The 72,089-nt window shown below is 41.9% G+C and overlaps 1 protein-coding gene across 1 annotated transcript; it reads right to left on the bottom strand.

The window, feature by feature from the left end:
- Nucleotides 1–37,249: 37,249 nt before the first annotated feature.
- LOC130736520 (uncharacterized) lies at nucleotides 37,250–37,789 on the bottom strand. The gene has a single exon (XM_057588343.1). It carries the CDS (start codon nucleotides 37,787–37,789, stop codon nucleotides 37,250–37,252), a length of 540 nt encoding a protein of 179 aa, XP_057444326.1.
- Between the last annotated feature and the right edge of the window lie 34,300 nt (nucleotides 37,790–72,089).

Genomic DNA, 72,089 nt, shown 5'->3' with positions numbered 1-72,089 from the left:
TCCTTGAGGCGGAGGGGTCATACAACATGATCATCGGGCGAAACACCTTAAACCGTCTGTGCACCGTGATCTCAACAGCACACCTGGCGGTGAAATATCCACTGCCGAGTGGGCATATTGGAAGAATTGTCGTGGATCAAAGGATTGCAAGACAATGCTACTGTAATGCTGTGGATCGGTATGGGAAGAAAAATGCTACAGTCGGGCACCGCTGCAGAGAAGTTGAGGCGCCAGAAGAAAATTTGGACCTAAGGGGCGAGGGACGTGTCAGTAGGCCCCCCCCGATAGAAGAAACCAAAGAGCTGAAGTTCGGCGAGAAGATACTCAAGATAGGAACCAAGTTAAGTAAGGACCAAGAACAAAGGTTATCAAAGTTGTAAGGCGACAATCTAGACCTTTTTTCCTGGAGTCACAAGGACATGCCAAGTATAGACCCAAACTTCATTTGCCACAGGCTTGCATTGAATCCAGGGGCTAAGCCTATAACTTAAACTCGCCGGAGAATGGGAAACGAGAAGGAGAAGGCTATCCAGCAAGAGGTAACTAAGTTGCTTGCGGCAGACTTCATACGGGAAATCAAATACCCTACCTGGTTGGCAAATGTCGTGATAGTTAAGAAGGCGAACGGGAAATGGAGAATGTGCGTGGATTATACAGACTTGAACAAGGCATGCCCAAAGGATTCCTATCCCTTGCCGAGCATAGATAAGCTGGTGGACGGAGCTTTAGGGAATGAACTTCTGAGTTTAATGGATGCTTACTCAGGGTATCATCAAATCAAGATGCATCCGTCGGACGAAGACAAAACAACTTTTATGACCGCAAGGGTGAACTACTGTTACCAAACTATGCCTTTTGGGTTGAAGAATGCGGGGGCGACGTATCAGCGGTTGATGGATAGAGTGTTTGAAGACCAAGTAGGAAAGAACATGGAGGTATACGTTGATGATATGATTGTCAAGTCGGTTCTGGGATCGAATCATCATGAGGATTTGATGGAGGCCTTCGGTAGGATTCGGAAGCATAACATTAGGCTTAATCCGGAAAAGTGTTCTTTCGGCATACGAGGTGGGAAGTTTTTAGGCTTCATGATTACGTCCAGAGTAATCGAAATCAATCCAGACAAGTGCAAGGCGGTCCAGGAGATGAAAAGCCCAAGCAACGTGAAGGAAGTATAGAGACTAACCGGGTGGATCGCGGCCTTATCCCGTTTTCTCCCTCACTCGGGCGACAAGTCAGCCCCGTTCTTCAAATGCCTCAAGAAGAACGCGGCATTCGAGTGGAATTCAGAGTGCGAGGAAGCTTTCACCCGCCTCAAGGAGATGTTGTCTGCCTCACCGGTCCTTTCGAAACCTGTCCAAGGCCTACCTTTGCATTTATACCTTTCTGTTGGCGATCACGCAATAAGCTCGGTGATTCTTCAGGAGGTGGATGGAGAGAAAAAGATAGTCTATTTCATAAGCCATACACTTCAGGGGGCATAAGTCAGGTATCAGAAGATAGAAAAAACGGCGCTCACCATCCTCGTCACCGCCAGACGCCTACGACCGTATTTTCAAAGCTTTCAGGTAAAAATAAGAACTGACCTTCCTTTGAGACAGGTATTGCAGAAGCCAGATTTGTCGGGAAGGCTTGTCGCGTGGGATGTGGAGTTGTCGGAATATGGACTGCAATATGACAAAAGGGGAAAGGTCAGCGCACAGACCTTAGCGGATTTTGTGGTGGAGTTGACAACGGAAGAAGGGGAAAAGGTGAGCACGCAATGGATATTGTTTGTCGATAGGTCGTCCAACGAAAACGGAAGCGGGGTTGGGGTCACGTTGCAGGGGCCCGGGGAGTTGGTGTTGGAGCAGTCCCTTAGATTCTAGTTCAAAACTAGCAATAACCAAGCAGAATATGAGGCTCTTATTGCGGGTTTAAAACTAGCAATTGAGGTGCAAATCGACAGTCTACTGGTAAGAACGGACTCGCTGCTAGTGGCAAGCCAGGTCAATGGGGAGTTCCAGGTAAAGGAGCCGTCCTTGATAAAGTATGTGGAGCGTGTGCGGCAGCTCATGGGTCGTTTGCAACAGGTGGTGGTTGAATTCGTGCCGAGGACGCAAAACCAAAGGGCGGACGCCCTAGCCAAGCTGGCAAGCACTAGGAAGCCTGACAACAATCGGAGCGTAATTCAAGAAACCCTCGCCAATCCTAGCATAGAGGGGGATTTGGTGGCTTCGGTTGTTCGCCAGGAAACTTGGATGAATCCCATCATTGACATTCTGGCGGGAGAACCAAGTGACGTGATAAAATACTCAAAGGCGCAAAGGAGGGAGGCGGGGCACTACACGCTACTCGACAGGATACTCTTCCGGAGAGGATTTAGTTCGCCCCTCCTAAGGTGTCTTCCGCCTGAGAAGTGCGAGGCTGTTATGACGGAGGTCCATGAAGGAGTGTGTGCAAGCCACATTAGAGGAAGGTCGCTGGCGGGCAAAGTCCTTAGAGCGGGTTTCTATTGGCCTACGATAAGGAAGGACTGTGCAGAGTTTGTGAGAAAATGCGAGAAGTGCCAAGTATTTGCGGACCTACCCAGAGCTCCGCCGGAGCAACTAGCCACAATTAGTTCCCCATGGCCCTTCGCCATGTGGGGAGTCAATCTCATCGGGTCCTTTCCCACCGCTAGGTCGCAAATGAAGTTCATCCTGGTGGCGGTGGACTACTTCACCAAATGGGTGGAAGCTGAGCCTCTGGCGAGCATTACGGCGGCCAAAATTATAGGTTTTTACTTGAAGAGAATCGTCTGCCGGTTCGGGGTACCAAAGGCGATTGTCTCGGACAACGGGACGCAGTTCGCAAGTAATCAAACCAAGGAGTTCTGTGAAGAGATGGGCATTCAGAGGAGATTCTCTTCGGTGGAACATCCGTAAACAAATGGACAAGCAGAATCGGCGAACAAAGTCATCCAGCGAGGCTTGAAGCGCCGACTCTCGGAGGCCAAGGGGGCGTGGTTAGATGAACTCCCAATTGTTATTTGGTCTTACAGTACAACACAACACTCAACTACAGGGGAGACTCCGTTCAGAATGACTTATGGGTCGGACGCCATGCTCCCTGTAGAGATAGACAACAGTTCGTGGCGAACGGCACCGAAGTTCGAGGGCGGAAATTCCTCAAACATGGCGATAGAGCTGGACTTGTTGTCGGAGACACACAATGAGGCCCGCCTCAGGGAAGTTGTAACACCCCGATTTCGGTGGCGTCACTTTAGTAACCAAAAATAAACTTAATGCGGAAAACGTGAATATTTTTTTTTTATAATAACTAAGGCAAGAATGAATTAAATAAAACCCAAATACGAAAAGCAATAGAACTAATATACAATATATAAACAGCCCCCGCTGTAAGTAACAACCTCGTCACGAGTAAACCTCCAGTGACGGTAATAGAAGAGTAGCGCCCGTAGGCAATATGTACAAACCGAATATAAAGGTAAGTGTCCGCAACACTATCCCTCAAAACTGAGAATAAGCTGACCCAATGGCCTGAAAATAAGACCTCCTAAGTCCAACCAACTCTCTGTGATTCCCATAAGGAAACCACACAAAAAGCTATAGGCGGAACTACCCTGTCCCCTAAAGAAGCAAATGAAGCAAGACTGTCAGAGCTAAACTCTACTCCTACACTAATCCTAACTCGAGGTGCTCATACCAACACTCAAAACTATGTGCTAGCATGATCGTCGTCTGAATCAGAATCCAGAACAACTAAGTCTACCAACCCTATCCGTCCTCCCCTCGCAACCGCAGTGCGCTCCGATGCTGGACTCACGGGCTTAGGGCCCGAACCCTGATCATCAATGACCGCTACGCTGGGTGCACTAGACCCTGCCGAAGGCACTCCCACTGGCTCCTCCTCTGAGGGATCCTCCTCGTCTGAAGACAACGGTGGTGGTGGTGGTCCTCCAAGTCCTGGTCCACAGTGAACGCCCGGTGGCAAGTTGAAGCTGACAGAGCATCTCCTCAACACTCCTGACCTCAGAAGTCCTCCATTATCTACGTGGTCCTCCATGATACGCCCCGAATACGTCGCTCGATGGCTCGCGGGGTCAACCACCCACGACCCGGGGTCGTCCTGATCGATCATCTCGTACCTAATCCCCCCCGAAGGGTGGACCATTGTGAACCAATCCGCAATGGACATCTGACAAAAGGCGTTGTCCGCCAAAACACACACAGAAGACGCGAGGGTCAACTCTAAAGAACTATGTAGATAATAAACCCAATAGGTACAAGTAATAGATAGCCACTTAGGCTTATAACTAGAGATAGCATCCTAGGGTTTCATGTTCCATAATGAACGTAAATGACAACAATAACAAATAGCATGTTCCAAATAGGATTAACAAATAACAATCACACTCGACAACTAAATTAGTATGCATGTTGCATGATATGCAATGCAGGTTAACCCAGTCAACCAATATGCATTCCGGAACGGATGGACATCATCGGATCAGTCCTAGCACCAGCCACGGTGGGACCATTTCGGCCTGTGTGCCTCTTACTCCAACAACAACATGTAGTCAGATCAACATAAAACCCGAAGGCCTGCCATTTCGGTCTGCTACTAAGAGTCACCTAGCAGCGCTCTTACGCGGAAATCCTGGTCTTATAACCAATTTTGGAATCCGCCGTGGTCCGGTATCTCGCCGTGTTTAAACCACTTAATGAGTGCATGCAATGCAGTGATTAGCAAAACAACGTCTCCGACCTCACTCGACACGTCGCCACGTGTTCTAGCTAAATTAATGTCTCTAAAAGCTTACCCTAAGGTAAAGTCGATTCTGCGACAAAAGACCCTTCTTCCCAACACACGTAATCCACGATGATCTCCAAATCATCCGACTCATCTCAATCCGATGGTCACAACTGCTCAACGAGCACAGAGTATCACACTCTCGGAAACTAACGGTTTCCCGGACTTATCCCCAGGATAGCCCAACAACATAGCTGCTCCAACAGCACAACAACAAACGCTGCTCCAACAGCACAACAACAACACATGCTCAACGCCTCTCAATTTTCTCAACACTCGGATCCGACGACACTTCTCGTTTTCCAAAACTAAGATTTTGCATCCGAAGCTTCCTTTCGAGTTTGTTATCATTACTTAAAGATTTAGAGGTTGTAGTTTAATGTCTTATGAGTTTTCTTTACAAAATAGTATCCTTTTAGTCTTATCGCAAATCCTATCAGTTCTCGGGATCTCCTAATCCCCAAATGACTCTAGAGAATGTCTAGATCCATAAACATCATAACAAGGTCCGAATCTCATTCGTCCTATCAAACTTTCTCAAAACTCTCAAAATAAAATCGGCATGACCTGCCCGCTATTCTCACCATACAGAATCTCAGATTTCTTTGCAAAAGCATAATTAGATCATCACAGTCAATCAACATGTCATATATCAACATATTAAGCAATAACCACCTAGCACTTAGCATATAAGGCATGCACCACACATCCTAGATTACCCACATAGCACATAGCATATAAGTCAATCTCAAAAACATTCAGTAGATTCATCATCTACATTGTCAGCCGAAGCCTCAGAAAACATTTTCCAATCACACACAATCCAGTGCATAAACAGTAAACAATGTCGAAAGCATCGACCCTAAGTATTAACTAGAGATTCAGTGAGAAGCCCTCACCTGTAGGTTCTCCAGAATGATCGTCTAACGCTTCCTCGCAAGCAAAGTCTTGTTCCTCGGGAAACTCTTCAAAAGCACCTTTAGAACAAAACCACAGAAATCAATCAAAATCTATCGGAAACTAAGCTATCAATACTTACTAAGGTTACACGAAGTAATCTATACTCAAAGGTACGATAATCTAGCGCGAAAGAACAAGTTTTCGGAAAAGGAAATTTCCTCCTCCCCCCCTTAATAGGTTCGGCCACTTTAGGTAATTAGGGGACTCGATTTTTCTTCGATCAAACTTGGTTCCTATGCTATCATTAGCCGTAACTAAGGTTATTCTGAACTCGGAAAAATTATCGGATCAAAAACTGTCGCAGGGGTATTTTGGTCATGATTTTTAACTTAGAAATTTCAAAACTGAAATCCCAAAAACCAAATTTTGCAGGGACGTCACCAACGACGTTTATGACAACTAATCCTACTAGCACTAAGCTAAGGCGATAGTTTTCAGCCTAAAGGTTGAAGCTTTACTCCAAAAACTCCAAAAATGGGTATTTTAGGCTAAAATTGATTCCGGCGGAATTCCGGCGACATAACGGAAGATCTAATCCGGCAGAAGTGATCTTGGGCACATAAAGAAGAGGTTTAGAATCAGAAATGAAAGATTCAGGATAGTTTTGCAAAAACCCATAAACTATCAGCTCAGAAAAGTCTACAGAAAAGCTATGGAAAAAGCGATCAGAGGTAAGGATTAGCGACTATACCTCGAAACCTTGAAGCAGCAACTAACGGATCAACGATCAAGCAAGTAATGAAGAAAATTCTTCTTCCTTCTTCCTTGGTGAAGCTCGCGGCCTTGAGGAGAGAAAATGGAGGAGTTTTGTGTTTTTTTCTCACTTGTTTGCTATATATAGAAGATGAAAATTCGCGGGAAAATGAAAGTTTCGCGAATCTGATTTTTCCGGCGTCATTCTCCGTGAATTAATAGATATGTTTTGGCAAAAGAATTCCAAAACTATAAAGAGGTCTCCTTGTATTTTTGGCAACTAATGCATAGTCGGTATAAAACTATTTTACCCGATAAGTTGCTTTTTGCATCGAATGTCGGAATGGAAAACTTCCTTCTGAAGAAAGATTGAAATCATCAAGAGAAATGGTTGTACGCGTGTGGAATATTCATTTGAAGCTCTGAATAGAAAAAGTCCCCATAGTCGGGTGATTCTAGGGTTTTGAAATACCAGGGATTCGGTTTCGGCACACTTCCGATGATTGGAATCGGACGTTCGTAGATCCTAGAGTTTCGCCTCGAAACGATTTTGATATATGGAAAAAGAGAAGTTCTAACATTTCTCTGAAGATTTTTGGAATTAACTTCCATCGTGCCTAAAAGTGAAAATTAGCTATATACTAGGGTTTCTGACCTAGGTTTAAGCGTATAACGATCGTGCTATAACTTTTATCGATTCTAATACAATCCTTAAACTTTTCCTGAACTTTCTCCTTCATAAATTTATTTCATTTAATAAACTTTTGTTCAGGTTTCCCTTCGCATTACATCAACCCTAATCGTGAATAAGAGGTTTATTCACTTAGCATAAGTTTAAAAACTTGGGCCTTACAGAAGCCGCGATGAAGCAGGGAGCTGCGGCCAGGTTTGACATAAAAGTAAAATCAAGGGAGATGCAGGAAGGGGATTTGGTGCTCAAAAAGCGAACAGGAGTCACCGGAAACAAATTAAGCCTAATCTGGGAGGGCCCCTACAAGATCCTAAAAGCTTTGGGAAGAGGAGCATATCACCTGGAGAGCTTTGATGGGAAACGGGTGCCACGGTCTTGGAACGCAACAAACCTGAAGTACTATTACAGCTGATAAGGTGAGAGCGAACTGGATTTGAGGCGAAGGAAGACAGTGCGCCTCACGTAGGCTGCGGAGTAAAATGCAAAATGGAGAAACATACTTTTGTAATTATCCCAAGAAGTCATTGGCCAAAAGCGCCCGAAAATGGTAAAAACAAAGACACGTTCTTGTTCTCCATCTCGGGAGTTTGTTGGCTATCACGCCTGATTGAAAATACAAAAATTGTATCCAGCAATTTCAATCACACTGAATTGCGGCGAGAGCTCGGTGGGAAAAATTCCCTGAAGGTGGCAATCCCAACACGACCTTGATGTCTGGGGATTGCTCCGGAAAAGCCAACGCATCTTGCCGTCACTCGTCGACGATGTGTGCAGATAAGCTTCTTATCCCAATAATCTCCCCGAAATATGGGCGAGCATTTTTCAACTAGGCTCAAAAGTCTCGGGTAAACCCATATGGCCATTGGGCACTGAGCAATTGTAAGTCCCCGCCTAATAAGGCTGGAGGGGCCGCACCTGCTCGTACGGGAAATATAGGTGCGAACAAAAGCCTCGGTTCAAACACCGAGCAACAAGTCCTAGTTGAACCCAGCACACCATCAATGTCGTCAGACGTAATTCAGAAACAGAGAAATGATGAAGGACGCGAGAGAGAAAATCGAAAAGTGCTAAAACGTGCAAGAGAAATAATATAATAATGAAAACCGAAAACGGCTGGCTTAAACTAAGATACGACGAGTAAAACAAAATAGTACTAACATTACAATAATCCAATATAAAAATAAGAAGTAAACATTATTCTATATGTTTCTTCATTTTTTCTCCACAACATCTCCAAGGTCAACATTGGCGACTCCCGGTGGATCTTCGACACCCTCCAGCCCGGCGAGCGTAATCTTCCCTAAAACTCGTAGGGGATCAAGGTCGATGTTCGGATGGAGATGTTTGACTTGAGCCTTGGCGATCAGGAAGCCACAGATACGCTCATTGGCCACCGCTTGAGCAGCATCACCCCTTATCCTCTCCTCCAAGGCGAGAGCTTGGGCGTCTTTCTCGGCCAAAAGTTTGTGTTTCGACTCCAAATCAGAGCGGGCGTCGGCAAGAGTTTTACTCCTGTCCGCCAGGTCCCGGCGCAACTTGGCGATTTCCTCAATCTTGGTCGAAAGATCTTCCTTCTGAGAAGCAAGAGTAGGCTCCCGAGTGTCAAGAGTTTTGCGGAGCCCTTCAATTTGGCTTTCAAGTTGTTCCTCTTTCTTGTCCGCTGCAGCCTTTGCAAGCTTCGCCTCAGCGAGTTTCTTTTGCATCTTCGCGGTCTTTTCCGTTTCCGAGGTCAACTGTTTGGACAGCTTGGAGCAATTTTCATTAATTTGAAGGTTGGTCGTGCGCAGTTTCTCCACCTACTGCCGGAGTCCAGCAATCCCGGAAAGGAGGCGGGCTTCCCAAGCCACTTGGGCGAACATGCAGCCCGCTCGGAGGAGGTTGGACACAACTTCCTCAGCTTCTCAAGGAAGGGGTGAGAGAGTAGGAAGGAGAAGGGATCAAAGCTTGATTCGCCAGTAGGTTTCTGTGGACGACTCAGTGGGGGGTCTTTCTCCACGCCAACAGCCTTGGGGGAAGCAGGAGTTGGTAAGTCAGAGGCAGAAGTTGAGAGGTGAACGACAGATGGCGAGGACTGGGCTGCTGGTGACACCGGGGGGTGAGAAGGGCCCTCAACCTGGGCAATGCTCGCCTCGCCCTAGTGAGTAGGTTTAGAAGGGTCGCCCACACCAACCGGGGCGGGAGTGCCAGAGGCAGTGCCCTCCTCACCCTCCTCGCCAGAGACGGTTGACGAAGCGAGAGGTGACTTCAGCTCGTCTAGTTTTCTCTTCTTCGAAGCAGCGTCGCCCGACGGCGAGTGTTGCCTTTTCTCCCCAGTATGAGCAGAGGAAGGGGTTTTAACGCCCCCAGAGAGGAAAGCCTTCAACAGTTCGTCGGAGGAGAAGTTCATTTTTCCAGAAAAGAAAAAGAGAAAGCAGCCTTTAGAAATAAAAGACGTATAAAACGAAGGGTGCGACAAAGGAACAAGAAAAAGGACCTAGTCGGGGGGAGCAATTTAGATCCTGGGGGGACATCAAGCAGTTCAATGCAACTAAAAGGTGGAAGTCGAGATAAGATCTCAACAGCGAAGTTTTCTCCGGGGGAAAAATATATTTTTGGGAGGCTGGATAAGGATCTGGGGACAATGTCCAGTAAAGATGGAAAAGGTCTTTCCCGTCCTTCTGTGTAAATGAGAAAGGGTAAGCAGGGTGGACGATGACCCTGAAGTACCGACGAGCCAAGTAAGATTCCGGGCCCACTTGGTAAGGGGCAAATCGTTCACGTCCTGGCCGGGGCACCAGAGAAACCCAGCCGCGAGATCCTTGGGTTTGAGAATCTATTTCAAAAAATAAGGAAAAAAGGGCATCAGAGGGCGTTACGTCAACGCTATGGCAGAGAATCTCAAAACACCACAGATAGGCCCAGGAGCGGGGATGGAGTTGACAAGGCGAAACATTCATACTGCGCGGCATTTGAGTATGAAAGGGGGAGAAATGAAGCTTAATGCTCAGATCAAGAAACAGGTATTCGTAAACGAAGAAAAAGTGGAAATATTTAGGGTCATTAAGTCTACGATTCTGCCAGGGGCGGTCTTGTTCCCGACATCCGGTGATTCAGAGAATGCCCTCTAATAATGGAGAGTGGCAGAGCCCGCCGACCTTGCGAGCCAGGTTAGAGATAGATTCGCTAGATGACAGTTCTGATGGTTGATCAAGAACTCCTTGGTCAAGGGCTTCTGAGGTAGGGGAAGGCAGAGTGGCGAAGGACGTCAAGCGATGGGCTTTGATCTCCTCAACAGAAGACAAGGCCACTGTTGACGACATCAAAGAAAGTAAAGAGAGAAAGGGGAGAGGGAAAGGATGAAGACTAACCAGGCGGGGAACCGTGAGGAGAAGAGCAAGAGCCGGAGTGGGGATTCGTGAAATCATCAAAGGAGACTGGAGCGAGAGTCGGGAGCAAATATGGGAGCAGTTAGTAGAAGATGATGAATGATGTGAGGGAAGAGAACTCAGATGTCGGGTGTGATAAAGACTAGAAAATCGTGCCTTATCACGGTAAATCATCATGGTAAAGGGGGGCCCACACGCAAAGTGTGACGTGGGTTCCGGAGAGTAGGGGCAGCGCATTAAGTGGAAAGCTGTGACGGTTGAAGCTGGTTGGTTCAAATTTAAAAGTGACGAGATGTTGACATAATTTGGAAAAACGCTTTAAAGGTGACGGTTGGGGTCTTGTGGATTTACTAATCCAAACATTGTTTCAAGGCGCGACGTGTGGAAAGGATGCAACATGTGACAAAACGTCATGATTTGGGGCATGTGCATGACTATGCCGAGTTAGGCGGACCAGAAGGCGTCGCCACAAGGCTGCTTGTGGACTTGGATCGCCTGGAAGAGGAGGGCACGACTGAATATTCAAAGTGTTGATTGTAAAAGCTTTTATTTACCAGGCCATGTTGGCCATTGTCTTTCACTTCTGGATTCTTAAGGTTTTTAGGTCTTAGTCAGTATTCTTAGGGATGTCGCCTTGTTTTTTGCTTAAAGACAGACTTAGCTCTCATGCTTCGAGCTCGGTGTCTTGTGGACTTGTGGACTGGGCGAGACCCCTGGGTCCCTCGCCCAGGAGGCCTGACCTTGGGCGGGGAATGCACCATGATCTTGAGCCTCCCTTCCCGAGGCCCAACTGGCCCACTTGGGTAAGTTAGAGGCGCCAAAGCCCAACGCCACCTCTATAAATAGGAGGGAAATACCAATCGTAAGGGATTCTTAGCTCATTCAAATAATAATAGCATTGAAATTCAGTTACATTTTCTCTCTCTAAGCGGTTAGAGCTTCTCTCTCTAAGCATTCTCATCACCGTCCTCATGCTTTGGGTACTACCTTCCCTCTCTATGTTCTAGCACGGAGTAATTAAAGTTACTACCACCATTTTGCCATGATCTCCCTCGTCTTCAATAACCAATATAGATCTGCCGACCATTTTGAGTGTGACATCTACAAGTTTGTTGTTAACTTGTTACTTTCAACATTTTATGAAAATTAGAATGATATCAAACCGTGGAAGTTCCTCCACCATAAATGATACAAATTAATGTTATCAAACAGTTTAGTTTCCTGAAAAATGATAATGATTTTAGGTGTTTGTGTTGATTTACTCTATCAATTTTTGGCAGCTGCATGATGACTATTGATTTGTTTAAATCAGATCTTGGAGTGATCCTAACAGAATTATGGGGTGGAAAAAATATGTTATAACTTCAATATTTATTGTAGAAACTGGGTTCTTATTGGGTTTCCCCTGATGTAAGTGGACCAGTTTGAAAGTATGCAGTTGGTTTATACAGATGAACTCCAACATGAGTAATCCAATTCCAATAGGAGCGTTGCATTCGCTAAAAAACAAGCATTGCTGACAGATATGGTCAATATATGTAAATTTATGCTTACATGAAAGGTTTCCTGGGTGAAGTGGTGGGAGAAAATCAGAGTGCTTTTACTTCAGGCCGTCTCATAACTGATAATGCTCCTGTGGGTTTGAAGTTTTTCATTATATGAAGAAGAAGAGACAAGGGAAGCGTGGTTATATGGCCTTGAAGCTTGACATGGCCAAGGCTTATAATCGGATTGAATAAGATTTTCTCTCTTAGGTGTTGCTTACTATGGGATTCCCACAGGCATTTGCTAATTTAATTCTACGGTGTGTCTCTACAGGATCCTGTGCTCCAATTGTTAATGGGGAGCCTGTTGGTCAATTCGCAAGTGTACAAATACCTCAGGGTTTTAAAATATCGAACCACAGGGATTGTGAGTGAGAATTGTTGATTTAAGCCTAAAGTTTGCAAGTTCTTAAAGCACTAAATTTCAAAGATTGGTTTTGGTTGATTGTGACACAAGTTTTGCAAAAGAGCATTGATGAATAAGTTGTGAAAAACAAATGATGGAAAATTGCCTTGGGTTTTTGATCATCTAATCCATTTTAGTCCACCTATCCTATGCATGTGAAACCTTGATTCAACTCTTGTTGTTATAGCCTATATACTTACTAGTTGATTCCTCACAAAAGTAACTCTCTCAAACTGAAAGATAAGCCCAATTCCTTGTGTACTTAAACATTCATAAGAGGTAAATAAGCATGTATGTTCAGGCCAACAAAACCCTACCCTCACTCTATGCCTAGAAGCAAGTATAGAAGGATCTATTCCAATTCATGTCCCTAAATCATAACAAATTTCCATTTGATTATAATCTAGCCTATAGCAAAGGTGCACCAAAGCTAAGCATGCAATAAGGAATTGAAATACAAGAATGAATCAAGACTCATGCATAGAGATAGGATTTAACAAACTAAAATTTCATAGAATCTCTTAACCCAAAGCAAAAAGTAAACTAGCCACTCATGGCTAGTGAATTCATAAAGAAAATGTAAAGAAAACCTGAGAAAGAATACAAGTTGGAAGCCTCCCTTGGCCCCAAAGTTCTCCTCAGCTCTCAAACTTGATCAAAAATGAGTGAAATGTCCAAATGTATCAAAGAAATTGGCCTAAGCCTTATTTATAGGCAAAATAAACGAGACTGGGCGCTCAGGCGCCAATTCAGAGCGCCTGAGCGCCAATTGCATGTTGAAAAACATGCCTCTGGACCTAATTGGCGCCTAGGCGCCCATTTCCAGCGCCTAGGCGCTTAAGCTCGCCTAAAAAGGACTTTTTGGCTTCTGAAACTCCTCTTTTCAATCCTCTTTAAGTTCTCCATCAATTCCATGCTTCTTGGCCTTCTTTCTCCTTCAGTTTCTGCTCTCCAAACCTAACCAACAAGTCAAGGAAGATTCTAGAAGCTCCAAGAGCTCATTAGCACAAGAGGTCCTTCATAAAACACAACAAAACCATGCAAGTCCTAAACTTTACTTTAAAATGCAAGAAAACTCCCTGTAAAACTACTAAATTACCAAAACAAAATAAAGACTAAAGAAAAGATAAAAATGCATGAGAATGCATGAAACACTACATGAGACTCAACAAAAAGACTCAAAACACACAAAGAAATGACCCTAAAAACACTACTAAAATAGGGTCATCAGAGCCCACCCCTTATTTCAGGTCTCAAAGAGGACTCCGACAAGGAGATCCTCTTTCTCCCTATTTGTTTATCCTTTGTGTTGAAGTCTTTTCAGGTTTGCTGAAGGAGAAAATTAGGGACAGCCAGTTGCATGGAATACAAGTGGCAAGGGGAGCACCGCATATTAATCATCTCTTCTTTGCCGATGGCAGTTTGATCTTTGCTAGATCCACAAAAGAAGAAGCAGATTGTCTTTTGGGGGTGATTAGGCAGTATGAGCAAGCCTCAGGTCAGTTAGTTAATTTGGACAAGTCAAATATTTCTTTTAGCCAAAATGTACAAGATCCCTGTATGGTTATGATCCGTGATAGGATGGGAGTAAAGGCTGTTGACGTCCATGACAAGTACCTAGGTTTGCCAACTATTATTGGTCGCTCCAAGAAGGCTATTTTTGGTAGAGTTCAAGAGAGGGTTTGGAGGAAATTGCAAGATTGGAAGGGTAAAGCCTTGTCAAAAGCTGGGAAAGAGGTCCTCTTAAAATCTGTGGCACAAGCTATTCCGAATTATATCATGTTGCTTCAAAATTCCATCCACCATTTTTCAGAAAATTGAGAGTTCTATGGCCAATTTCTGGTGGGGGCAAAAGCACAATGAGAGGAAAATTCATTGGGTTGCTTGGAAAAAATTATGTAGGCCCAAAGCAAGTGGAGGTCTAGGATTCAGAGAGTTGGAGGACTTTAATCACGCCTTATTAGCGAAGCAAGTTCGGCGACTCATGTCGTTTTTACTGGCGTTGGGGAAGATATGGCGAATTCACTGTTAAATCCATGTATTGTCACTTGCAGGAATTGAAAGTTCAGAATGTGGCTGGTTGTTCTTCTACTGTGTCTATGCCATGGAAGAAGATCTGGAAAATTCAGGTCCCTAATAAATTGCGCCACTTTGTTTTCTCATTTGGTGGTGGGAAACACAATCACATATCTTCTTACACTGTAATTGGACCCGTGCAGCATGGTTTAGAGCAGGCTTCCGAACTCATGTGATAGAGAACAACTTTCAAGGATGGCTTGCTGATCTACTCATGATGCCCGAAGATAGTCATGTGGCTGCGGTGGTTCAGGCCTTCAGGGTATGTACTCAATTTGGAGGGCTCGTAATGAAGCTCTGTACAACCAAACTTTGTCTGATCCAACGGCGGTTTTGGAACCAGGTTTTCATGCGTTGGCAGAATGGATGGAAGCACAACACATGGATGGACATATGGATGGGAATTGCTCTACTACCCCATGATGGAAAGCTCCACCACAAGGCATTCTAAAGCTGAATTTGGACGCTGGTTGGACTGGCAATTCCAGCACAGGGATGGGATTCGTGGTAAGATCATCTTCGGTGGAGGCTCTTCTAGCAGCTACACAATTAGAGGAAAACAGATTGGAACCTTTGATCGCAGAGGCATTGGCTATGTGGTGGACTCTTGCTCAAGCTGTTGGTGTCGAACTTGATCGAGTGATTGTAGAATCTGATTCGGAGATCGTGGTTCGAGCTATGAAGACCAGGTCGTGCCCTCCACAGATAGAGATGCTCATTGAAGATTGCAAGCAACTAGCTTTGAATTTTTCTTATATTAGATTTGAGCACACTAAGAGAGAGGCCAATGCAGTAGCACACTTATTAGCTTCCAAAGCTTGTGATTTCCCTTCAAACATGTGGTGGGACAATACACCATCATGGATAACTCATGCTCTTCTTGTAGACTCTTCATTTGCAGATTAATATATGTTATGAGCTTTCAGTCAAAAGAAAATCTCTTTACACGTTGAAGTTGGAGATGAATTAATGAGGTTTAGGCTCTATTTATATTTGGCTAAAAAGTATTTTTGGCCCCTGATGTTTCAAGTTTGTGCAAATTATGCCCCTACTCTAGTTTTGTCGACGTTTCTACCCCTCATGTTTTTAAACAGTGCACCGTCTACCCCTCCGTTAGTAAGGCTTTCTCAGGAGAGGTTCCTGAGTGGATTGGAGAGATATAGAGGAGTATATGAAGTTGATGATGATCAAGGAAATGATATAAATTAAATTTGCTTGATGTATATATCAATTATGTATGTAATTGAACTGGTTAAATGCATGTTTTGCTACTTACAAGTCTTGAGTTTGAATCTCTCATGCCGCCTTTTTCCAATTTCACTTGTAATTTCCACGTGGTAGGTCAAAAATGCTTTTTAGCCTTTATATTTCTATTGCTCAAGAAGCTAATAGATTTTTAAAGCATAAAAGCCGATGATGATTGTGAATGGTTGAATGAATTTACTTTCACTTTCTTCCTCAATTACTCTCTGATCATACTTCAAATAGTAATAATAAGAGCATCAAAGAACATACCAAAAGGCTATTCCTTGCAATGACAAAACTCCTATGGAATGCTTCAAAAATCTCAACGAACAAAAGAAAAACCCTCTTAACCGAAGAAAACCTCTACGCATGAACTAGGGACAAAGCCGGACTAGCAAACATACCATACACCCAGGATTACCCAAAACATAGCCTGATCTAACCCAATAATCAAGTCATGAAATGATCCTCATAACCTTTTCCAAACCTCGAACCTCTACGTCGCTACCCTAAAACTCTAACTCCAAGACTTTGCCAAGAAGCCACGTCTTTTTCGAACGCGTAAAGTAAGGTCCACTGCTAGCAGGAATAGGAGCCGCCGATGACAAGAGCGAAGGAACCTCAGCAACAACCAGCACCTTCTCACAAGTCGGTAGACGAGTAAAGGTTCTCTCGCGAGAAGGGGGAGACTTTTTAGGACGCCCACGCCGACGGGCTTGTTGAACTGGCTCCTCAACAGGCAGCCCATCCACAAACACAGAACCAACACCCTCCACCTCCCCAACAAAAGGCGAGGGAGGAGAAGCCACTGGCAAAGCCAACGAAACCACCAAATGCGGAGAAGCATCAATCCCGGCAGAACAAGAACCATGGGTGACCAAACCGACAGACTTGGAGCTCACCCAATAACCAATCACACTTCTCAAACCTGGATGAGACAGATTCAAGATGAGGATGGATCTTGAAGCCAACGAAGGCCAAAAGCCCACATACCCCGTTAGAAGAGAAGGAACAACAGCCAAACAAAAACGAAGGTCCAAAGAACTGTTCAATCTCCCCGCTGAGGTCCCTTGGAGCAGAAAGGACAAGCCATTTACCCACATACCCCTCAATCCTGACTGAGATGCAGCAGAGAAAACAACCCTCTGCACCCCCCCCCCGCTCCCACCACAGCACAGCCCGCGCTAGACCAGCTCTCATCCCGTGCCAAATCCAATACCACTCCACTATTAACGACACCAGCTCTCTCATCTGCAACTCTCGCTCCGACACCCAAACCGAACCCCACCCTTGAAATCTCAGGAAAAAGAAAACTAACCGGAATTCTTGAAACCTCTTCAGACAGACACCCAACACCATTAATCAACCATGACTCATCCTGAGAAATAGGAATCAAGCCACTAGCCTTCCTATGTCCCAATACAACGTCTCGCTAGTAAAGAACAGAAGCACAGTGCCTCTGCCCCTGAACAAAAACGGACTGAGACCCCGACCCAGAAAATCACGAGATAGAACCACTTTCCCGAGGAGACCTGGCCAAGGAAGCACCCATTCAGACCTTCAACTGCCTTCAACGCTTGGTCACGGAACCCATACCGTACAAAACCAAACCGAAAATGTAAGACCCAAGATTTTAAGCTTAGGATCAGTGGAAGAGATTTCCATTTACGATTAGGGTTGATGTATTGTGAAGGGAAACCTGAACTAGAGTTTACCAAATGAAATAAATTTATGAAGGAGAAAGTTCAGGAAAAGTCAAAGGATTACATCATGATCGATAAAAGTTATAGCACGATCGTTATACGCTTAAACCTAGGTCAGAAACCCTAGTATATAGCTGATTTTCACTTTTAGGCACGACGGAAGTTAATTCCAAAAATCTTCAGAGAAATGTTAGAACTTCTCTTTTTCCATATATCACAATCGTTTCGAGGCGAAACTCTAGGATCTACGAACGTCCGATTCCAATCATCGGAAGTTTGCCGAAACCGAATCCCTGGTATTTCAAAACCCTAGAATTTCTCGACAATGAAGACTTTATCTATTTAGAGCTTCAAATGGATATTCTACACGCGTACACCCATTTCTCTTGATGATTTCAATCTTTCTTCAGAAGGAAGTTTTCCATTCCGACATTCGATGCAAAAAGCAACTTATCGGGTAAAATAGTTTTACACCGACTTTACACCGACTTTGCATTAGTTGCCAAAAATACAAGGAGACATCTTCTTAGCTTAGGAATTCCTTTGCCAAAACCTATCTTAGAATTCATGGAGAATGATGCCGGAAAAATCAGATTCGCGAAACTTTCATTTTCCCGCGAATTACCATTTTCTATATATAGCAAGCAAGTGAGAAAAAAACACAAAACTCCTCCATTTTCTCTCCAAGGCCGCGAGCTCCATAGAAGGAAGAGGAAGAAGAGCTTTTCTTCATTACTTGCTTGATCGTCGATCAATCAGTTGTTACTTCAAGGTTTCGAGGTATAGTCGCTAATCCTTACCTCTGATCGCTTTTTCCATAGCTTTTCTGTAGAGTTTTCTGAGCGGATAGTTTATGGGTTTTTGCAAAACTATCCTGAATCTTTCATTTCTGATTCTAAACCTCTTCCTTATGCGCCCAAGATCACTTCTGCCGGGTTAGATTTTCCGTTATGTCGCCGGAATTCCGCCGGAATCAATTTTAGCCTTAAATACCCATTTTTGGAGTTTTTGAGGTAAAGCTTCAACCTTTAGGCTAAAAACTATCGCCTTAGCTTAGTGTTAGTAGGATTAGTTGTCATAAACGTCGTTAGTAACGTCCCTGCAAAATTTGGTTTTTGGGATTTCAGTTTTGAAATTTCTAAGTTAAAAATCATGACCAAAATACCCCTGCGACAGTTTTTGATCCGATAATTTTTCCGAGTTCGGAATACCCTTAGTTACGGCTAATGAAAGCATAGGAACCAAGTTTGATCAAAGAAAAATCGAGCCCCACAATTGTGAAAAGTGGCCGAGCCCTATAGAGGAGGAGGGGGAAAATTCCTTTTCCGAAAACTTGTCCTTTCGCGCTAGATTATCGTACCTTAGAGTATAGATTACTTCGAGTAACCTTAGTAAGTATCGATAACTTAGTTTTCGATAGATTCTGATAGTATTTCTGTGGTTTTGCTCTAAAGGTGATTTTGAGGAATTCCTAGAGGAGCAAGCCTTTGATTGTGAACAAGTGTTAGGAGATCGTCCTGGAGAATCTACAGGTGAGGGCTTCTCACTGAATCTCTAGTTAATGCTTAGGGTCGATGTTTCGACATTGTTTACTGTTTATGCACTGGAATTGTGTGTGATTGGAAAATGTTTTCTGAGGCTTCGGCTGACAATGTAGATGATTCATCTACTGAATGTTTTTGATGAGTGAATGACATGCTAAGTGCTAATTGGGTAATTTAGGATGTGTGGTGCATGCCTTATATGCTAGGTGCTATGTGGTTATTGCTTAAGATATTGACATATGACATGTTGATTGATTATGATGAGTTAATTCTGCTTTTGCACTATAATCTGAGTTTCTGAACGGTGAGAAAAGCGGGCAGGTCATGCCGATTTTATTTTGAGAGTTTTGAGAAAGTTTGATAGAACGAACGAGGTTCGGGCCTTAATTTTGTTTAGTGGATCGAGACATCCTCTGGAAGCGACTTGGGATTGGGAGATCCTGCAAATGTATAAGACTTGCGATAAGGCGAAATGGAATCTATTTTATAAAGAAAATTCATAAGACCTTAAATAACCTCAAAATCTTTAAGTAATGATAACAACCTCGAAGGAAGGCATTGGAAGTCAAGTCATAGTTTTGGAAAAACGAGGAGTGTCGTCGGATCCAAGTGTTGAGGAGTTTGGTAAGTTCTGAGTATGTTGGTACTCCTTCGCTCGTTGAGCAGTTTGTTAGCCATCCAAGGGATGAGCCGAGAAGCTTCACTGAGGCGTGAGACCTTGTGAATGCGTGATACTCCACTGAGGCGTGAGACCTTGTGGAAAGCATGGACCTTCACTGAGGCGTGAGACCTCGTGAACAGCATGAAGCTTCACTGAGGCGTGAGACCTTGTGAATGCGGGATACTCCACTGAGGTGTGAGACCTTGTGGAAAGCATGGAACTCCACTGAGGCGTGAGACCTTGTGAGAGCATGAAACTTCACTGAAGCGTGAGACTTCGTGAGAGTATTGATGACCCGAAGAGTCATCGTGAGTGGTTGCACTCATTTTATGATTATTGTATTTTGTCGCAGAATCGACTTTACCTTAGGGTAAGCTTTTAGAAACTTTAATTTACCTAGAACACGTGGCGACGTGTCGAGTGAGATCGGAGACGTTGGTTGACTAATCATCCTGCATTCATGCAACATTAATGGGGTATTAACACAGGACGTACTCTGGACCTCGTCGGATTCCAAAATGGTCATAAGACCCGGATTTCCGTGAAAGAGCGTTTGTAAACGTCTCTTGTAGCAGACCGAAATGGCAGACCTACGGGTTACAGCTGATCTGACTACCTTTGTGTGGTGTAAGAGGCACGTGGGCCGAAATGGCACCACCGTGGCTGGTGAAGGGCTGATCCGTTGATGTCCATCCGTTCCGGATTGCATATTGGTTGACTGGGTTAACCTGCATATCATTTCATGCAACATGCATACTGACATAGTTGATGAGTGTGTTTGATACTTGTTAGTTCTACTTGATGCATGTTAACTGTGATTTACAGTCGTTATATTCTTTGTGGAAATATGCAACCCTAGGATGTTATCCCTAGTTATAAGCCTAAGTGGCTATTATCTTATTTATATTTATTGGTGCTATTATTTACATAATTCTTTGGAGTTGACCCTCGCGTCTTCTGTGTGTGCTTTGGCGAACAAACGCCCTTTGTCAGATGTCTTTGGCGGGCTGATTCATGATGGTTCATCCTTCGGGAGGAACTAGGGTTGAGATGCGGGAACTGGAGCGTATCGCGGTAGCGAGAGGAGGACGGATGGTGTACATAGACTAGGTCGATCTGGATTCAGATTCGGGCGACGATCATGCTAGCATGTAGGTTTTAGTGCTGGTGTGAGCTCCTCGAGATGGGATTAGTGTAGGAGTAGAGTCTTAGCTCTGAACATCATTTGTTTTCTTTGGGGACAGGGTAGTTTCCCACCTATAGCTTTTTGTGTGGTTCTTTACGAGAATCACAGAGAGTTGGTTGGACTTAGGAGGTCTTGCTTCAGGCCGATGGGCCAGCTTATTCTCAGTTTTGAGGGATAGTGTTGCGGACACTTACCTTTAGATTTGGTTTGTACATTTTGCCTTCGGGCGCTACACTTTTCTTTCCGTCACTGGAGGTTACTCGTGACGAGGTTGTTACTTACAGCGGGGGCTGTTTATATATTGTATATTAGCTCTATTACTTTTCGCTTTTGGGTTTTATTTAATTCAGTCTTGTCTTAGTTATTATCGAAAAAAAAAATATTTCACGTTTTTCCGCATTAAGTTTACTTTTGGTTACTAAAGTGACGCCACCGAAATCGGGGTGTTACATTGTGGTATCAGAGCACGGTCGAGTCTTTCGGGAGTTGTTGGGGAATAGGTCTTCTGTGCTAGGTTGTGTGACTCTGCAAAGAGTGAAAATTGATTGTCTGCAAGCGATTTTTCGCTTAAAAATTGATTGAAGTTATTGCTTAATCATATTGTATAGTTATACTAGATGCTATCTTATGATGAGTACTAACTGTTTGTTTAACTTAACAGAACATGGTGAATACTAATCAGCTAGCTGAGATGATGGCCACTATGGCCCAAGCGGTTACAGCGCAGGCCCAAGCGGTAACAGCGCAGGCAAATGATAATGCGATGAGGCGTGCTGCTGAGGAGGCACGTGATCAGCATCAGCGCCAGAGGGAAGTAACTCTGGACCAAAACAAAGGCCTCAATGACTTCAGGAGGCAAAACCCACCAAAGTTCTCTGGTGGTACTGACCCAGACAAAGCGGATCTCTGGATTCAGGAAATCGAGAAGATATTCGGCGTACTACAAACTGCTGAGGGTGCCAAAGTGGGCATGGCGACTTATCTGCTACTCGGGGATGCTGAGTACTGGTGGAAGGGCACCAGAGGAATTATGGAAGACAATCACGAGGAGATTAGCTGGAACTCATTCCGGACCGCATTCTTGGAAAAGTATTTTCCAACAAGTGCTCGGGATGAGCGGGAGTCACAATTTCTGACACTCCGTCAGGGAGGTATGTCGGTACCGGAATTTGCTTCAAAGCTGGAATCTTTGGCGAAGCATTTTCAATTCTTTCATGATCATGTGAATGAGCGCTACATGTGCAAGCGCTTTGTAAATGGACTGAGGCCTGATATTGAGGACTCAGTGAGGCCGCTGGGAATCATGCGATTCCAGTCGTTGGTTGAGAAAGCCACGGAAGTGGAACTGATGAAGAACCGGAGAATGAACCGGACTGGAACTGGAGGGCCGATGAGGTCGGGCTCTCAAAATTTTCAGGGCAGAGAGAAATTTCAGAGCAGGGGGCCATATCAGCGTCCTGCTGGAAGAGGATTTACTTCAGGATCTTACGTACCCATGACGGGTACTGCTGGAGGTCCCGGAGATCAGACTTTGAAGAAGGAGATGACCTGTTTCAGATGTGGGGAGCCGGGGCATTATGCTAATGCTTGTCCCGACAAGAGGCCCAAATGCTTTAATTGTAACAGAATGGGGCACACTGCCGATCAGTGCAGAGCACCCAAGACGGAGCCAACCGTGAACACTGCTCGTGGAAAGCGTCCTGCGGCTAAAGCAAGAGTTTACACCATGGACGGTGAGAGAGCTGAGGGGTTTGTCAGAGGAGAGCGCAAGAACGATGGTAACTTTCTAACCATTCTTTCTCATTCTAGTATAATATATTCCATTACTCCCGTAGCGTGTGCAAACACACCTAACTTATTTATACTGTCTAAGCTTCGACCTTATAGTTATTACGCCTATTAATACCTTATTTGACCGTAGCTCGTATTTTAGCTATAGAAGTTATACGAGGTTTAGAATGACACGCTAAGCTTAGAAAGTAGTCTTCTACCGATGCGTTTAAAAGGAAGCTAGAAGCTGAAGAATGAATCTCATAGAGATTTCTTATGGATAGTATACGTATGATGTCGAGGGCGTGTAGTTCCGTAGCGGAATCGTTGAGGATGTGAGGTCAGGATATTTGTGACTATTGGATGATAGGAACTCATTGACTGTTCCAGTGGGTTTTTCTAAATTTCACCTTCGATGTATTAGGCTTGATCAACTTAATATTGAGGGGGTGATATTCGGAATCAGAGCTGGCTATGGACTTTGATAGAAGGATTGGTAAGATTAACTTGATTGGATCGAGGATTAGTCGAGCTGGGAGGAAAAAGTTCGCATTAAGTATAAGTTCTCTTGCGAAGGAGATATAGTTTGAAGAAATGGATATTCATTTAGGAAGCATTGAAGAATTAACGGACATTAGAGGTCCAAACTTGGTGAAGGTTCAGATTTTAAGTCTATGAACTGTTGTCTTAAGTTTCTAGGACTCGAAGTTGGTTAGAATTTGATAGAGAGATTAAGAAGTTGATTGACGAGATGGTGATCAAGTTACAGAAAAGGGAGGTGTTAGTATTAAGATGAACACTTGAGGTTGTCATATTTGGACAAGTTGCTTAAAGTCTAAGAGTGAATGAAACTTGTTATGGATTTTGGTGATACGAGCTAGAGATTATCGAGTGAATTTTTGCTAAGTGGAATGAGAATCTTAGGGTAAAGATTGACTTCAGAAGCTGGAGATCATATTCGAGTAAGAGTTTTAGTGGTGTTATCATTGATGATTGTAGTTAAACCTCGGCAAGTTGAAAGATGATATGTCTGTTGAGACGCCGTTGGTCAACATTGGGACTAGAAGAGTGAAACAATCGAAGGGAAAGCAGAGTGTTTTAGTGAAAATTATTTGGAATAAAGACACGGACGGTGTTATGTGAGAGTTAGAGGAAAAGATCAAGGAATAATATCCAGAACTATTACTGACCCTTAAGTTTCGAGGACGAAACTTTCTTTTTGGAGGGTAGTAATGTAAGACCCAAGATTTTAAGCTTAGGATCAGTGGAAGAGATTTCCATTTACGATTAGGGTTGATGTATTGTGAAGGGAAACCTGAACTAGAGTTTACCAAATGAAATAAATTTATGAAGGAGAAAGTTCAGGAAAAGTCAAAGGATTACATCATGATCGATAAAAGTTATAGCACGATCGTTATACGCTTAAACCTAGGTCAGAAACCCTAGTATATAGCTGATTTTCACTTTTAGGCACGACGGAAGTTAATTCCAAAAATCTTCAGAGAAATGTTAGAACTTCTCTTTTTCCATATATCACAATCGTTTCGAGGCGAAATTCTAGGATCTACGAACGTCCGATTCCAATCATCGGAAGTTTGCCGAAACCGAATCCCTGGTATTTCAAAACCCTAGAATTTCTCGACAATGAAGACTTTATCTATTCAGAGCTTCAAATGGATATTCTACACGCATACACCCATTTCTCTTGATGATTTCAATCTTTCTTCAGAAGGAAGTTTTCCATTCCGACATTCGATGCAAAAAGCAACTTATCGGGTAAAATAGTTTTACACCGACTTTACACCGACTTTGCATTAGTTGCCAAAAATACAAGGAGACATCTTCTTAGCTTAGGAATTCCTTTGCCAAAACCTATCTTAGAATTCATGGAGAATGATGCCGGAAAAATCAGATTCGCGAAACTTTCATTTTCCCGCGAATTACCATTTTCTATATATAGCAAGCAAGTGAGAAAAAAACACAAAACTCCTCCATTTTCTCTCCAAGGCCGCGAGCTCCATAGAAGGAAGAGGAAGAAGAGCTTTTCTTCATTACTTGCTTGATCGTCGATCAATCAGTTGTTACTTCAAGGTTTCGAGGTATAGTCGTTAATCCTTACCTCTGATCGCTTTTTCCATAGCTTTTCTGTAGAGTTTTCTGAGCGGATAGTTTATGGGTTTTTGCAAAACTATCCTGAATCTTTCATTTCTGATTCTAAACCTCTTCCTTATGCGCCCAAGATCACTTCTGCCGGGTTAGATTTTCCGTTATGTCGCCGGAATTCCGCCGGAATCAATTTTAGCCTTAAATACCCATTTTTGGAGTTTTTGAGGTAAAGCTTCAACCTTTAGGCTAAAAACTATCGCCTTAGCTTAGTGTTAGTAGGATTAGTTGTCATAAACGTCGTTAGTAACGTCCCTGCAAAATTTGGTTTTTGGGATTTCAGTTTTGAAATTTCTAAGTTAAAAATCATGACCAAAATACCCCTGCGACAGTTTTTGATCCGATAATTTTTCCGAGTTCTGAATACCCTTAGTTACGGCTAATGAAAGCATAGGAACCAAGTATGATCGAAGAAAAATCGAGCCCCACAATTGTGAAAAGTGGCCGAGCCCTATAGAGGAGGAGGGGGAAAATTCCTTTTCCGAAAATTTGTCCTTTCGCGCTAGATTATCGTACCTTAGAGTATAGATTACTTCGAGTAACCTTAGTAAGTATCGATAACTTAGTTTTTGATAGATTTTGATAGTATTTCTGTGGTTTTGCTCTAAAGGTGATTTTGAGGAATTCCTAGAGGAGCAAGCCTTTGATTGTGAACAAGTGTTAGGAGATCGTCCTGGAGAATCTACAGGTGAGGGCTTCTCACTGAATCTCTAGTTAATGCTTAGGGTCGATGTTTCGACATTGTTTACTGTTTATGCACTGGAATTGTGTGTGATTGGAAAATGTTTTCTGAGGCTTCGGCTGACAATGTAGATGATTCATCTACTGAATGTTTTTGATGAGTGAATGACATGCTAAGTGCTAATTGGGTAATTTAGGATGTGTGGTGCATGCCTTATATGCTAGGTGCTATGTGGTTATTGCTTAAGATATTGACATATGACATGTTGATTGATTATGATGAGTTAATTCTGCTTTTGCACTATAATCTGAGTTTCTGAACGGTGAGAAAAGCGGGCAGGTCATGCCGATTTTATTTTGAGAGTTTTGAGAAAGTTTGATAGGACGAACGAGGTTCGGGCCTTAATTTTGTTTAGTGGATCGAGACATCCTCTGGAAGCGACTTGGGATTGGGAGATCCTGCAAATGTATAAGACTTGCGATAAGGCGAAATGGAATCTATTTTATAAAGAAAATTCATAAGACCTTAAATAACCTCAAAATCTTTAAGTAATGATAACAACCTCGAAGGAAGGCATTGGAAGTCAAGTCATAGTTTTGGAAAAACGAGGAGTGTCGTCGGATCCAAGTGTTGAGGAGTTTGGTAAGTTCTGAGTATGTTGGTACTCCTTCGCTCGTTGAGCAGTTTGTTAGCCATCCAAGGGATGAGCCGAGAAGCTTCACTGAGGCGTGAGACCTTGTGAATGCGTGATACTCCACTGAGGCGTGAGACCTTGTGGAAAGCATGGACCTTCACTGAGGCGTGAGACCTCGTGAACAGCATGAAGCTTCACTGAGGCGTGAGACCTTGTGAATGCGGGATACTCCACTGAGGCGTGAGACCTTGTGGAAAGCATGGAACTCCACTGAGGCGTGAGACCTTGTGAGAGCATGAAACTTCACTGAAGCGTGAGACTTCGTGAGAGTATTGATGACCCGAAGAGTCATCGTGAGTGGTTGCACTCATTTTATGATTATTGTATTTTGTCGCAGAATCGACTTTACCTTAGGGTAAGCTTTTAGAAACTTTAATTTACCTAGAACACGTGGCGACGTGTCGAGTGAGATCGGAGACGTTGGTTGACTAATCATCCTGCATTCATGCAACATTAATGGGGTATTAACACAGGACGTACTCTGGACCTCGTCGGATTCCAAAATGGTCATAAGACCCGGATTTCCGTGAAAGAGCGTTTGTAAACGTCTCTTGTAGCATACCGAAATGGCAGACCTACGGGTTACGGCTGATCTGACTACCTTTGTGTGGTGTAAGAGGCACGCGGGCCGAAATGGCACCACCGTGGCTGGTGAAGGGCTGATCCGTTGATGTCCATCCGTTCCGGATTGCATATTGGTTGACTGGGTTAACCTGCATATCATTTCATGCAACATGCATACTGACATAGTTGATGAGTGTGTTTGATACTTGTTAGTTCTACTTGATGCATGTTAACTGTGATTTACAGTCGTTATATTCTTTGTGGAAATATGCAACCCTAGGATGTTATCCCTAGTTATAAGCCTAAGTGGCTATTATCTTATTTATATTTATTGGTGCTATTATTTACATAATTCTTTGGAGTTGACCCTCGCGTCTTCTGTGTGTGCTTTGGCGAACAAACGCCCTTTGTCAGATGTCTTTGGCGGGCTGATTCATGATGGTTCATCCTTCGGGAGGAACTAGGGTTGAGATGCGGGAACTGGAGCGTATCGCGGTAGCGAGAGGAGGACGGATGGTGTACATAGACTAGGTCGATCTGGATTCAGATTCGGGCGACGATCATGCTAGCATGTAGGTTTTAGTGCTGGTGTGAGCTCCTCGAGATGGGATTAGTGTAGGAGTAGAGTCTTAGCTCTGAACATCATTTGTTTTCTTTGGGGACAGGGTAGTTTCCCACCTATAGCTTTTTGTGTGGTTCTTTACGAGAATCACAGAGAGTTGGTTGGACTTAGGAGGTCTTGCTTCAGGCCGATGGGCCAGCTTATTCTCAGTTTTGAGGGATAGTGTTGCGGACACTTACCTTTAGATTTGGTTTGTACATTTTGCCTTCGGGCGCTACACTTTTCTTTCCGTCACTGGAGGTTACTCGTGACGAGGTTGTTACTTACAGCGGGGGCTGTTTATATATTGTATATTTCACGTTTTTCCGCATTAAGTTTACTTTTGGTTACTAAAGTGACGCCACCGAAATCGGGGTGTTACAGAAAAATCCTTTCAACCTTTCTCTGTCGTTGGACAAAGAGATTGATAACCTTGCCAAACTTCGAACAGATTTCGCGGAGCTGAAGGTAGTCGGTCTTCTCCTCGATCCCGTCGATGAACACAGAGAAACAGCTCCTCCTTCCACCGTTGTATCTGCCCAAGCCACCCAAACCACCGTCTGCATCACCGTCCAGCTCACCGCCTTCCATCTCGCCATCCATGTTTCCTTGGCCGCGAGCAACTGACGATGTCTTCTGACTCACCGCTGCCGTCCTTGAAGCACCTGACCCTGAAACCTTCATGTTCTTTATCTCTCTCCCAAATCACTAACAATTATAATTAAATAATTTCATGTTTCTAATATAGGAAGCACACAGTTCTAACTTAGGTTTTGGAAGAAGCATGCTTCATTTTCAACTTGTGATGATGATGTAAGTTTGGCTATGAAGATGGTTCAAACTAAGAAAAATTTGGTATTTTTATTAGTTTACAAACTTATTGACTTGGCTTTGATATTGTCGGTGTCGACAGCATCCGTTTAAAGAGTTTTTTCAGCAATGAAGATTATCAAGTCTAAATTGTGCAACAAGATCAACAATAAGATATTCAATGATTTGATGATATGTTACACCGATGGGAGATATTCAAGTCACTTGATGATGTTGATATTATTCAAACATTTACCGTAAAGAAGTTTCAGAAAGGGCATTTGCCTTGTGATTTTATTTAGTACACTATTTGTATGTTTCATCTCTCTTCTTTCAAGACACTTAATTTATGTAAATTATAAATCCATTTGTTCTTATCTTGTATTGTCTTCTTGGACGTGTAACGTGTGGTTGGAATGAAAATTGAGTTAGCTATACTTTTATTGGCAAAATAACGAGTCTCTTTTATTTTAGTTTATTACTATCTAAATCTAAATACAATATCAAAGAAGCCCTAAAAGATGGAAACTTTTGAAACTTGGCATCCAATGAGAGAGGTTTCAACTTTTTTGGAAGATTAAAAAAAAGAAAAAAGAAAATATTATTTCCACTTTTGGAAACTTGGGAGTGGCATCCTTGCTAATTGTATTTTTATTGAAGGGTAGCCTTGTAATAGCACATGTAATTTAATCTATTTTCAAATTATTTTTAATCCTTAATATGACTAAGATTAATTATTAATTCAGATTAACTTTCCACTGCTACTTCTACGTTAATCAGTATTTAACAACTTAAACCATTTTAAAAATCTGTTCATAATCTATTTAATGTCACCACTAGATATTATACCCGTGCGTTGCACGGGTTTATTTATAATATTTTTTAATATTATATGAAATTTACTATAGAGTAATTATCTAAAAATAAATATTAAAATATTTCTTCAATATAAATATAATAGAAAAAATTATTGTGTTTAGACATCTAAATAGAGAGTATTAGAGTTTTTCTATGCATTAAATTGCTTGTATTAGAGTTCTCTTTATGTAAATAAATGATATTATCGTAATTTAATAAATTTTTTGGTTAATGATCAAATTAGTCCTTGAGTTTGTAAGCGAGTTTAATTTTAGTCAATCTGAAAAAAATTACGTTTAGTGGCAGTCATTTTTACAATCACTGACAGTTTTTGACTGCCACTAAACTTCATTTATCCTCATAGTAACTAAAATCAAACTCGCTTACAAACTCAAGGATTAATTTGACCATTAACCCTAAAAAAAATTGAAAAGGAAAACATTATTAATAACAAAAGAAAACTTGAGAAAATATTTTTACTACTATATAATAGGTCAGATAATACACGCATGCGATACATTTAATAGTAAATATTTTATAGAGACATTTATTTAATTTTTAAAATATTTTTCTAGAGTGTTCATTAATAAATTTTGATCTAGACTATTATTTAATTTAAATTATTAATATTTTCTACATATAAATATATTTATTAATTTTTCCCTCAATTTATGATTGATAGTTAATATTCTAACTATTGTTAAAAACTACTTAGTAATTTTTTTTTATAAGAAACTGAAAAGTTGACAATTAATAGTTAATAAAGTTAATAACATAAAATATTCATCAATAATTTATTATTATCATTATTAAGGCAAATCACAAATAAATTTAAAATTATTTTTAAAATAACACGCAACTACATTATAGTTAATTTAAACATCATACAAAATCATTTCATATTTAAAAGTAAATTTCGAAATATAGATTTACAAAAAACATTCAACCATTAACTAATTTCAATATCTAACATGTTTATTTTATTTAAAATATATTACTTTGTGCTCTTTTATATTTTTTTTTCAACCTTAGGTTGATAATTAATTGAAATGAAAATGAAAATAAAAATTAATTTATCTTGCCAGTAATGTAGAACTCAAGTCAAATATTATATATATATATATATATATATATATATATATATATATATAGCTTATTAACATGATATCTAACTTTAGTATTTAATTTGTTATTTATACGTAAAATGTAGTAATAAGTTTTATTGGTTAATTTTTAAAATTCATCAACTTATGATTAGTAATTAAAATTAAAATTATTATTTTAATTTTAACATATAAGAATTTGATTATTTTTTCAATTAGTTATAAATATAAAAGTTATTTTTACTATATATTTTTATTAATGTAAAGGTAGTCAATTTAAATTATTATTATTAAAAAAATTTCTTCAAGTTATAATTAATAATTAAAATTTAATCAATATTAAAAATTAATTTAAAATATGGGAAATTGAAAAGTTTAACAATTATTTATTAATATAATAAATAATAAAGTAGATGTTGTTTTTTTAGTTTTGTATTTAATTATTTAATGTATTTAATGCAAAGGTAAACTAATCAATGCAGAAGTTCAAGTGTGCTTTACATATATATATAGATTATATGTGAATTTAAATTGAATTGCTTCCAAACTTCTATTTCCGTTTACTCCTCTCCAGTTTTCCAACGTACCCTCCTCGAGATTTTCTGCCACCACCGCCTTTTTCCCTATTGTCCGTGTACATTACCACTATTTTCTCTAAGAGCATCTACAATGCAAGATTCTTAGTTCTTATTTTTTAGTTAAGAACTAAGAACTGAGTTCTTAACCATTGGAAGTGCTGACATGGAGTTCTTAGTTCTTAAAAATAAGAACTCAGTTTTTATATAAGGAGTTTTACTTTTTGAGTTCTTAGCATAAAAAATTATTTTTTCTCTCTTATCCAAATTACTTTATTACTTTATGAGTTTTGTTTTATACTTTATGAAAATAAAAAGTATAAATAATGTGGTTGGTGGGACCAAATGAATAGTGGTAAGAACTAAGAACTCATGATTGGAGCAAAATTGCTTGAGAGTTGCTTAAACACATGTGGCAATACGGGCCCACATGAATAGTGCTAATAACTAAGAATTAAGAACTAGCATTGGAGATGCTCTAACTTATGTATATTTTCGAGACCATTCTCCCTCTCATCTTCATATCAGAACCCTTCTCCCCACTATTCTACTGCTAGATTACATGCAACCTTGCTTCAAGCCTCAATAATTAATTTCTCTTCTATCGATAGCTCTCCTCCTCCTTCCGTTCACTTCTCTCTTCCATAGTATCACTTCTCCAGATTATCTCCATTATCTCTATCCCCTTCTCCAAGCCCCATTCATGAGTGAGAGAGGGAGACAAATATGAGAGATCCTGAGTTTCTGGGTTCGGTGGTTATGGGTTCGCTGGCTTCTTCACTTGCTAGCTTCGATCGAAGGCGACAAATATGAGAGCTTTGATCAAAGGTTGTGTTTTCTTGAACCGTTGGCTTCTATTGCAGGGAGATCCAAATTTTCATGGTCGATCTCTATCAGGTAATCTCCCATTTCACCTTGATCTGCTTTCTTCCGTTCTTTCATTGAATCCATATTTTTATTCTCTAAACCCCTTTTGTTTATCTAGGGGTTATGGGGTTTTTAAAAAAACACCGCTAAGACTTGAAAACAGTGACGACAGAAACTCCTAGAGTTGACTGTTCCACGTGTCTTCTCCTTCTTCCTCAACACGGAGTTGGAGCGGACGTCGACGGTGGTAGGAGAATGATTCTCGAGCAGGGTTTCAATGGCAAAAGCTATGTAGACTGGACACAGTTCATGAATCGGAGATTAGGGTTTTTGTCTAACCGTGACTTTTTCTTAATTTAAGGGTTTTTGTGAATTCATTATTCGAATCTTTAGTGTTATTTTTTGTAATTCTGTATTAGTTAATTTGCATGAAATTTCTATTTGTTTCCTGTTGTAGTTTAAAGAGCTTGATACAAGGATTTGAGTATGTGGGTGGTGGCGGTGACCATGAACCAACCGATTGAAGTACGTTTTTTGGTATGCCTCTTTTACTTTTAAACAAGGGGCCTCTTTACCCGTGGTTTTGTAATATGTGTTATTTGTCTTACAAAAAAGTATTGCATCTTTGAACAGGTTGTAGAATGTGAGGACGGAAGCAATATGTGGTTCTCCCTTTGTATTTCTCTTTTGATAACCTCTACTCTAGAACATAAACTTTCTATCATATTAATTTCCCAAATTGTATTATTTTATTTCTATTTGTTACTTATGGCTTACAATATTGACAATATTTCATGTCTTAAACCCCAAAAATTACAATGTTTCCTAATTGTTAATGATTTTATGATGCTATAAGGTAAATCTACTGATTGGAATCCTGTCTTGGTGCACTACTGGACTACAGTACGTTGGGTTAATGGTTCTTGGTCTTTGACATGAATATATATGGTTAGAGTTGTGCTTATGGTTGAGGGTTCGTGGAGCATCTTATTTGATATGGATTTTGATTTTGATTGCTTGCTTTGTACAATTTGGAATCATGTCTTCATGCACCATTGAGTCTGATCCTGATATGCTGAGTTAAGGGTTTATGGTATTTCCCGTGAACATATATGGTTAGAGCTGTGCCCAGGATTGAGGGTTGACGGAGCACCTTATTTGATTATGATTCTGAATGGTACATTGCTAAAGTTTTATTATCTACATGATCTAGATTTTGATCATAGATTCTCCCCTTACGTTGAATGGTTATTTTTTTTTTTTGTGTTTGAAGCAATATGTACACTTTATAGTATATTCTAATACTGATAGAATAACTCAAACCTATTTTTTTATGTTTATTTTTACAAAAAAATAAGGTAAATCTACTAATTCCAGATTTTTTTTTCAGGAGCTCCTTACTCCAGTGACCCAAGTAATTTTGATATATGGTTCTGTCATTGGCAGTAGGGGTGGAAATATGCCAAGCCAAGCCAAGCTTTACGCGGCCCAAACCTGACCTGCATTGTGTTTTCATGGCCCAAGCCTGGCTTGTGGCCTGTCAACAAGCAAAATTTTAAGGCCTGGCTTGGCTTATTATAAAGCTTGGCTTGGCCTACAAGGCTACTTAAAAGCCTATTTATCTAAAACGGTGGTGGTCGTGACTCTCGATTGTGGAGAACAGGCGGACTTTGGGCGCCAAAGTGGTGGCTGGTTGCGGCCGATGTTGTTGTGCCTCCTGTGCTGTGCTAAAATTCTGAATTGCTTCTAATCTTAGTTAGAGACTTTGGGCTTTATGTTTTATACAAAGTAAAGTAAACATCAGTTAAAAAAAACACAAAATAGTATATTATTATATTATATTTATTTATAATATTAATAAAAATAATAGATAAACAAGCCAGCCTATCAAGCCAAATAGGCTTTTATGATAGCTTGAGCTTGTCCTTTTTTAATTAATTAAGTCTTTTAAAAAGTCTAAGCCTAGCTTTTTTAATAAACGAGCCAAGTCAAGGCAAACCTCTGACGAGCCAAGCCACAAGCCTCTGTTGGGCCGCTTGGCTTATTTCCACCCTATTGGCCGGTCCAGAAGCGCTTCAAATGTGCGAGTCCTTTAGTCTTGCTTCACATTCAGAACATTACACGGTTTACTTCTATTATAATTATGTTCCTAAGTTAGATTTTTATTGTATGAGGATCTTTCACATATCATTAATGTGTTGTGTCTACGAAACTCTATTCTTTAACATAAAGTTATTGAAGATCATTTGTAGAAAGTAGAACTGGATGAAAAATCTTTGCAGGAAGCATGTACTATTGGATCTGCTTTGTTCAAGTTTTTTTTTACTTCTACGAATATCTAAAATCTCCTCATATTTTCTATCTTTTAGAACTTGCTCATCTTAAGAGCAAATACTAAGAATATTTATTTCTTTGAAGAAGGTCAAAGGATAAAGTAGAAGAAGCATAATAGAAAATTTGCATAACCAAAGGAGAAGCACACCATTCCTCAGTGCTAACGACGAGTTGGCCATGTTGCATTCTTTCTTACATCTGGCTGTAAAGAAACATGTTGAGGTGAAAGAGAGCAAGTGGAGCTTTGATTGAGATGAGACAAGAAGTGGGAAGGTCTTATTGAGATGAGACAAGAAGTGAGAAGTTTTTCGGGAAATATTTATTTTATTAATTGGACCGTCATGGATTTGGATTGGGCCGAGCGAGCCTTCAAGCCGGATGAGCGACCTAAGAATAAAGTAAGTAGGCCCAAAAGAAAGACAACCAAGCATGAGGTGTAGTTCATATTCACCCTCTTATCCCCAAGACCAGTCAACATTATTCCCCTTAATTTCCTCCCCTATTCATGTAGCATAGTCAAAGCATTAATGTATTTATGACTAGGGTTGTGGGTTCACCAACGATGTAAGGGTGAGCCTATGATGTATAACACATGTTCACTCTATTACCAGAATAATACTCATGAGTTTCTTTGCTCTGCCATAGAGTTTTATTCCAGAACATTAATATACGTGGACGTGAAATTTAGCATTTCGGATGATAGATTTTGTTGGGAATTGAGTGGCGCAGCGGAAAAATATTCACTTGTGAGAAGTGAACAACCTTCAAAGCAAATCCAAATAACCACAGAGGCAATAAAAATAAAGTTGAGACACAAGAATTTTAACGTGGAAAAACATTCTCAATATGAGAAGTAAACAACCACAAAGTAATCCACTATAAGAAAAATAATGGTTAGATAATAATGTCCCACGACATCAAAAGCTTCACCCAAAAAGGTGGAAATAAACCCCAAAACAAAAAAGGGAAAAACTGCACCAATAAAATGTGGAAATAGGATACAGCAAAAGAACCCCACAACAAAAGAGTAAATTACCCAAATAACGGAGAAGAAAAATCCCAACTAAAAATGGTTAATATATAGAGCTCACAGACAGGAATGACATACTAAAAATTCATCCAAAACGGAGAACAAATGATGTACTGGAAAATCTGTCAAGAACCAAAATCCTCTTCTCCAAACAAGTGCTGCGGCTTCAAAAAAAAACTTGATGTGCTGCTGTTGCTCCTCAAAATAATCCCTTTAAATAAAAAGAAACTTGGGCTTGGCCCAAAGACTATTTTTTTTCTTTCCATAAAGTTGAGCCCACTTAGGAGGGAAAAACCCAACACATCTCCCCCTCACTCCTTAAGTGGGGTTAAACCAAGTCTTCAAGTTCTTGAACAAGAAGGTCATCATCAGATGTCACATTAGCCCTGTCTTCACCTGAATTTTCTTCTTTGTTCTTCTCTTTGCCTCTAGCATTGTTTCCCTTTTTCAAAGACCAACAAAACTTCTCAACATTCCATTCTTACCACAATGGTTGCACTGGAGAGTTTTAAATTTGGAATTGCTCCTGCTTTGATCACCATAGTATGAACTACTATTCTTACTTCTCCCCCTTGACACAGCAAACAGAGCCTCTGAAGATGATTGAGGATCTTGCGATTTTCTTCTCATCTCTTCATTCAAAATATTGCCCTTCGCAAGGTCCGGTGACATGACACCATCTGGAACAGAGTTAGACAATGAGGTTCTGAAAATTTCTCATGTATCTGGCAAGGAACCAAGAATCAATAAACCCTGAACTTCTTCATCAAATTTAATTCTCATGGCTGACAACTGATTCATAATGCCCTGGAAATTATTCAAATGATATGCCATTGGAGTTCCATCTTGATATTTCAAAGCCATCATCTGCTTGATCAGAAACATCTTATTGTTCCCAGTCTTCTTCGTATACAACTCCTCAAGCGTGTTCCACAATGAAGCAACATTTGTCTCCCCACTAATGTGGTTCAACACATTATCATCGACCCATTGACGGATGTAGCCACACACTTGTCTGTGAAAGAGAGTCAATGCTTCATCTGTTTTATTTGCAGGCATTTCCTTCAGGAACACAGGCTGATAGAAGTTCTTCACATAAAGCAGGTCTTCCATTCTTTCTTTCCAAAGGGAATAGTTATTGCCATTCAAAAACACCATTTGGCTTGGATTGTTGGTTTCCATTGTTCAATACAAGATAAATCACCCCGAAAAGAACCCGAAGCTCTGATGCCACTTGTTGGGAATTGAGTTGCGCAGCGGAAAAATATTCAGTCGTGAGAACTGAACAACCTTCAAAGCAAATCCAAATAACCATAGAGGCAATAAAAATAAAGTAGAGGCACAAGAATTTTAACGTGGAAAAACCTTCTCAATATGAGAAGTAAACAACCACAAAGTAATCCACTATAAGAAAAATAATGGTTACATAATAATGTCCCACGACATCAAAAGCTTCACCCAAAAATGTGTAAATAAACCCCAAAACAAAAAGGGAAAAACTGAACCAATAAAATGTGGAAATAGGATACAACAAAACCCCACAGCAAAAGAGTAAATCACCCAAATAACGGAGAAGAAAAATCCCAACTAAAAAGGGTTAATATAAAGGGCTCACAGACAGGAAGGACATACTAAAAATTCATCCAAAACGGAGAACACATGATGTACCGGAAAATCTGTCAAGAACCAAAATCCTCTTCTCCAAACAAGTGCTACTGCTTAAAAAAAAAACGTGATGTGCTGCTGTTGCTCCTCAAAATAAGGGTTTCAAATTCCCTTTAAATAAAAAGAAACTTGGGCTTGGCCCAAAAACTATTTTTTTTCTTTCCATAAAGTTGAGCCCACTTAGGAGGGAAAGACCCAACAGATTTTGGTTAATTTTGTTTTGTCATTGTATGTAGATTTGGTAAATGTTCAAACATTGAATAGAATAGAAGCTTTGATCATCACTACATGGTTTGGTCACTGATAGACAAAGGTCACAAGGTCCAAGTCAAGTTATGATCATGGAGGTTCCTGGGTTCAATGTTTTATTTAGACTCTCTACTTTAAGTTTGGTTTTCCCAATTTGAATCCTTTGAAGCTGGGTTTATAATTTTTTCTTTTGCCAATTGGCAAAAGAAGGTTTTTTTTTTGGTCGAATGAAAATGATTTCATTAATAGGCGGCCATAAGGAATTGGCGGAGATTACAAAGAAAACATGGGTGGTGGGGATGTCAGGGTACAGGGAACAAGCCTGTCCCACCACAACTAGAGCTCCGCTAACACCTAGGAAAAACACTAACAACAAGGAAGGTTTCCCAGTAGACCTAAGAACATAGCTAAGGAGATCAATCTGGTTCCAGCGCAAATTGTCTTCCATCAAGACGGAGAATGGCAGCTAGACTTGGAGGGGGAGCCATGCACCAATTACTGGGGAACTGGTTCAATGCATGCAATTGGGCTGTGGAATGGGCAGCTTTGTTGATTCGTCTGGGAATCCAATTGAGGTTACAACAGACAAAATTCGACTTGAGCTTGTTAATGTCCTCCACAATCATCTGGATTTCTCCAATTGTCCTTTTCCTTTCGCATGCATCTATCAGTGGAAGACAATCTGACTCTATCACAATTCTGTCCCAACCAAGGTTCGACGCAAGGATGAGAGCTTCCCTTAGGGCAGAGGCCTCTACAATTAACGAGGATGGGCTAGGCCAATTCATAGCAGCTCCTGTTAGCATTCTACCTTGGTGATTTCGTGCAATCAAGGCAATGGAGCTTGTGCCATTTTTCTCCTTCCAAGCAGCATCAGTGTTAATTTTAATCGCATCCCTACCAGGGGCCTTCCAGCAGGTTTGATTCCTTGACATTTCTCCACTTCTACTCCCCATCCGTGATGTCCTGCTATCATTGGGTTTCTCACTTGACCTGCATTCCAGCATTAGCAGTTGAGCCTGCTTAATAACATGGGCTGGGTTTGGTTCCTCCAAGTTGAAGACTGCTCTGTTCCTGTTTTTCCAAATTCCCACAGTGTACAGAGGAGTGTTGGAATCTCATTACCTTGACTGTTAACTGCTCGGAATCTGGTGAAGGTGTTGAGAAGCCAGCGGTCAAAGCTCGTAATGGTTTGGCTGATGATTAGCTGTAGAGGGGAGCCAAACCATACTGCTCTTGTCCAAGGACAGAGGAGCAGGGTATGTTCAATGGTCTCCTCTTCGCTGAGGCAGATTGGGCAAAGGGTTGTTGGGGAGATCCTGCGCTTGTAGAGGTTGCTCTTGACCGCAAGGGCGTTGTGGCAAGCCTTCCAAACAAAGTGCTTAATTTTCTGAGGAACTTGACTACTCCAAATCGCAGTCCAGAGATCAGCAGGGATTGCATGGGAAGGTCCAGCATTTGTCAGCTCTATTGTGGTGGAGTTCTTGGAGGTGTGGTACCCTGAGCGTACATTGTAAATGCCAAAGGGGTGATGGGGCCAAAAGAAGCGATCCTTTGATTCAATAATGCCTCTAGGAGTTTGGAGTATCATTGTAGATTCAGCATTTGGTACCAACCTTCTAATTTTGGTCTCATTCCACCTGTTCATTGAGGCATCTATCAGGTCTTTGACCTTCATGTCATGGCCATTGTTCCAAGGCTGAAGAGACACCCCGTTCCATAGCCATATATCATTCCAGACACTAATGTTTTCACCAGTTGCCACTGCCCAACTTCCATGAGTCTTGAGGAAGTCTCTTCCTTCAATTAAACTTTTCCACATCCAAGAGGGGTTGCGTGGGGCGGGGGCCTCTAGGAATTCATGGCTAGGGAAGTAAATAGCCTTTAATATCTGAACCCACAAGGCATCCTGGTTGCATTGAATTCTCCACGCTTGGTTTGCAAGATGGGCCATATTTTGGTGCTGGAAGTCCCTAAAGCCAATCCCTCCATCAAGCTTCCTTTTTGTGAGTAGGTTCCAGCTTCTCCAGTGTACTCCTCGCTGATTGTGTTGCCCACGCCACCAAAATTGTGCCACTAGAGAGTTGAGAGATTTGCAGAATCCTTTAGGAAATTTGAGGATAGCCATGGCGTACGTAGGGATAGCTTGTATGACCGCCTTAATGAGGATCTCTTTCCCAGCTTGATTGAGAAACACCTCCTTCCAACCCGCCATTTTACCCGTGATTCGATCTTTTAGCCAGCCCAAAGAGTGAGTCTTGTTCCTCCCCCAAATTGCATGTAAGCCAAGGTAAACACCAGGTGAATCCCACTTTTGAATGTTGAGAATGCTTTCCATTTATGAGCTGATGCTTGCGACCATAAATTTGTTACACACCATGCCTGAGTTCTGGGAGTTAATTCGTTGTCCAGAGGCAAGAGAGAAGGTGTTGAGAATGTGGATAAGATCATAAGCTTCCTTTGGGCATGCCTTGATGAAAAGGAGGGAGTCATCCGCAAAGAAGAGATGTGTGAGGTGCGGGGCTGTTGGAGCAAGCTTGATGCCTTCAATCAACCCGGTAGCTTGTGCTTGGCGGAGCATGTGGGAAAGAACATCTGCACATAGAACAAATAGTTAGGTGAAGGCGGGTCTCCTTGACGGAGACCCCGTTGGGGTGGGGGGGGGTGATCTTTTGTGACATGAAACCATTAATCTTGATCTTATAAGTGACACCCTTCACAAGTTGCATAACAAGCTTGATCCAACCCTCATTGAAACCAAAGGCCGTGAGTGTTTTCTCCAAGAAATCCCATTCTACTCTCTCATATGCTTTTCTCATGTCAAGTTTAAGAGCCACATGTGCTTTGCTCTCCTTGCCTTTCTTCAAGATGTTGTGGAAGGCTTCTTGAGCTATCATAATATTGTCTTGTATCATCCTCCCTCCCACAAAGGCACTTTGATTGGGTGTGATGATTTGATTGAGACCTTCTTTTAGCCTAGTCACCATGATCCTTGAAATCACCTTATAGGTGAAATTACAACAACTTATAGGACGGTAGTGTGTTGTTGCCTCTGGGTTGGGGATCTTGGGAATTAGAGAGACCACTGTCTCATTGATGAAGGTATGAAAAACGGTAGAAAGGGGGGGTTTGAATAACGTTTTCAGTACAAAACTACCACCTTAAAGATTTTAACAAATCTTTTCGAGAACTAAGTGCAAAAGATAGAGATAGAAAAGCACACAAGGATTTTATCCTGGTTCACTTGATAAATCACTCAAGCTACTCCAGTCCACCCGTTAAGGTGATTTCTTCCTTCTTAGAATGAAGGCAATCCACTAATCAGGTAAGAGTTACAACTGCACTTGAAACCTACAAGTGACTAACAATTACACTGACTTAGCTCACACTAAGATTCACTCTCTTAGTCTTCTCTAGGATCCGATCAACCTTGATCTCCTAAAGGAAAATCAAACAACTGTTTGAGGTTGGTGTTTACAAGGGTTTGCTTCTGAATAAGCTGAGTGTAAACTAAGATAAATTACAAGATGAAAGAAAGCTTAGAATATTTTGAATATCTTGCGCGTGTGTTGCTTCTTGTATATTTTTTCTTGTTTTTAGCCGCTTCTTTCAATCTTCAGCCTCTATATATACTCCAAGGATTAGGGTTGAGCGTTGCATGGGAAATGCTACCGTTGGAGGGCAGTTCTGGAAAATCCAGCTTCTGCTGTGGCTGAGAACGTTAGGTAGGTCGTCAGGAAGGTACACTTGCTTTTGTACTTGGATAGCGACTTGACCTTTTAACCTAGGAGACTTCTGATCAGAGGAATGCTTCGTATGGGAACTTGTGAAGCCGGTTGATCAGAGTCAGAGGGAAAGCACAGATCCTCTGACCATTGTATCTTCTGATTCTGAACTCAGAGGGAAGAACATGGCCTTCAGAGTTTCTTGCTTCTGGACTTCAGAGTTTCCACTATTCAGCTTCTGGATCTTCAGAGTCTTCTACACCATCGGAACATCTGAACCTTCAGTGTTTCTTGGTTGTCAGAACTTCTGGATCATCAGAGCTTCTAGCGACTGAGTCCTCATCAGAGTTTGTATAGCTTCAGATCTTCTGAAGCTTTTCCACTGTTCATACTGAACATGGTGAATGCGAAAGCGTTGCTTGGGTTACCCTTTATACACAGTGCTTCTGATTTGTGTGAAATTGAGTCAGGGTCAGAGCCTGTAAATAGCACACTCAGAAAAACACGTTAGAGTACCACAATTGTTCATATCAAAAGATTAACTTGTAATCATCAAAACATAGAGTTGTACTACTAGATCAAAACTTGATCTTACAATCTCCCCCTTTTTGATGATGACAAAACTAAGATTTTTGATGAACAATTCTTAAACATTAAACTGAATTCACTCAGAGTTTAGAGATATAGAATAAGACTTATCCTGAAGTGAATAGTTTATCTTGCTCATTCTGAATTCAAGTCACTGCTTGATTCTGAGCTTAGCTCCCCCTGAATCTAATACTTGATGAAAACGTTAGTAAAGTCTAGATTCTGAGCTAAATCATATAAGAGTTCAGAGTGAAAAGCTTATGACATAGATGAAAAACGAATAATCAGAGCGCATAAGTGATCAGAGTCATGGACAAGGTATCAGAGTCTTGGGTATCAGAGTCAACTTAGAATCACTTCAGAAGAAGTGAAATGTATTCCTTGTATTTGCCCAGTGACACATCTATGGTCATGAAGGTGGAACTCTTAGAATCTCCAAAAGAAAAATAAGTCACACTAACACATCTTACACATCAAAAACTGGGTTTACTCCCCCTTTTTGTCATAAGCAAAAAGCTCGGGGTGTGAAAAACTTAGCTTGAAGTACAAGGTACTCCCCCTTAGAGAAGGTCTAAGTTTAAAGAAAATGAAGACGATGTAAGAATCAAAGTGAGGCGATAATAAATAGAAGAGTTAATGCAAGGGATGAACGTTTACCACCGGTCAAGTGAGTAAAAAGAAGGGTCAGTTACCAAGAACTTAACCTCGAGAAACTGTAAGAGCATTAACTTTCAGAGAGAAAGTGAAGCCTATATAAAGCGTTGGAGAGAAAGGTAAGCTTCACATCTCGAATAATATTCAGAAAAAAAATGGCATCATACAGAATGGCATTAGAAGAGCTCAGAAGGAAGGCGTTTGAGGAAGATATGTTCCTCAATATTAGGCATCCCGATGGTACAAAGACCATACAAGAGCTGACGAAGACACTGCTTGAAGAAGATCTTGGTCCAGAGATGGAGAAAGATCTGAAGGAGTTCCTCTGCTTCGTGGAAGAGATTCAGGAGCTTTGCCAGCGGGAGCTGAATCTGCTGGAAGAGAAAGAAACTGTGGAAAAGAGACTTAAGACGACAGAAGATAGTCTAGAAAAAGATGATCTGAGCATCAAACTCGGCAACATAGAGTATGCATGGGATCGTCTGGAGAAGGAAAGAGCGGAGCAGCGCCAAGAATGCAGAAGAATGAGGAAGGATCCTCCATTCTAGATATAGGGAATAATGTATGATGGAAAGAATTATGATGTAAACATCGAACAATTATGAATAAAACAGGTTTTGCAAACATATTGGACACAAATATATATAGATATATGCATATAGAGTCACAAATGAACAAATTAAAGTAAGTAAATAAGCAGAGTTTAAATAAAACAACGTTAAATAAAAAGGAAAAGGAAGAAAAAGAAGAGATCCTAAAAAAACTAAGATTTGTCAGTACGGCGCAGAAGTTCCATCATCATGTGCTTCATCTCAATCAGCATGGATTCATGAGTGTCAAGACGTTGTTCCATGATGTCGAGTCTGGATGAGCCTGTCGGAGTAGAGCTGGAAGGAACGTTCTGAGCAGCTTGAGGTTCTGGAATGGAAGCAGAAGCAGCAGGAGTAAACAGAACTGGTGCAAGTCGCTCTGCCTCAGCCTCAGCTTCAAGACGTTCTGCCTCAAGTCTGGCTTGTTCAGCCTGAGCTGCTGCTTGACGGGCAGCCTCTTCTTCTTGTTCTTTCTGTCTCTTGGCTTCTTCAATGGCTTCAAGAAGCTTGGTTCTCTGTTCGAGTTCATGAAGAGCCACCCTCCTAGCAAACCTTTGCTTTGCAGCCTCAATGCTCTGACTTCCCTCTGCATGCAGGAGCTGCAGCATAACGGGAAACTGAGCCACCAGCCAAGTGCTCAAATTGTTCCACTCATCAGCCACATTTTCAGCATTCTCACTGAGGTCAGTCTGACCGTGCACATTGCGGAGCCTCAAGGAGGCTTCATGATTGAAAATATTGATGCACTCAGAGAGAGATGTGGGTTGAAGGTGAGTATAGGGAATGATGGAGAGGTTGGGTGCAGGAGAGGCTGGGTGATTGCTGCTATGAGCTTCAGAGGCACCTTGTGGAGAACCAATGTTAATTATGGGAGCATTGGGTTCAGAGGTTCCACGGTGAGGGTCTGAAGTTTCAACCAGAGGGTGAGGTGATCTAACCGAGGATTGGTTAGATACTGATTGTTCAGGTTCAGGGTCTGGTTGAATTGGCTCTTGTTGGTCAGGGACAGGGTGAGCCTGTTGGACTAAGGGGTCTGCCTCTTGGATAGGATTGGCCAAGATAGGTTCATCTGGGTCAACTAGACGGTCAGGTCTAGGGCCAGGATATTGCCTAGGGCTTGGACAGGTAAGGTAATATTCTTCCAAGGCAGATACCTTCTCTTTCCTAACCTCCATGAATTTTCTAAGTGATTCAGAGGTATTGGAGGGAGGAGAGTCAAAGACATTGATGGGGAAGGATACAGGTGTGAAGGCTGATGAAGAGTCTGTATCCGTGGTTCTGACAGCAGGACGTGCTGATGCTCTGGGAGCAGAGTGATCAGACGTTCTGGGTTGTGGTTCTGTTGGTTTGGGTTCTGGTTGGTTGGGGATGATAGGTTCAGAAGTTAATGGGTCGTATGGAATGGTAAGGAGAGAGGTTGGATCTTCTGACCTAGAGGGTTGGTTCTGAAGCAAATTCCAGAGTGGTGCTTCAGTAGGAGAAGGTTGAAAGAATGAAGATCTTGGGGAATGTGGTGGAGAGGTGGTTTGTGCGGCTGGCTGGGATTCATGAATAGGAGTGAGGGGATTTGAGGAGTGTTGGAGTAAGGCAGAAATTGGGAGTGCATCAAATAAATTCAAATCATCATCAGAGGTAAGTGCAGGCTTACTTGTATGTGCTGATGATCGAGTCACTCTGGCAGGAGGTTCAGTCCTTCTGACCTCTGCAGCAGCTGGTTCCACCCGAGTAGGCTTCACCACAATTCTGACTTTCTTCTGCTTCTTCTTTGGAGGACCATCCTCACTATCATCACCATCATCATCATCAGGCTTGCTCTTCGCCTTCTTGACCAGAGGGACATCAGATTCCTCTGAGGATTCGTTCAGAACCATCTTCCTCTTGGTTTTCTTCTTGGGAGGAGAAGGAAACTCTGGAGCTGGTGGAAGTCTGCTGACGAAATCATCAAGGTCAATCTCGAATCCTTGAGCCCTGAGGTCTTCAACATAGCATCTGATGGCTTCAGGATGGTCTGCTTGAGTCCACAGAGGGTAGTCATTCAGAGGCATTCTTCTTCCTCTGATCTCAGAAGATGTGTCCTCATGAGCAGGAGCAATCTTCTTCTGGACCAAACCCATCTTCTTCAGAGAGTTGGCAGTGAAGACATCGCTAACAATTGTGCTCAAGTCCTCTGTGCAACCAGCATTGATCAAATCTTGCACCAAGTTGCTTTCAATGAGAAAGTCTGAGAGCAGCCTCCCAAAAGGGATATATTTGATTGCTGACTTGATGGAGGAGGTGGTGCGAGACTTCCGGATGCATTCCTTCAAATAGGAGAACAGGAAGTAGGGAAGGCAGAGCTTCTCCTTGTCTTGAATGAAGAACAGCATCGCCTTCTGATTGAAGTTGATGTAGTCTGGAGAACTGCCCTTTGGTCGTTGATTGATGCAGTTGAGTAGGATCTTGTGCCAGATTCTCAGTTTGGGGTGAAGGTCCATCACCTTGTAGCTCGTCTTGCCCGGTTTGAAGGTGGTGTACAGGGCCTTGTTGACGATGTCCTTGGTTCTGGGTTTCAGCTTCGATTCCGTCAGTGAGAACCGATACCCATGAGCAGTTTCTGCACCTAGCAGATTCACGAATGACTTCTCCGTGATGATGATCTTCCTACCCAGTATGTAAGAGACCACCTGAGTGTCATCACAATCAGCATGCTTCCAGAATTCCTTTACTAGCTTCTCATACACCGGTCCTCGAAGTCGATTGAAGTAGTTTCCCCAACCTTGAGCTTGGACTTCAGGACGGAGATCAAACCCATTTGCAGCCAAGTTGTCGAGGTTGAATCTCCATTCTGCAAGGACTTGGAGTTCCTCAGGAGGAAATACACAGTGAACGGCACAGCCCCGTTCTGCAATAGGAACAATCTCCTCTTGAGCTTGAGCTTGTTCTTGTGCTGGGTTCTCAGAGCCCCGTTGACCCGTTGCCAAACCGACTACCATGTGAGGGAACTGAGGTGCATTTGCAGTAGATCTTCTGGTTTGTCTCACCATTTTGAAGAGGTTGAAAGTTTGAGGTAGAAGATGAAGTTTGAAGGATGAAGAGAGATCGAGAGAGAAATCACGAAGGAGGCAGTTTTGAAAAGCAGGGAGTGCGAGAGTGAAAACCGGAAGTGAGAGAGAACGTGTGTGTATAGTGGGTTTTATCAAATAACCGTTGTTGATTCAAAAAGCACTTTAAGATCAACGGTTGAAAATTAAAGATAGACAGTAACTGTAAAATACACAATCACACAGGAGATAAGCATATCTACACGCAATCACAACAGACTGTCACACGGGCACAAGGAACTATGCATCAGAAATTCTGACGCACGTGTTGTTGTCTCAGCTTCAGAGTCAGTACCAGTGGGCACACACACTCTGATTGAGTTACCTTCTGGACTCGACATCTTCTGATCAAGAAGTATCATAGTCAGAGGTTCTGATCTATCTTCACTCTGGACAAAAGTCCATGTTTAGATTTTTCAGAATAAAATTAAATCTATCTTCAGCTAAGGGCTTTGTAAAGATATCTGCCCATTGATGGTCAGTATCAACAAACTTCAGAAGAAGTACGCCCTTCTGCACATAATCTCTAATGAAGTGATACTTTACCTCAATGTGCTTTGCCCTTGAATGCAGGATAGGATTCTTGCTCAACGAAATTGCAGCAGTGTTATCACAATAGATTGGGATATTGCTCTCAAGGATCTGATAATCCTCCAGCTGATGTTTCATCCAGAGCATCTGAGTGCTGCATATTGCTGCTGAGATATATTCTGCCTCTGCAGTTGATAGAGCAATGGTTGATTGCCTCTTGCTTGCCCATGAGACTAGATTGCTTCCCAGAAATTGACAATTTCCAGAAGTACTTTTTCTCTCTGTTCTATCTCCAGCATAATCAGCATCACAATAACCTGAAAGCTTATACTCTGATGTTTTCTTATACATCAAGCCAAGGTTAGTGGTGCCTTTCAGATACCTTAGGATCCTCTTAACAGCAGTTAAGTGGGTTTCCCTTGGATCTGATTGAAAACGAGCACATAAGTGAACACTAAATAATATGTCTGGCCTAGATGCAGTTAAGTATAGAAGTGAACCTATCATGCCACGATAGAGCTTCTGACATACTTTACCACTTATATCTTCTTTTTCCAGAATGCATGTTGGATGCATTGGGGTCTTGGCCACTGTAGATTCCAGCATATTGAACTTCTTCAGAAGTTCCTTAGTGTACTTGCTCTGATGGATATATGTTCCTTCTGGTGTTTGATCAACTTGTATTCCCAGAAAGTACTTTAATTCTCCCATCATACTCATCTCAAATTCAGCCTGCATCATCTCAGAAAATTCTTTGCATAGAGATTGATTAGCAGAACCAAATATAATATCATCAACATAAATTTGCACAATTAAGATATCATCTTTATAAGTCTTGCAAAAAAGAGTTGTATCTACTTTACCCCTTACAAACTCATTCTCCAGAAGGAATGAGCTAAGTCTCTCATACCATGCTCTGGGAGCTTGCTTCAGACCGTAGAGTGATTTCTTCAATTTGAACACATGGTCTGGTTTCTTTTCATCTTCAAAACCTGGGGGTTGATGAACATAGACTTCCTCTGAGATATAACCATTTAGGAAGGCACTCTTTACGTCCATCTGATGTAGAACTATGTTGTGATTTACTGAGAAAGAAATCAATAGTCTGATTGCCTCCAGTCTTGCTACTGGAGCAAATGTTTCAGTGTAGTCTATTCCTTCCTGCTGGCTGTAGCCTTGAGCAACTAGCCTTGCCTTGTTTCTGACTACATCTCCTTTCTCATTTAGCTTGTTTCTGAATACCCATTTCGTTCCAATAACATGGACATTCTCAGGCTTCTTCACTAAGCTCCAAACATCGTTCTTGGAGAATTGATTCAATTCTTCTTCCATGGCCAGAATCCAATCCTTGTCCTGAAGAGCTTCATCTATGGACTTGGGTTCAATTAAGGACACCAATCCTTTCAGACTCAGCAAGGTCTCTTCAGAGGGTCTGAAGGCAGATCTGGTTCTGACTGGTTCATCTTTGTTGCCCAGAATCAATTCCTTAGGATGAGCTGCAGTGATTCTGCTCTTCTTCAGAGTTTGTGAGTTAGAGGGACCAGCTTCTTCCTCTGGTTCATCTTCCTCTGGCTCAACTTCCTCTGGAGCTTTGCCTTTGTCAGAAACATTAATGCTTAAATCTGCAAACTTTTCAACTAGCTTTGACTGGTCAGAGTCAAGCTTATCATCAAATCTAACATGAATAGATTCTTCAATAGTCTTAGCATCAGTATTATAAAATCTAAAACCTTTAGATCTATCAGAATAACCAAGTAATAGACACTTAGAAGATTTAGCATCAAATTTATGCAATCTATCCTTAGTATTGAGAACATAACAAACACAGCCAAAAGGATGAAAATAAGAAATGTTGGGTTTTATGTTCTTCCACAATTCATAAGGAGTCTTTTTCAGAATTGGTCTCACAGAGATTCTGTTCTGAATGTAACATGCTGTATTTACTGCCTCTGCCCAAAAGTGCTTAGCCATGCCAGTTTCTTGGAGCATGGTTCTAGCCATCTCCTGAAGAGTTCTGTTCTTCCTCTCAACAACAGCATTTTGTTGAGGAGTTCTGGGACAAGAGAAATCATGTGTAATTCCATAGGAATCAAACAGACTCTCAAACTTGTCATTCTCAAACTCTCCACCATGGTCACTTCTGACACGCACAATTCTACAAGCCTTCTCGTTTTGCACTTGAGCAATGAAGGTAGAGAACACAGCATGAGACTCATCCTTGCGGGTTAGAAACTTTACCCATGTCCAGCGGCTATAGTCATCAACGATAACCATCCCATATCTCTTGCCACCTATAGACTCAGTTTTCACTGGTCCAAACAGGTCGATATGCAGAAGTTCTAACGGCCTTGAGGTTGAGACAACATTCTTTGCCTTGAAAGGGACTTTTGTGAATTTGCCTTTCTGACATGCTTCACAAAGAGCGTCTGAAGCAAACTTCAGATTGGGTAAGCCCCTGACAAGGTTTAGCTTGCTCAGCTGAGAAATCTTTCTCATACTGGCATGCCCTAACCGTCTATGCCATACCCACTGCTCTTCATTAACAGACAGAAGGCACTTCACATTCTGAGCCTCCAACTCAGATAATCTGATCTTATAAATGTTGTTCTTCCTCTTGCTGTTAAACAGAACAGAGCCATCGATCTGACTTACAGCCCGGCAGGACTTTTGATTGAATATAACATCATAACCCTTGTCAGCTAATTGACTTATAGACAATAAGTTATGTGTTAAGCCGTCTACCAATAAAACATTATCAATGCATGGACTACTATCTACACAAATAGTACCAGTACCAATAATTTTACCCTTTTCATTTCCTCCAAAGCCAACTTCGCCTCCAGGCTTAAGTTTCAGCTCTCGGAACATACGCTTTTCTCCCGTCATGTGACGCGAGCATCCACTGTCCAGATACCATGATTGGTGTTTCAGTGGAGCTATCAAGGATATCTGCAACATAGATAATCTTGTCCTTAGGTACCCACTTTCTGGGTCCTCTTTTGTTAGTTACCCCAAAGGTTCTGATCACCTTGGGTGTCTCAACATAATATTTTAAAGGAATATTTGCATGATATTTAGTCATAGAGAAAGATCCCTTTTTAAGAGGGTTTTTAGCAACTTCAGCAGGTACAGGATCAGGCAATATGGTACCAGAGGGAACAAAGCATTCATACAAGGATTTAGCTTTAGACACAGAAGGCTCATTTCTAATTGGTTTAGAATAGCCAATGCCATGCATTCCATTTCTGCTTACACCATAGATCATTGAAGCCATTAAGCTTCTATCTACGCTTTTAGCCAGGAATCTTTGAAAAGATTTTTCATACTTAGATTCATGCTTACTATCAGAGGCATCGCAGGCAATAACTTCTTCTAACTTTGCAATTTGATTCTTAAGCACAGAGTTAGAATTAACTAAAGCATGGTTATCATTTTTCAAATCAGATATGATTTTCTCATGTTCAGAAGGAGTTTTAGAAACAGCAGATAAGTTCTTTTTCAGCTTCTTATGCTTAGACAACAAGGAGTTATACTTATCCATGATGTCAGACAAAGCATGTTTCAGTTCAGAGGTAGAGAAGGAAGCAAATACCTCATTTTCATCGTCAGAGTCTGGATCTCCTTCTGATTCTGAGTCAGAGTCAACAGCTTCCTTTGACTCTGTTCCTTTGTCTTTGACAATAGCCATGAGTCCTTGGACTTCACCATCAGAGTCAACATCCTCTGACTCTGATTCATCGAATGTCACCATCAGACTCTTCTTGGTCTTGAAGTGCTTCTTTGGCTTCTTGTCCTTCTTCAATTTTGGACAGTCACTTTTGTAGTGCCCTGATTCTTTGCACTCAAAGCAAGTGACTTCCTTGATTGATGACTTCTTCTGACCTGAGGATTCAGACTTTCCTCTTGCCTTTCCAGAGCCTTTGAACTTGCTCTGCCTGTGCTTCCAGATGCGGTTGAGTCTCTTGGAGATCAGAGTCAGCTCATCTTCATCAGAATCTTCTGATGCTTCTTCAGATTCTTCTTCTTCAGCTTGAAGAGCCTTTGACTTCTCAACCTTAGCCTTTTCAGATTTGGATTTCAAGGCTATGGACTTTTTCCTCAGATCTTGCATCTCTGAGCGCTTCAGCTCATGGCATTTCAAAATGCTGATGAGTTCTTCTAAACTCATATTCTCAACATCTCTCGTGAGCTCTATTGAAGTCACCAAAGGCATCCAACTTTCAGGAAGACACCTGATGACCCTTATGACGTGATCTTTTGTTGTGTAGCTCTTGTTGAGAGGACGTATGCCAGCTACAAGCAGTTGAAATCTGGAGAACATTTCTTCAATGGACTCATTTGGCTCCATGATGAAGGATTCATACTTTTGGATCAAAGACAATGCCTTTGATTCTTTGACTTTCTTGTTTCCTTCATGAGACATCTTCAGAGAATCAAAAATGCCTTTAGCAAACTCACGATCTGTAATCTTCTGGTACTCCTCATAGGAGATAGCACTTAGAAGAATTGCTCTTGCTTTATGATGTTGTGAGTACAGCTTCTTTTGATCTGCAGACATCTCTGACCTTGGGATCTTTTTGCCATCTGCATCAACTGGACGCTCATAGCCATCCACAATAATATCCCAGAGATCTGCATCGAAACCCAGAAAGAAACTTTCCAGTCTATCTTTCCAATATTCGAACCTTTGACCATCGAACATAGGAGGCTTTGCGTTGTAACCATCTCTTTGAGTTTCACTGGTGGTGGCAGCCATTGTTTTTCACACCGGCCCGGATCACTGAACACTGTTAGGTGTGGTAATCAGAACTTGCGCTCTGATACCAATTGAAGGTATGAAAAACGGTAGAAAGGGGGGGTTTGAATAACGTTTTCAGTACAAAACTACCACCTTAAAGATTTTAACAAATCTTTTCGAGAACTAAGTGCAAAAGATAGAGATAGAAAAGCACACAAGGATTTTATCCTGGTTCACTTGATAAATCACTCAAGCTACTCCAGTCCACCCGTTAAGGTGATTTCTTCCTTCTTAGAATGAAGGCAATCCACTAATCAGGTAAGAGTTACAACTGCACTTGAAACCTACAAGTGACTAACAATTACACTGACTTAGCTCACACTAAGATTCACTCTCTTAGTCTTCTCTAGGATCCAATCAACCTTGATCTCCTAAAGGAAAATCAAACAACTGTTTGAGGTTGGTGTTTACAAGGGTTTGCTTCTGAATAAGCTGAGTGTAAACTAAGATAAATTACAAGATGAAAGAAAGCTTAGAATATTTTGAATATCTTGCGCGTGTGTTGCTTCTTGTATATTTTTTCTTGTTTTTAGCCGCTTCTTTCAATCTTCAGCCTCTATATATACTCCAAGGATTAGGGTTGAGCGTTGCATGGGAAATGCTACCGTTGGAGGGCAGTTCTGGAAAATCCAGCTTCTGCTGTGGCTGAGAACGTTAGGTAGGTCGTCAGGAAGGTACACTTGCTTTTGTACTTGGATAGCGACTTGACCTTTTAACCTAGGAGACTTCTGATCAGAGGAATGCTTCGTATGGGAACTTGTGAAGCCGGTTGATCAGAGTCAGAGGGAAAGCACAGATCCTCTGACCATTGTATCTTCTGATTCTGAACTCAGAGGGAAGAACATGGCCTTCAGAGTTTCTTGCTTCTGGACTTCAGAGTTTCCACTATTCAGCTTCTGGATCTTCAGAGTCTTCTACACCATCGGAACATCTGAACCTTCAGTGTTTCTTGGTTGTCAGAACTTCTGGATCATCAGAGCTTCTAGCGACTGAGTCCTCATCAGAGTTTGTATAGCTTCAGATCTTCTGAAGCTTTTCCACTGTTCATACTGAACATGGTGAATGCGAAAGCGTTGCTTGGGTTACCCTTTATACACAGTGCTTCTGATTTGTGTGAAATTGAGTCAGGGTCAGAGCCTGTAAATAGCACACTCAGAAAAACACGTTAGAGTACCACAATTGTTCATATCAAAAGATTAACTTGTAATCATCAAAACATAGAGTTGTACTACTAGATCAAAACTTGATCTTACAATTGACCTCTGGAGGGAGATAACCAGTGGTAAAGAACGTTCTTATTGCTTGACAAAAGGTGCCCTTGATTGTGTCCCAGTGATTCTTATAGAACAACTCGTTCAAGCCATCAGGGCCCGGTGCCTTGAGGCTTCCCAAGCAATCAATGGCCTGCTTGATCTCCTCATCCGTAACCTCCATGCACAAGTCCTCATTGAGTGTTGTCGGTACAGCCACATTGATGTGTCTAATGCAATCCTCTATCCCTTGGGAGGGCACACTAGTGTAGATATGTTGATAATGTTGGACAAAAGTGTTCATGATATTTTGTTGCCCTTCTACCCAGCTTCCATTGTCATCCTTAAGTCTTTCCAATCTGTTAATATCCCTTCTCTGGATTGTTGTGGTGTGGAAAATTTTTGTATTTCAGTCCCCCCACTTTGCCCATTTGATCCTTGACCTCATTCCCCAATACATCTCTTCCTGCTTCCAAAGTTGGCTTATCAACCCTTTAATGGTGGATACTCGTGCCCAGTCATTTTCCATGTGCGGTTTGCTTTGTAGTGTTGACAGTTCCTGCTTAAGCTTCACGATCTCTTTGTTTGCAACCTGAAAGGTCTTGTTCTGCCACGCAACTAAGTGTCTTTTGCAAGCCTTGTTGCGAGTGATATAATCATCCCAACCACCCAAAGAGTCACTTGTAGAGTTCCACCCTTCGTGCACAACTCCTTTTCACTCTTGGTGCTCGTCCCAGAACGCTTCATACCTGAAGGGGCGCCCACTATGAGCTTGTGGTTTTGGATCCAGTATTAAAATTGCATGATCAGAGCTAACCGCTGGAAGGGCTTGGGCTGTAGCATTTGGATATTTATTCCGCCAAGCCCAGTTGACCAAGACCCGGTCTGTAAGGCCCGAGTTTTTAAGTTCATGCTAAGTGAATAAACTTCTTATTCACGATTAGGGCTGATGTAATGTGAAGGGAAACCTGAACGAAAGTTTATTAAATGAAATATATTTATGAAGGAGAAAGTTCAGGAAAAGTTCAAGGATTTCATTATGATCGATAAAAGTTATAGCACGATCGTTACACGCTTAAACCTAGGTCAGAAACCCTAGTATATAGCTAATTTTCACTTTTAGGCACGATGGCAGTTAATTCCAAAAATCTTCAGAGAAATGTTAGAATTTCTCTTCTTCCATATATAACAATCGTTTCGAGGCGAAACTCTAGGATCTACGAACGTCCGATTCCAATCATCGGAAGTTTGCCGAAACCGAATCCCTGGTATTTCAAAACCCTAGAATTTCCCGACTTTGAGGACTTTATCTATTCAGAGCTTCAAATGAATATTCCACACGCGTACACCTATTTCTCTTGATGACTTCAATCTTTCTTCCGAAGGAAGTTTTCTATTCCGACATTCGATGCAAAAAGCAACTTATCGGGTAAAATAGTTTTACACCGACTTTGCACCGACTTTGCATTAGTTTCCAAAAATACAGGGAGACATCTTCTTAGCTTGGGAATTCCTTTGCCAAAACCTATCTTAGAATTCATGGAAAATGACGCCGGAAAAATCGGATTCGCGAAACTTTCATTTTCCCGCGAATTTCCACCTTCTATATATAGCAAACAAAGGAAGAAAAAACACAATTTTCCTCCATTTTCTCTCCTCTAAACCGCGGCCAAGAACAAGGAAGAAGGAAGAAGAGTTTTTCTTCATCGTTTGCTTGATCGTTGATCCGTTAGTTGCTACTTCAAGGCTTCGAGGTATAGTCGCTAATCCTTACCTCCGATCGCTTTTTCCATAGCTTTTCTGTAGAGTTTTCTGAGTGGATAGTTTATGGGTTTTTGCAAAACTATCCTGAATCTTTCATTTCTGATTCTAAACCTCTTCTATGTATGCCCAAGATCACTTCTGCCGGATTAGATTTTCCGTTATGTCGCCGGAATTCCGCCGGAATCAATTTGAACCTAAAATACCCATTTTATGTAGTTTTTGAGTAAAGTTCCAACCTCTAGGCTGAAAACTATCGCCTTAGCTTAGTGCTAGTAGGATTAGTTGTCATAAACGTCGTTGGTGACATCCCTGCAAAATTTTATTTTTGGGATTTCAGTTTTGAAAATCCTAAGTTAAAAATCATGACCAAAATACCCCTGCGACAGTTTTTGATCCGATAATTTTTCCGAGTTCAGAATACCCTTAGTTACGGCTTATGAAAGCATAGGAACCAAGTTTGATCGAAGAAAAATTGAACCCTACAATTACCTATAGTGGCCGAGAGCTATAAGGGGGGAGGAGGAAATTTCCTTTTTCGAAAACTTGTCTTTTCGCGCTAGATTATCGTACCTTAGAGTATAGATTACTTCGAGTAACCTTAGTAAGTATCGATAGCTTAGTTTCCGATAGATTCTGATTGATTTTTGTGGTTTTTTTCTAAAGGTGATTTTGAGGAATTTCCTGAGGATCAACACCTTGCTTGTGAAGAAGAGTTTGAAGTTTTTGCTGGAGAACCTTCAGGTGAGGGCTTCTCACTGAATCTCTAGTTAATACTTAGGGTCGATATTTCGACATTGTTTACTGTTTATGCACTGAGATTGTGTGTGATTGAAAATGTTTTCTGAGGCTTCGGCTGACAATGTAGATGATTCATCTACTGAATGTTTTTGAAGATTGACTTACATGCTATGTGCTATGTGGGTAATCTAGGATGTGTGGTGCATGCTTTATATGCTAAGTGCTAAGTGTTTATGATGCGATTTATTGATATATGACATGTTGTTGATTGTGATGATTTAAATATGCTTTACACTGAAAATCTGAGATTCTGAATGGTGAGAATAGCGGGCAGGTCATGCCGATTTTATTTTGAGAGTTTTGAGAAAGTTTGATAGGACGAACGAGGTTCGGGCCTTGTATAGGGTTTATGGATCGAGACATTCTCTGGAGTCATTTGGGGGTTCGAAGATCCCGAGAACTTATAGGAATTGCGATAAGACTAAAAAGGATATTATTTTGACAAGAAAATTCATAAGACATTAAACAACCTCTAAATCTTTAAGTAAGGGTAATAATCTCGAAAGGAGGCTTTGGATGAAGATCATAGTTTTGGAAAAACGAGAAGTGTCGTCGGATCCAAGTGTTGAGCCTGTTGTTGTTGTGCTGTTGGAGCAGCGTTTGTTGTTGTGCTGTTGGAGCAGCGTTTGTTGTCGTGCTGTTGGAGCAGCGATGTTGTTGGGCTATCCTGGGGATAAGTCCGGGGAACCGTTAGTTCCCGAGTATGTGATACTCTTGTGCTGTTGGAGCAGCGATGTGTGTTGTGAAGTGTGTCTTTTGTCGCAGAATCGACTTTACCTTAGGGTAAGCTTTTAGAGACTTTAACTTCCCTAGAACACGTGGCGACGTGTCGAGCGAGGACGGAGACGTTGTTTGACTAATCATCCTGCATTCATGCAACATTAATGGGGTATTAACACAGGACGTACTCTGGACCTCGTCGGATTCCAAAATGGTCATAAGACCCGGATTTCCGTGATAGAGCGTCTGTAGACGTCTCTTGTAGCAGACCGAAATGGCAGACCTACGGGTTACGGCTGATCTGACTACCGTTGTTGTTGGAGTAAGAGGCACGCGGGCCGAAATGGCACCACCGTGGCTGGTGAAGGGCTGATCCGTTGATGTCCATCCGTTCCGGATTGCATATTGGTTGACTGGGTTAACCTGCATACATATCATGCAACATGCATACTAATTTAGTTGTTGAGTGTGATTGCTATTTGATTATCTTACTTGTAACATGCTAAGTGTTATTATTGCGTTCATGTTATTGTGGAACATGCAACCCTAGGAATGATATCTTTAGCTATAAGCCTAAGTGGCTATCTATTATTTGTACCTATTGGGTTTATTATCTACATAGTTCTTTAGAGTTGACCCTCGCGTCTTCTGTGTGTGTTTTGGCGGACAACGCCTTTTGTCAGATGAACATTGCGGATTGGTTCGCAATGGTCCACCCTTCGGGGGGGATTAGGTACGAGATGATCGACCAGGACGACCCCGGGTCGTGGGTGGTTGACCCCGCGAGCCACCGAGCGACGTATTCGGGGCGTATCATGGAGGACCACGTGGATAGTGGAGGACTCTTGAGGTCAGGAGTGTTGAGGCGATGCTCTATCAGCTTCAACTTGCCACCGGGCGTTCACTGTGGACCAGGTCTTGGAGGAGCACCGCCGCCACCGTCATCTTCAGAGGAGGAGGATCCCTCAGAGGAGATTCCAGTGGGAGTGCCTTCGGCAGGGTCTAGTGCACCCTCCGTTGCGATCAGTGATGATCAGGGTTCGGGCCCTAAGCCCGTGAGTCCAGCATCGGAGAGCGTTGCAGGAGCGAGGGGAGGACGGATAGGGTTGATAGACTTGGTCGTTCTGGATTCTGATTCAGACGACGATCATGCTAGCACATAGTTTTGAGTGTTGGTATGAGCTCCTCGAGTTAGGATTAGTGTAGGAGTAGAGTTTTAGCTCTGACAGTCTTGCTTCATTTGTTACTTAGGGGACAGGGTAGATCCGCCTATAGCTTTTTGTGTGGTTTCCTTACGGGAATCACAGAGAGTTGGTTGGACTTAGGAGGTCTTATTTTCAGGCCATGGGGTCAGCTGATTCTCAGTTTTGAGGGATGGTGTTGCGGGCACTTCACCCTTTTCATTTGGTTTGTATATATTGCCTACGGGCATTGCACTTTTCTTTCCGTCACTGGAGGTTACTCGTGACGAGGCTGTTACTTACAGCGGGGGCTGTGTATATATTGTATATTAGTTTTATTACTTTTCGCATTTGGGTTTTATTTAATTCAGTCTTGTCTTAGTTATTATAAAAAAAATATATTCACGTTTTTCCGCATTAAGTTTACTTTTGGTTACTAAAGTGACGCCACCGAAATCGGGGCGTTACATTGTGGTATCAGAGCACGGTCGAGTCTTTCGGGAGTTGTTGGGGAATAGGTCTTCTGTGCTAGGTTGTGTGACTCTGCAAAGAGTGAAAATTGATTGTCTGCAAGCGATTTTTCGCTTAAAAATTGATTGAAGTTATTGCTTACTCATATTGTATAGTGATGCTAGATGCTATCTTATGATAAGTACTTACTGTTTGCTTCCTTTAACAGAATATGGTGAATAATAACCAGCTAGCTGAGATGATGGCCACTATGGCCCAAGCGGTAACAGCGCAGGCCCAAGCGGTAACCGCACAGGCAAATGATAATGCCATGAGGCGTGCTACTGAAGAAGCACGTGAACAACATCAGCGCCAGAGGGAAATAACTCTGGACCAGAACAAAGGCCTCAATGACTTCAGGAGGCAAAACCCACCAAAGTTCTCTGGTGGTACTGATCCAGACGCAGCGGATCTCTGGATCCAGGAAATCGAGAAGATTTTCGGTGTTCTGCAAACTGTTGAGGGTGCCAAGGTGGGCATGGCGACTTATCTTCTGCTAGGAGATGCTGAATACTGGTGGAAGGGCACCAGGGGAATCATGGAAGCCAACCATGAAGAGATCCACTGGAACTCGTTCCGGACCGCGTTCTTGGAAAAGTATTTTCCGACAAGTGCCCGGGATGAGAGGGAGGCGCAGTTTCTGACACTCCGTCAGGGAGGTATGTCTGTACCGGAATTTGCTTCGAAGCTGGAGTCTCTGGCCAAGCATTTCCAATTCTTCCACGACCATGTGAACGAGCGCTACATGTGCAAGCGTTTCGTGAATGGGTTGAGGCCAGATATTGAGGACTCAGTGAGGCCGCTGGGAATCATGCGATTCCAATCTTTGGTTGAGAAGGCCACGGAGGTGGAACTGATGAAGAACCGGAGGCTAAACCGGGCTGGAGCTGGAGGGCCGATGAGGTCGGGTCCTCAGAATGTTCAGAATCGAGGGAGGTTTCAAAACAGGAGGCCATATCAGCGTCCTGCTGGAAGGGGATTTGCCTCGGGATCTTACAGGCCCATGGTGGGTGCTGCTGGTGGTTCAGGAGGTCAGACTCAGAACCGGGAACTGACTTGCTTCAAGTGTGGAAAGCAAGGGCATTATGCTCGTGATTGTCCCGACACGAGACCTCAATGTTACAACTGTAACAAACTGGGGCATACTGCGGCACAGTGCAAGGTACCAAAGGCGGAATCAGCCGTCAACACTGCCCGAGGGAAGCGTCCTGCTGCGAAGGCGAGAGTCTACACCATGGATGGTGAGGATGCTGAGGGGGTCGATGGACTGATTAGAGGCGACGGCGAGATTGACGGTAACCTTCTATCCGTACTTTTTGATTCCGGTGCAACGCATTCTTTTATCTCTAGAGAGTGTGCAATCAGATTAAGACTTCCCATTACTGCTTTGAGCTTCGATCTGATAGTTGCTACTCCTGCCAAGACTCTACTTGCTAATTCAGCATGCATGTATTGTCCGATAACATACAACAATAGGATCTACCATGCTAACCTAGTATGCCTAACTCTTAAGAACCTAGATGTTATCCTAGGAATGGATTGGTTGTCCCGCTATCATTGTCTTTTGGACTGCAACCGAAAGAGAGTGGTATTCCCTGATTCGGATCTTTCCGAGTATCTATCTGCCAATCACATCAGCGTCGCTTTGAACGAGGGATCTCAGGAGTATTCTGTTTTGCTAAGCTTGGAGAGCAAAGGGAACCCAGAAGTTGGCAGTATTCCAGTGGTGAAGGAATTCACAGACGTTTTTCCTGGCGATGTACCTGGATTGCCGCCTGTACGCGACATTGAGTTTGCGATAGACATCGTACCGGGAACAGGGCCGATATCGATTGCACCATATCGTATGGCACCTGCGGAGCTAGTGGAACTGAAGTCCCAACTCGAAGATCTTCTGTCGAAGGGATTCATACGACCAAGCGTTTCACCTTGGGGAGCTCCAGTCTTATTGGTGAAGAAGAAGGACGGGAAATCGAGATTATGTGTCGACTACCGGCAACTGAACAAAGTAACCGTCAAGAATAGGTATCCGTTACCTAGGATTGATGATTTGATGGATCAACTGCGAGGAGCTACGGTATTCTCGAAGATCGACCTGAAGTCGGGTTATCATCAAATCAGGGTCAAGACCGAGGATATCCAGAAGACGGCATTCAGAACCCGTTATGGACACTATGAGTACTTAGTGATGCCATTTGGGGTAACGAACGCACCTGCAATATTCATGGCTTACATGAATATGACTTTTCATACGTTCCTGGATCGATTCGTCGTGGTGTTTATCGACGATATCTTAATCTACTCGAAGAATGCCGAAGACCACGAGGAGCACTTGCGACAAGTTTTACAAGTGCTGAGGGAGAAGGAGTTGTATGCCAATCCTTCCAAGTGCGAATTTTGGCTCGAAGAGGTAAAATTCTTAGGTCATGTGATCTCTAAGGAGGGAATAGCTGTGGACCCAGCAAAGGTGGAGACCGTATTGTCATGGGAACGGCCGAAGACAGTGACGGAGATCAGAAGTTTTGTCGGTTTGGCGGGATACTATCGCCGTTTTATCGAGAATTTCGCGAAGATAGTTGGACCTTTGACTCAACTGACGAGGAAGGACCAACCTTTTGCATGGACTGAAGCGTGCGAGACTAGCTTTCAGACGATGAAGGAACGGTTGACGACGTCACCTGTACTCGTCTTACCGCAACCGGAGGAACCTTATGAGGTATACTGTGATGCTTCACATCAAGGTTTGGGATGTGTGCTGATGCAACATCGGAAGGTGGTTGCTTATGCTTCAAGACAACTGAAGGTGCATGAGAAGAATTATCCAACTCATGACTTGGAACTAGCTGCGATCGTATTTGCACTGAAGATTTGGAGGCATCACTTGTATGGATGCAATTTCACTATATTCAGTGATCATAAGAGCTTGAAGTACTTGTTTGAGCAGAAGGAGCTGAACATGAGGCAGCGTCGGTGGATGGAGTTTCTTAAAGATTACGAGTTCACTCTACAATATCATCCTGGAAAGGCGAACGTTGTTGCTGATGCCTTGAGCAGGAAGATGCACATCTCGTCGATGATGGTGAAGGAGCTGCAGCTGTTAGAGCAATTTCGAGATTTGAGCTTGGATGTGAAATTATCCGAGGGAGAACTGAAGTTCGGGATGATCAGAATTACCAATGGGTTGATGGAGGAAATCCGAGACCAACAGTTACAAGATGAGTTTCTGCTCGGGAAAAGAAATTTGGTAAGTCAAGGTAAGGACCCAGAATTCAAGGTAGGAAGTGACAATATCCTACGGTGCAAGGATAGGGTTTGTGTGCCTAACAACCCTGACTTGAGAAGATTGATTTTGGATGAAGGTCACAAGAGCAAGTTAAGCATTCATCCCGGAATGAAGAAGATGTACCAGGACTTGAAGGTGATTTTTTGGTGGCCAGGAATGAAAAGACAAGTGGCTGAGTATGTAGCTGCATGTCTGACATGTCAGAAGGCGAAGGTGGAGCATCAGAAGTCTTCAGGTATGCTACAAAGCTTGGATGTGCCAGAATGGAAATGGGATAGCATATCGATGGATTTCGTAGTGGCTTTGCCAAGAACTCAGAAGGGATACGATTCTATTTGGGTAATCGTGGATCGACTGACAAAGTCGGCTCATTTCGTACCTGTGAGAACTACGTACAATGTGGAGAAACTATCGGAGATATATATAGCAGAGATCGTACGACTTCACGGAGTACCGACAAGTATTGTATCCGATCGAGACCCGAAGTTTACGTCACATTTTTGGGGAGCTCTTCAAGAGGCTTTGGGAACAAGGCTGAGACTAAGTTCTGCTTATCATCCGCAGACTGATGGACAGACTGAGAGAACTATTCAGTCGTTGGAGGATTTGCTACGCGCTTGCGTTCTGGACAACAAGGGCAGTTGGGATACCTTATTGCCATTGATTGAGTTCACGTACAACAACAGTTTTCATACGAGCATTGGTATGGCACCGTATGAGGCTTTGTATGGCCGCAAGTGTAGAACACCTTTGTGTTGGTACCAAAACGGAGAAAATCTGTTGGTAGGACCGGAACTTCTGCAACAGACCACTGAGAAGATCAAGCAGATCAGAGAGAAGATGAGGACTTCTCAGAGTAGACAGAAGAGTTATGCAGATCAGAGGCGCAGAACTCTGGAGTTCGAAGAAAGAGATCATGTATTTCTGAGAGTTACTCAGACGACGGGGGTTGGTCGAGCAATCAAGTCAAAGAAGCTTACGCCCAAGTTCATTGGACCGTATCAGATCACTCGTCGAATTGGACCAGTCGCATATCAGATTGCACTACCTCCATTTCTATCAAATATTCATGATGTATTCCACGTGTCACAACTGAGGAAATATATTGCGGATCCGACACATGTTATCGAACTGGATGATATTGAGTTGAAGGATGATCTGTCTTTCGAGACACCGCCAATTAGCATTGGTGACACCAGGATAAAACAGTTGAGAGGGAAAGAGATCGAGTTAGTGAAGGTCATTTGGAATAAAGACACTGGTGATGCGACATGGGAGCTGAAGGAGAAGATTCAAGAACAGTATCCAGAACTTTTTACTAACCCTTAAGTTTCGAGGTCGAAACTTTCTTTTTGGAGGGTAGTAATGTAAGGCCCGAGTTTTTAAGTTCATGCTAAGTGAATAAACTTCTTATTCACGATTAGGGCTGATGAAATGTGAAGGGAAACCTGAACGAAAGTTTATTAAATGAAATATATTTATGAAGGAGAAAGTTCAGGAAAAGTTCAAGGATTTCATTATGATCGATAAAAGTTATAGCACGATCGTTACACGCTTAAACCTAGGTCAGAAACCCGAGTATATAGCTAATTTTCACTTTTAGGCACGATGGCAGTTAATTCCAAAAATCTTCAGAGAAATGTTAGAATTTCTCTTCTTCCATATATAACAATCGTTTCGAGGTGAAACTCTAGGATCTACGAACGTCCGATTCCAATCATCGGAAGTTTGCCGAAACCGAATCCCTGGTATTTCAAAACCCTAGAATTTCCCGACTTTGAGGACTTTATCTATTCAGAGCTTCAAATGAATATTCCACACGCGTACACCTATTTCTCTTGATGATTTCAATCTTTCTTCCGAAGGAAGTTTTCTATTCCGACATTCGATGCAAAAAGCAACTTATCGGGTAAAATAGTTTTACACCGACTTTGCACCGACTTTGCATTAGTTGCCAAAAATACAAGGAGACATCTTCTTAGCTTGGGAATTCCTTTGCCAAAACCTATCTTAGAATTCATGGAGAATGACGCCGGAAAAATCGGATTCGCGAAACTTTCATTTTCCCGCGAATTTCCACCTTCTATATATAGCAAACAAAGGAAGAAAAAACACAATTTTCCTCCATTTTCTCTCCTCTAAACCGCGGCCAAGAACAAGGAAGAAGGAAGAAGAGTTTTTCTTCATCGTTTGCTTGATCGTTGATCCGTTAGTTGCTACTTCAAGGCTTCGAGGTATAGTCGCTAATCCTTACCTCCGATCGCTTTTTCCATAGCTTTTCTGTAGAGTTTTCTGAGTGGATAGTTTATGGGTTTTTGCAAAACTATCCTGAATCTTTCATTTCTGATTCTAAACCTCTTCTATGTATGCCCAAGATCACTTCTGCCGGATTAGATTTTCCGTTATGTCGCCGGAATTCCGCCGGAATCAATTTGAACCTAAAATACCCATTTTATGTAGTTTTTGAGTAAAGTTCCAACCTCTAGGCTGAAAACTATCGCCTTAGCTTAGTGCTAGTAGGATTAGTTGTCATAAACGTCGTTGGTGACATCCCTGCAAAATTTTATTTTTGGGATTTCAGTTTTGAAAATCCTAAGTTAAAAATCATGACCAAAATACCCCTGCGACAGTTTTTGATCCGATAATTTTTCCGAGTTCAGAATACCCTTAGTTACGGCTTATGAAAGCATAGGAACCAAGTTTGATCGAAGAAAAATCGAACCCTACAATTACCTATAGTGGCCGAGAGCTATAAGGGGGGAGGAGGAAATTTCCTTTTCCGAAAACTTGTCTTTTCGCGCTAGATTATCGTACCTTAGAGTATAGATTACTTCGAGTAACCTTAGTAAGTATCGATAGCTTAGTTTCCGATAGATTCTGATTGATTTTTGTGGTTTTGTTCTAAAGGTGATTTTGAGGAATTTCCTGAGGATCAACACCTTGCTTGTGAAGAAGAGTTTGAAGTTTTTGCTGGAGAACCTTCAGGTGAGGGCTTCTCACTGAATCTCTAGTTAATGCTTAGGGTCGATATTTCGACATTGTTTACTGTTTATGCACTGAGATTGTGTGTGATTGAAAATGTTTTCTGAGGCTTCGGCTGACAATGTAGATGATTCATCTACTGAATGTTTTTGCAGATTGACTTACATGCTATGTGCTATGTGGGTAATCTAGGATGTGTGGTGCATGCTTTATATGCTAAGTGCTAAGTGTTTATGATGCGATTTATTGATATATGACATGTTGTTGATTGTGATGATTTAAATATGCTTTACACTGAAAATCTGAGATTCTGAATGGTGAGAATAGCGGGCAGGTCATGCCGATTTTATTTTGAGAGTTTTGAGAAAGTTTGATAGGACGAACGAGGTTCGGGCCTTGTATAGGGTTTATGGATCGAGACATTCTCTGGAGTCATTTGGGGGTTCGAAGATCCCGAGAACTTATAGGAATTGCGATAAGACTAAAAAGGATATTATTTTGACAAGAAAATTCATAAGACATTAAACAACCTCTAAATCTTTAAGTAAGGGTAATAATCTCGAAAGGAGGCTTTGGATGAAGATCATAGTTTTGGAAAAACGAGAAGTGTCGTCGGATCCAAGTGTTGAGCCTATTGTTGTTGTGCTGTTGGAGCAGCGTTTGTTGTTGTGCTGTTGGAGCAGCGTTTGTTGTCGTGCTGTTGGAGCAGCGATGTTGTTGGGCTATCCTGGGGATAAGTCCGGGGAACCGTTAGTTCCCGAGTATGTGATACTCTTGTGCTGTTGGAGCAGCGATGTGTGTTGTGAAGTGTGTCTTTTGTCGCAGAATCGACTTTACCTTAGGGTAAGCTTTTAGAGACTTTAACTTCCCTAGAACACGTGGCGACGTGTCGAGCGAGGACGGAGACGTTGTTTGACTAATCATCCTGCATTCATGCAACATTAATGGGGTATTAACACAGGACGTACTCTGGACCTCGTCGGATTCCAAAATGGTCATAAGACCCGGATTTCCGTGATAGAGCGTCTGTAGACGTCTCTTGTAGCAGACCGAAATGGCAGACCTACGGGTTACGGCTGATCTGACTACCGTTGTTGTTGGAGTAAGAGGCACGCGGGCCGAAATGGCACCACCGTGGCTGGTGAAGGGCTGATCCGTTGATGTCCATCCGTTCCGGATTGCATATTGGTTGACTGGGTTAACCTGCATACATATCATGCAACATGCATACTAATTTAGTTGTTGAGTGTGATTGCTATTTGATTATCTTACTTGTAACATGCTAAGTGTTATTATTGCGTTCATGTTATTGTGGAACATGCAACCCTAGGAATGATATATTTAGCTATAAGCCTAAGTGGCTATCTATTATTTGTACCTATTGGGTTTATTATCTACATAGTTCTTTAGAGTTGACCCTCGCGTCTTCTGTGTGTGTTTTGGCGGACAACGCCTTTTGTCAGATGAACATTGCGGATTGGTTCGCAATGGTCCACCCTTCGGGGGGGATTAGGTACGAGATGATCGACCAGGACGACCCCGGGTCGTGGGTGGTTGACCCCGCGAGCCACCGAGCGACGTATTCGGGGCGTATCATGGAGGACCACGTGGATAGTGGAGGACTCTTGAGGTCAGGAGTGTTGAGGCGATGCTCTATCAGCTTCAACTTGCCACCGGGCGTTCACTGTGGACCAGGTCTTGGAGGAGCACCGCCGCCACCGTCATCTTCAGAGGAGGAGGATCCCTCAGAGGAGATTCCAGTGGGAGTGCCTTCGGCAGGGTCTAGTGCACCCTCCGTTGCGATCAGTGATGATCAGGGTTCGGGCCCTAAGCCCGTGAGTCCAGCATCGGAGAGCGTTGCAGGAGCGAGGGGAGGACGGATAGGGTTGATAGACTTGGTCGTTCTGGATTCTGATTCAGACGACGATCATGCTAGCACATAGTTTTGAGTGTTGGTATGAGCTCCTCGAGTTAGGATTAGTGTAGGAGTAGAGTTTTAGCTCTGACAGTCTTGCTTCATTTGTTACTTAGGGGACAGGGTAGATCCGCCTATAGCTTTTTGTGTGGTTTCCTTACGGGAATCACAGAGAGTTGGTTGGACTTAGGAGGTCTTATTTTCAGGCCATGGGGTCAGCTGATTTTCAGTTTTGAGGGATGGTGTTGCGGGCACTTCACCCTTTTCATTTGGTTTGTATATATTGCCTACGGGCATTGCACTTTTCTTTCCGTCACTGGAGGTTACTCGTGACGAGGCTGTTACTTACAGCGGGGGCTGTGTATATATTGTATATTAGTTTTATTACTTTTCGCATTTGGGTTTTATTTAATTCAGTCTTGTCTTAGTTATTATAAAAAAAAAATATTCACGTTTTTCCGCATTAAGTTTACTTTTGGTTACTAAAGTGACGCCACCGAAATCGGGGCGTTACACGGTCAAGTTTCTCTCTAGTGATAAAGCCTTGGCGAGGATTACTGTACCATGTGAATTTTTCTCCCTTGAGGTGCATGTCCATGAGTTCAGCATCATCAAGGAGGTTCCTGAATATACGAATTCTTCTTTCTGCCTGCGGTCTCATGCCTTCCTTTTCATGTTGATGTAATATTTCATTAAAGTCCCCAACACAGCACCAAGGGTTGGCTCGTCTCAAGTGTAAAGATGTGATTCTATTCCACAAGTTCTCTCTTCTACTAGGGTTGGGGTCTCCATAAGTAAAGGTGTACTGCCACCCTATAATGTCCAGCTTTGGGGTGATGATAGTGTGTAGGAAATTTTGGGATTCTTCAATGATCTCTATCTCCACTTCCTGGGTCCAAAGAAGACACAGCCCACCTGAAAGACCTACTGGTTCTACAACATAGCTATGTTTGAACCCTAACTTGCTTCTCAAGGTTTCAACTTTCTGCTGCTGGCAAAAGAAGGTTGCAATAGGGAGAATGAACTATGGGTTTGTTTTGACAGCTTTAGTTCTTAATTTCTGCTATATGGTGTTATATCAGATGCTATCTGTTATTGCAAATCTTTGTTGTCGGCTGAGGCAATCTGGATTTGGTTAGAGTGTTGTCTTGTCCGGGCTGTTGTCATGTTCTGGCATTGTGAGCTAGTAGTTTGGTGCTGCTTGCGTGTGTTTCATTTGGGTTGTTTCTGTAGCAGATTTATGGTGCTGCTATTTCCCGTCTTACATTGTTCTATTTTAGTTGTAGTTTTTACATTCATCTCAGTTCTGTTTTTAATATTGTATCTGTCATGTTTCATTTCCTTTCCCTGTAATGTTCTCATTGTACTATTGGCTTTAGACCATTACATTTATAATATCTATTTGGTTTCTCCAAAAAAAGACTTTCAATTCCACACATGAGTAGCTGGAAGATAGATTTTTTGTTCAGTTAAGTGATATATGATTTACACTCAACAGTACTTTTGGGTGTTTTTCATATATCAAGATATACTTATATACATTGATTCAAAATTTTCATTTAACTAAAGGTTTTATTGAGACTTAAGTTACTTATACATATTGAGAATGAAAGAGGGTGTTGGTTAATAAATGTCTTTAACTCATTTTGAGCATGATAGCTCATTGAAGGGTTGTTAGGCTAAGATAAAAAAATTGAATGCGTGGTTAACATGACAAGGTTTCTGTCATGTTAACTTCTGTGATTCAAAATGATGGTTTCAAGGATCAGTAATAAACTTGCTTCTGTTTTTTAATAAAGATCTTCATGTATTTGGTGAATACATTCGACAATGCAGAATGTGTAAAATTGTAGTATGGTTTGTCTTTGTTACTCTATCGCAAATATGTTTTATTTTAAGGTGAATTCTGTGGTACCCGCAATTTTTTTTGGGTGTGATACCCACATTAGGTAATTCAGTAGACTAATGGCATGTTGTAATTGAATTCACAATTCTCAATGTTATAATTATAGTCCAAATAGTACTCTCATTCATTGGACAACTCAACTGCCCCCGACGACCTTGGTTGACGTCCACCACGACCTTGCAGAGGTTGTAGTGAATCTCAACCTAAACATTGAGTCTGAGCGACATGATTTCGATCAAGGGAGAAGCTTAACATCTATCTAATCGACGCCATTAATCTTAAGGCACATTATTGAGAAAATACAATTGCTAACTCATGTGATACATGAGTCTTTATTACTATGTTAACTTATTTAGGGTACCATACCTTGACCTGAAGTAAGGTACCACAGCAAGCACCTTTATTTAATTTAAGTACTTTTCCTAAATTTTTAAATACTTTAAAAGTACATATATTGTGAATATAGTGCTCTCACGGGGAATTAGAGAAGATTAAACATATTTAGTCTATATTTTTTAATGATATAGTAAAAAGCTTCTATATGAGGAACAATTTGCATGAAAATACTTTCAAGTTGAAACTAATAGAAAATGTTTTAGTATAATTTTAGTAAATTTTCCATACTTTTTAAATAATTTAATAGTAGATTTCAGAAGTATTATAATTTGATTGTTAATATAGGGCTCACACAGGAATTAGAGAAAAATAAATATATTTAGTATATATTCATTAATTATATAGTAAAAAACTCCCGCATGAGGAACATTTTGCATGAAATACTTTCAAGTTGGGGACGACGGTCTCGCCAGATTTAGGTTCCTTGGATTTCTTCTTTTTTTACAAAGGGGCGACGATTTTCCCTTTCCATCCAACGATGGCCCGCCAGTTCGGTTTCTTTGGATTTGGGGGATTTTTTCTTCGGCGGAGGAAGAACGGTATCGTCAGTGGCGCTCGGTGTTGGCTCGCCAGTTTTGGGAAGGGCGGTCCCGCTTGCAACACCCGATGCTGGCTCAACGCCTTTCGAGACTCTTTGGTTTGCTTTTTTGGTGATGGAATGGTGGTCCTGACATCAGCACCCAAAGTGGCGGTGCGTCTCCTCTTACCCTCGCCAGTGTTGAAGGTGGGAGGAAACTTAATCGCTTTGGCAGCAAGGGCACCCTCTAATTCGGCCTTGGTGAACTTCATTTCTCCTGAGGACGGAAGGAACAGGGGAAGCAAGAACAAGTGTTAGTAAAGGTTACGACAGGGAAAATAATGGTGCGATGTAGGAAAGAAATCCAACCTAAGAGTGAACCAAGGGTGTTCTCGCGAGCGGCTGCAAGCAGTTGCGAGCACTCGAGAATGGGAAGGCTGGCAAAGAAGCTGAGAATAATTTTGTCTTCATCACTCAGCGACGTGTCTGAGGGCGGCGGAACGATACAGGGTTTTTTGGTCCAGTAAAAAGGGAACTGGGCAGTTCCGTACCGTAGGGTGAAAGCTTCGGGATATGTAGGATGCACAACCACGCGGAAGTACCGGCGTCGGGGCCCCATCTTAACGTTGCTTTTATAGGGATGAAGGCGTTGTCGGCCCGTGCGAGATTTCAGATAAACCCAGCCTTGGGTCTTCAGAGACTTTGGCTCCACGGCGTAAAAGTAGAAGAAATGTGCAAACTTCGGCTCAAGGCCGACGGCGCCACATATAATCTCAAAACACCGGGTGAAAGCCTGGCATTTTGATGCAATTAGCACGGAGCGACGTTAATCTCCTTCATCACTTGGCATAGGAAGGAGGAGAAGGGCAGCTTGATCCCTAGGTCGAGGAACAAGTACTCATAAACGTAGAAGAAGTGGGGTTTCTTCACACCATGGTCAACCGTGCGGCGCTGCCAGGGGCGGTACTTATTTAAGCACTTCCCAGTAACGAGAACACTCTTGAGGGATTCTTCATAGCAGAGCCCACTGGCTTGGCGGTCCGTCTCTAAGACGGATTCATCAGAAGCTTGCTCGGAGGGCTGGCAGACGGCCTCCTGGGTGGGAACCTGGTCTACGGGCTCAGGAATGGTGGCGAACACACGGCTCCAGAAGGCCTCGATGGCCTCCTCGCCGAGGGGAAACCCCCCTGGAGGAGGTGGATTAACCAGAAGTGGAGATACGGGGATAGAGCCCTGGGTACGAGAAGTTTTCTGGTGGCGGCGTTGGGAAGTCATTATGAAAAGAGTGAGGAAGCAGGGTCGGAGGATTCTGAGAAGTGGCAGAAGATAGAGGAGAGGGGTGATTTAGAGGGTGGAAGGAGTAACGGTTGGGGTCGCGTCCACGTGTAAAGGTAGTGGGAGATCGTGTCCCGGGATTGCAAGGTGAAATGATTACTTGGGAAGGGGACGCGTGTTTTGGGGAAGTGAGAATAGCACATTAAATGGGGAGTCACAACGGCTGAAGCTGATTGGTTTGAATTCAAATTGGCAGACTTTATCATGATTTGAGGGGAAGTTTTGAGGACAGCGGTTAAGATTCTGCAGATTCGCTGCCTTTTGCACTTCATCAGCATATTACGTGTGACCCACACGCGTCAAACCACCATGATTCGCAGCAAGCACACCTGCAGCCAGGTGAGCAGGCTAAGCACTGTAGCCACAAGCCTACTTCTAGACTCATGAGTTCATAGGGGCCCGTTAAGAAAATCAAAGTTTAGCTTTACCTGCTATTCCATGTTGGCAATTGTTTTTAATCACTAGGCCTTGACATTAGTTGGTTTTCCTCATGCTTGTCGCCTCTGTTATTAAAGACATTCTTAGCTCTCATGTCTCGAGCTCGGTGTCTTTTGGACTTGTGGACTGGGCGAGACCTGTAACATCCCACCAACCAGGTAAAGACCTCATAGGCAACGCGAAACCCTAGAGAGTTAGAATAGGTGAATATTCGCTAATTATATGACTATACTATATAGTATACATATAATATATATATATATATATATATATATTTGTGTCTGTGTGTGTATGCGTGAATGTGTAAATATTTTATTATAGTACTTGTTTGCACGTAAATCGAGACGTCGGTCAATCGACTTTAAATCGACCCGGCAATAGAAGTATCAATGACATGGTCATAATAACTGACGAACGCACTGTCGCGGGTGCGTGCCAAAGTATTCTGCTTTGAATGCAGTACAAGGTGTTGAACACCAGGATCGATCTCACAAGGACTCGGTGAAGTATTAATTGATAATAGAGTAAAAGAAAGCAATTAAAAAGGGGGTTTGATTGATTTGATTGTAAAGTAACAAACAAAACTTAAAAGAGATTTAATCAGATAAAAGAAAGTGTTAGTCATCGGATCATAACATTCAAGTGCAACAAACCTTCATTGGTTACAAAAGATTAATTCTTCCTTATTGTTTCCCTAATTCGTGAGAGTTGATTAACTAAGCGAAAATCAATTCACAGTTTCCTAAACTAAGCGATTAAGAAACAGTTACGAACTAACATGAACTAAGCGAACATGCATCAACTCTTATTTCTAAAACTACGGAATTAAGCAAACCCTAGATCAGAAATAGAGATGAAGAGAATTAATAAAGAAGAAATTTGCATTAAGAACAGAACCTCAAGTTTGCAAACACAAGAATATTAAAAATCCTAAGACTAACTATGGAGTTTAGCAACTCATACTAGAAAAGAGAGAGAGAAAGGAGGAGGAGGAGGAGGTTATGGTGAGATGGGGTGAGGTGGTGGTAAGGTGGTCTGGTCTAACAAAAGCCTAAACTCACTTATTTATACTAATAAATAAACTTGTTCATCAAGTAACAATCTTTGTTATCTAAATCTTTTCTAAATCTTCACAAAATCGGGCTCACGTAAAGGAGTAAGCTGCTGAACAATCAGGCATTCGCGGGTCCCACAAGAAATCTGAATCTTCAATTGAGGTAAACATAAGAGTTGTAGGTCTTTAAGTCAGCTTCGCGGGCCTTCAATCGGATTCTAATTCGGAGTTCTGTAGCCCAAGATATGATCATTTTAGTGCAGACTGCTCCAGACTCGCAGGATTAGCGACAGCAACTTTGTAAGGACATTTTGACCATGTTAGAGGCTTGTTCTTCAATTGTGCTGAGCATGAAAGTTGTAGAGCTTCGAGTTAGCGTTCCAAAGACATATTATGGGCCTTATTTCGATATTGCTAGCTCCATATTCAATCTGTTCTAGCAAAACAGTAATAGAAACTAAAAGTGTAGAATTAAGCTCTTTTCCATGAATAATCCAAATAAACACTAATGGTCAAAACATGGCTAAGTCATAACAATTAAGCACAAAAATGTATATAAAGAAGGTTAGAAAGACACACGTAAAGTGCATCAATTATGCGCTTATCAAATACCCCCACACTTAACATTTTGCACTCCTGGGCAAAACTTAACTTCAAAGAAGATTAAAAAAATTAATTATGATAACAAGTACTTCCTAAAACCTAAAAACTCAGCTCACACTTATCTTTGAGAGGTAGAAATTCAGATTTATGAGCAAGAAAACAACCACTTCATTTTCCACAAAGATTAGACAAATTAGATTCCATCACCTACATTCCAAGCCAACAAGAAATTTCAAATTGAACATCAAAGTTGGATGCAAGTGTTATACTCTCTACTCTCAAGTGTTTGGGCTTGTGCTTAATCATGCTTAAGTAACTCTCATCATCTCATGAAAACATGCATCTATCATAGGCTTGACAAGATTCTAACACACCAATTAAATTGATCAAATGCATACAAAGATCAAAGGACTTTTGAAGGTTGTAATGAGGCTAAGGTCAAGGAAGGATTTATGAAAGATATTCAGAGTTAAAACCTTAGGAAAAATAAGAGCAATGGGGAAAAATTCAAATTAAACTTACTCACAACCTCAAGAATTAACACATTCTTCCTTTTACAACTTCATTTTTTCAACTTCCACTTCCTTTTCTTTCTTTAGTACCTTCCTTCACTTTGTAACTTCTCTTTTTTTCTTTCT

The sequence above is a fragment of the Lotus japonicus genome, chromosome 2, assembly GCF_012489685.1.
Source record: "Lotus japonicus ecotype B-129 chromosome 2, LjGifu_v1.2".
Classification (NCBI taxonomy): domain Eukaryota; kingdom Viridiplantae; phylum Streptophyta; class Magnoliopsida; order Fabales; family Fabaceae; genus Lotus; species Lotus japonicus.
Note: the sequence above shows the minus strand (reverse complement) of the source record. Positions and strands in the feature narration are given on the sequence as shown.

Bases quoted from the DNA above. Each gene is read 5' to 3' on its own strand.
- LOC130736520 (XM_057588343.1), bottom strand. From the start codon at position 37,789: ATGGGGAGTAGAAGTGGAGAAATGTCAAGGAATCAAACCTGCTGGAAG.